This window comes from Motacilla alba, chromosome 9 (genome assembly GCF_015832195.1).
Source record: "Motacilla alba alba isolate MOTALB_02 chromosome 9, Motacilla_alba_V1.0_pri, whole genome shotgun sequence".
Classification (NCBI taxonomy): domain Eukaryota; kingdom Metazoa; phylum Chordata; class Aves; order Passeriformes; family Motacillidae; genus Motacilla; species Motacilla alba.
Genome location: NC_052024.1, coordinates 22,515,871 through 22,587,959, shown reverse-complemented (window position 1 = coordinate 22,587,959; position 72,089 = coordinate 22,515,871). Strand labels below are relative to the sequence as shown.

The following is a 72,089-nucleotide window of genomic DNA, read 5'->3' as shown; positions in this document are numbered from 1 at the left end:
ATCATCCAAAGCCATCTAACAGTGCTACAGTTGTAAGAAACTATTTGGGAAAATGTTTTGCTGACTTTAGCTTGTTAACACTCACCAAATCTGATCTGTCAAATTCAAGCTGTTCCGAGTTCTGGAACAAAGAGATGAGAGATGGAAATTATTGTACAATGGAGAAGAGAAACCCAAACCTGGTAAATAATCAAAGAAAGAAAAGTGACTAAAACCATGACTTTCTGTATTTGTATTTTTCCTTTTGAGTGATTGGGGGTGAAAGATAAAAATTTTGTGATTTATACCTTAGAAATAGAATTTTGCTTTTCTTTATTTACACAATAAAACTAACAGAAACCAGAAGAGAAAATTGATGTAACCAAATGGTTTTTGTCCAGATAAAGTTGAAAAGGAAGGAGGAGGACTGGCAGGAAACTTTGTTCTTTGAGTTTCTGCTCTTTTTAACCAAAGTAGGTTTGCTGATCTTTGTGTTGTTATTTCTGGTGCTGTGAAGTCATTTAAATATGATGTCATTTCTCATCTTTTCAGCTGGGGAGGATTCATTTGACAGGTTCAGATGGGTGTAGATGGATGTATAGGATCTAGTTATGTTTTCACCATAATCCAGAGTATCTGAAGGTCCAGTTCAGCCCAGAATTAGTTTAGTGACATTTAAATCCAATTATCCTCCTAATCCACTGCTCTCATGTTGCTGATCAATCTCTACCTTTGTCTTGTCTTTAGCATATTTTCCATCCTAGAAATCCAAGGGTTGATTGACTTTCTTTGAGTGTATATAACATGTACGTATTTATTTTGCTTCAGCTAGTGCATTATTTCTCCTTCAGTTTGATTCACAGCGTGAAAATTAGTATTTGCTACTTTTATTTACTGTTAACATTGCCAGTAAATAATAGATGTTGCTATAGTAAAAGTTGTGACTGCTTTCCACCCAGATCACTTTTTTAACTAAAAACAAAGTCTTTGATCTTCCAATGATATTATAGACACTTCCCTGAGCTTTTCCAGGCAAGGGCTCTCTAGTTTTACAAAGAAAAAAAAATTAAATTCTAGATGAAAGTCAGTGAAATTTAAAAGGAATTGATAATGCTGCTGTGTTTTCAGTTCTTGACACCAGTGATGGCTTTTAAGCAATTGTAGCACTGGGATATTGTGCAAAATAAAGATATTTTATTCCTCCTTAATTATACTGCAAAGGTTTCCTAAGCAACATGGCACTGGGAAACATCAAATAGAAGATTAAACCTTCCTGGGACCACAGAAATGCTCTCCTGGAGTTTTCCTGTCTCTGCTCCACAGGCAAAGCAGCAAATTCCAACCTTGATCTTCCCAACCTTCTCCTTGACAGGGTTATTTTGAAGGGTTTTGTGCAGACCGTTGGATGGGATATTTGGGATATTTGGAACTCCAGCAGCCACACAGGATTTGTTTGCAAACTCTCAGAATTTGCTGATCCTCCACTCTGGGCTGGAGCATCTATTCCACTGGATTCATTCTTGGGTTTCCCTGGGTGCTGGTGGCAGATTTCAGCCCTGCACATATTTACACCTCTCTGCAGTGTTTCCTGTGATCTCTCTGGTTACTCCCTGTCTGCCTTTGGCACAGGAGCTTTCCTTTCCTCACTGCTGCTCAACTGCTTGTTTGGGTTCCTGGGAGCTTGTGCAGCAAACACTGCACTCCCCCACGATGCCCGATACACTGCCTCTGTCTGTGGGATGCTATTTACACCAGAAGTGGTTATAAATAAAAAAGTAATTTTTCTTTTCATTTTCACGATCCACAGATGTATTTAACAGTGTAAATTCTGTAGAGTAGAAGTCTGTAGAGTAGAAATATCTCTTAGCTGTTGGTGTTGGTTTGGATTTCCCTTTGCTTTCCTCAAAGGACACTGCAGGGATCAGGCTATTTCACAGCAGCCACTCCACAGCCTTAACTCTTTTCATCCTTTTATTATTTTGGGCATTAGGAATGTGTGAATTTCATCCCAAACTCTGATTTTATGGCAATAAATAAATATGGACATATTTATTCATTGTCCTATGGAAATATGGCAGCAGCAACCCCAGTCCCTTCAGGTGAGCGAGGAGAGTTTGGAATTTTTTGCAATTTTTGACACCAGCCAGGAAACTCAGGGCACTCCACTGCTACCTGCAGTTGCTGCCTTCAGGGACAGGAGGGAGCACAGAAATTTCAGCTTCTCATTCTCCAGCTTTGGAAGAGCCAAGCTGCTTGTGACAGATGAGCCTAAATGGAGCAGAAGGGGCTGTGCCCCCGGGAAAGGCCGGGGAGCTCAGTCAGTGGGGAAGTCAGCCAGCAGTTACTGCAGAACCCTGCTCTGCTGGGCTCTCTGCAGCCCTGGAGCACAAATTCCTGCCCCAGGAACCTCAAAGTTCCTGCTGCACAAAGCCTGAGACAGAGGGAAAAGTGAGAGGAGAGGAGAGGAGAGGAGAGGAGAGGAGAGGAGAGGAGAGGAGAGGAGAGGAGAGGAGAGGAGAGGAGAGGAGAGGAGAGGAGAGGAGAGGAGAGGAGAGGAGAGGAGAGGAGAGGAGAGGAGAGGAGAGGAGAGGAGAGGAGAGGAGAGGAGAGGAGAGAAGAGGAGAGAAGAGGAGAGAAGAGAAGAGAAGAGAAGAGAAGAGAAGAGAAGAGAAGAGAAGAGAAGAGAAGAGAAGAGAAGAGAAGAGAAGAGAAGAGAAGAGAAGAGAAGAGAAGAGAGAAGCTCTCCCAAAAAATCACTCCAGGCCCAGCCTGACTTGGTACCCACAGCATAAACTAAAAGACCTGATCAGGGAATAGGGACACACCAAAATCTCCATTTCTGTTGCAGAGCAGAATGCAGTGGAAAAAAAAAAGCAGGAATTTTCACAGGAAGCAGCAGTTGGAAGACAAACATTTGGGCTAAGTCTGGAAAACTCTGGATGGTGTTTAATGAGCTCCCCTGGCTGCCACAGCTGCACTTCACCAAAGAGATTTTAGGGAAGAGTGGCTGTTCCCTCACTTTCTCCCAATTAAAAAGAATCTGAACAGATTTATCCAATTTGACTGAACCCACCACAGCTTGAAAAGAAAACAGTTGGTTTATGAAAATGTTGATGGATCAGTAGAAAGAACAGAAGACTTTGGAAGTTTCTTGAATTAGCCTTTGAAAAGGCAGCCAATTTTCATCTTCATTTATCCAGGCACATATGGATGGTTCCATAAGCAAAAAAAAAACAAACCCAAAACCCCCCCAAAAAACCAACTTATCTTGGTGTCTTTAGTGTATGAGATCCAAATGAGCTGAGATAGAGTCCTCTGAAATCTGGCTCATCACTTATGAAACCTGAGTTTTTATTCTTTGGACAACTTGTCATCTTAGGAGAGCTGATCTATTCCAGGTGTGCTGTTAAAGGTAGAATGCAGAAGAAGTTTTAATCAAATTATGATTCATAAAATAATAATCCTGGAGATTTTTTTTTCTCTGTTTGTCATCAAAATTAGAGAGTCTTGGCCGTGGGGGGTGTTTGCAGTATTGGTGAGTTTTCTGGTACAAAATCGTGGGGTTTATTTCAATTAAATCAAAGTTCCTTTTTCATCAGATAAAATTACCTGAAGTGAATTTCTAAAATTCCAATTTTTTTTTACCTCAACATCACAAGGCAGGCTTCTTCTGGGGATTGATTCCTCATGACAAATGAGGAAAATGTCACTTTGGATTGTGCCTGAAGCTGATTATCCATATGATGATGTAGGGCCCTGTACAAGGATATTTCCTGATCATTGGGGAGTTCTGGGAAGTTTTACAGCAGTTTGATTTCATGGGAACTTTCATCCCATGTCTCCTGAATATCAAAATCCATGTTGGGCTGTAAACAGATCTCAGTTTTGGATGTAAATATTCAAACCCCTCAAGGCTGAGTTAATAAGTTAGAGAAGCTTATTCAAGGGAGAAGAAAGAGCCTACTTAGGCTGTCAATACAATTCACAAAATGAATTTTTGTGCTCTGTCAAGGGAGTGTTGGAGTCAATATCTGCTGCACAGAAAATGTCAAACTCTATAGGAGTACAGAGCTGTCTGTTTTTAGAAAGGTAAAAACTCTTCTGCTTTTAAAATGACAGCAATAGTTTGGAAGTTTTTTTAACTTGTCTATTGAAGGGCTGGGAATTCAAGAATTTTGTCTTATTTTTATTTTTTTCTCCAGAGCATGGGCACATTGCCAGAAGAACAAGGGCTTGCTGTGGAGTGATATGAACAGGACTGAAACACCAAAGGAAGAAATGAGCTGAAAAAGCAGGATGAATTGGCACAGGTAGCCAAGAGGCACATTCCTGACCCCGGAAAAGCTGCCAGGCAGGATGGGTTGGATTGGAGCATTGGAAGGACACCATTGATCCAAAATCACACCTGCTGCAGAGCTGCATTAGTCTCTGACTCCTAAACATTGCACCTGTCAGAGATGAATGAGAGAGGGAGAGGAGTTTTAACAGGGAATAAAGAAAGCCAGAGCTGAAATAGGCTCCTGTCCTTGTGGAGGCCTTAAATTCATTACTCCCTGAGATGGCAAAGAGGAGGTGACACAGAAGAGCTGTCCCTGCTAAGCCAGGGCACAGCTGTGCTCAGCTTGACACCTCTGTCAGCTCACACAGGAGCACGTTTGTCCAGGATTTTGGAGTCCACAACCCACTTTAGGATCAGCCTGTGAGATGCCTGGGTGGGATCCAAGCGTACCTTGGGTGACATGAGTACCTCAGGAGATCTTTCCATGCACTGCAGTGGCACAAAACTGCCTCCAGCTTCAATGGAAAGGAAGAAAAGAAGAGTTTTTCCTGCTGCAAACGGAGATCTTCCCTTTGCAGGAGCTCCCCTTTACCCCAGCAGCACCTGCAGCTCCAGTGAAGGTCCATCCATGAGCACCAGGCAGGACAGAGCTGTGGAAAGGTCTGGAAAGGGTCAAACACCCCATTTATAACCATTTCTTTGTCATTGTAATACATTTTCTTTTTCAAACTTCATTCCAGTAACTAGCAAAACTTAGACTCTTCCCTTTTTGGGCATCCTGGATCGGCAGACTCTGTAAGATTTGGGGTAAATCATTTTTACCTCAGAAAAACACCCAGGTGCAAGTTCCCAATGCCTGTTATGGCTTTTGGGAAGGTCTGTGGAATTTCTTCCAGAGGTGGATATGGACACCTAAGGACAGTTTGTCCTGGGAATAATGGCAGGTCTGTAAATCTGGGTATCTAGGATCATCTGTCACCTTCCTTTAAAGAATTCTTGTTTGCTTTTTATGGTAGAAAGATTTACTTGATGCCTGTTCAGCACCATGCTCCTAATTCTCCCCAGTCTTTGCAAGCGCAACAAAATGTGAATACTGAAGGCAGTACTTGACATAACTGGAATTAATTCACACTCACTCTGGGCTTTTTGCTTCACATTTTCTAGGATTGTGCCATTAGAATTTTCCCTACTGGAAATCTGGTCTTAAAGGTCTAAACTGTCTTTGGAGTCAGAGAGGATCTGAAGGCAAGTGCCAGATTCTTTTCTCAGAAAGAGAGTCAATTTCTGACATTCCTCTCCTGCCTAACTCCTTCCAGCCCATCAGAGGTGACAAACATTCCTCAGGTGCTTTTCTTCATATTTTCCTCTTCTCTTCCACACAAAAAGCTGTAAGAGCCCATCCCGCAGCCCAATTACCTGTCTCACTAATTGCCCTGATCAATCAGTCCGTTTGGTCCCTGGGTGTGCCCTCAGCTCACAAGGAGCGTGAGGCAATTTGGTTTAATTTAAAATCAAGACTTTAGGCTGGGCTGCTTGACCTGGCCCTTGCGTGGAGCAGGAATGTGCAGGTGAGCTGGCGCTGGACACCTGAGCTGAGCTTTACCTGCTCAGAGGCCCCAGGATCACTTCATGCCCATCAACACCTGCTGCCAACAATGCCACCAAAGTGTGCACAATGCCAGGGACACTCAGAGTTTTATCTGTCTTCCCCTCCTCGGGTCAAGGTTTCCCACAAATCAGCAAATTTTGCCTGGTCCTTAAGAAAATAAACAACACAAACAGAGGGGGAAGTCCATCCTCACCTGGCCAGGTAGCAAAAGCAGCTGCAGATTTCCCATTTGGACATCAGAAGAGAGAAAAGGGTGATTATATATAAACTGGCTTTGTGCGCGCTTTTAAAACTTAATTTAAGATTTTCAGCTTTTGCATCCAGGAGAACAAAATAGGAACCAATATTTTGCATTTTCACCTTTTTGGGGAGAAGGCTGCAAGGATCTGTTGAATCCCTGGGATTCTTAGCTCAGCTCAGGCTGGTTTGGTGCCTGTAACCCCACAGACAGAGAGCTCTGCGTGGGCATCACCAGGAGCAAGGATTCCATCAGCCTGCGTGCATTTCATCTTCCTCAGGTGGCTCCTGGCTGTCAGTCACCAAGGCACTGCCTGAACCTGGAGTTCTTTGATCTGGGCTAAATCCCAGTCAAACAACCTTTACAGAAGTTTTCTTCTGAGTGAACAGCAAAATCTTGTGGTTTGGGATTGAAAAATTCAAAGTGAGGTTTGGCATTCGTTGAATGCAACAGATCAACAGATCCACACCTGCTGTGGATTTGATCAATGTTCACAGATAAGTGACTTTATTTTCATTTATAATTTCCCTTTTGAGACAGGACTTTGAACTATGGCCCATGGTACTTCTCTCACTGTGTAAAAACAGATTTGATTCCAGCATTTTACATAAATAAATTGTGTAAGTGTTCCTTAAAGCAAGATGCCATATACTGAGATGAGTATATGAGGTCTGAAAGAAATGAGAACTCTGACTTTCAAAGCCATACTCTGGTGGGCTGACATTTAACTTTAATTTTCTGCAAGTCAGTCAAAAATATGGACTCTAGATCCCATGGAGGGGACAGACAGGAACTTATGAGAGGGTCAAATAGCAATAGTTGCCAATAGTAAAATTTATATTAATATTTGCCCTCTCCAGCTCCTCCAGGCAAAGATCTCTCCAGTGAAGTCTATTTGAATTACATAGAAAAAGAACATGATTATTACAATCTGGAGATTAACATAAAATCATGAATAGCTGTACTTACCCAGGAGAGGGGATAATGGTCCTTTTCTTAAAAAAAATGACCTAATAAGTGCAACTTACTTTTGAAATGTTACAATTACTTCATATATTTAAAGGAAAAAAAAAGGGAAATATTAGAAAACTATTAAATTGTGAATTTCAAAACAACAGGGAAAAACAATAAATTATTTACTTGTGAGGAAGATAATAGAGAAAAAATAATTATATAGACAAAATAATTAGGGAAAAAAAAAACCTCAACAAGTTCTTACCTTTTAAAAACAGAACCCTGCCTCTCCACATGAAGACATCCACAAGCTCCTCCTTTTCTGCTCCTTCTCTTCCACCTGCCCATCCCCAGCACCTGACACCTGCCTCCTCCCAGCCCACCCCAGCTCCATCCTGCTGCTCCCACAGCAGGAGCACCTTCCCTCGGCAGCGCCTGCAAGCCTCCCGCTCCATCGTTCATTGAAGTGCCGCAGCAACGGCCTGGAGCAATTAAAATTAGGAAATGAAACAGAACCGTTCTCCAGATAACATTTACCAGTCTCCAGCAGAGTGAGAATGTCAATATGGCTTGATGGGGGTTCATTTGGAGCAGAGGAAATGAGTTTAAAAATCACAGAAAAACCCCTGGTTCTTCCCGCAGCAAAACAATCTGTGAGTGCACCCAGCAGGAGCAAATAAATCATGAGACGTGGCCTTTTTAAAGGTCACAAAATAACAAGTGGATCAAGATTAATTGGGATTGGCACGTCTATTGTAAAGAGAGGGGAGAAGTGATCAATGATCAAATGACACAAAGGGTCCCAGAAAAATGCATCCATCATAAAATAATGGCAAGGTGGAGGCAGTGACCTCTGGTGTGAGCAGAAGAATGCAAAAGTGGGGAGGAAAAGAAAGAAAGAGTGTTTTAGGCTGGGGAGTGCTTTTATGGTGATGATAACATGCCAAAAGAACTCAGTTCAGTGGAGAGAGAAAGTGTCAGCAAAAGGGGAAATTAAAGTTAAAATCTGCAAGTCCTAGAAAACCTGAAGTGTTCAAACAAACTCCTTTGGAATGCAGGGATGAAGAGAAAGCACCAGCAGAGGAGCATTATCCAATGAAGCCAGATTCTGAGAGAGAAGTGGGATTGACTGTTCACATGAAAAAAAAAGAAATCAACAAAATGCATTTCCATGGGACTTCGAGAGGTTTCTTCTGTTTGGCTTGCTGTCAATTCTGCATTTAATGAGGATCCTGTGCAGTGCCAGGGAATGTGAGCCCCTGAGGGGTTTGTGGTGGATTTTTATGGCAGTGAAGTCACAGGTGAATGATAAAACCCCACTGATGTCCCCTGGGATTCCACTTTTTCTCCCACAGAATCCCAGCATGGCTGAATTTGGGATGGGCCAGCTTTTGAGGAGACCTCCTTGCAAATAACACAGTGAAAACATTTCCAGGTTAAATTCTGCTCCCAGATAGCCAAGTGAGTGAAACCAAAACCTGCAGGAAACACAGGTTGCTGTGAAGAGGGAAATTTGAACTTCAAGGAAGTTTTCAAAGGGTGGTCTAAGTTTCTTTACCAAATTCCACCATCCCACAGAACTCACAGATAATCCTGTCACCCCTGAAGGCACTTTTAGGAGTTCCTTATGGATCTTGAATCCCTTTGACTGAGCAACTTTTAAAGCAGGTTGGAATTTTAATAATTTTTTTGTAAAATGCAAAAAACAAACCACCAACATCCTTCATACAGTTGTGTTAATACCAGGGGAGAAACATCACAGATGTGACTAAAAGTGCTCAGAAGAAGAGATGGGAAAGTTATTTCTATTCAGTTTCTGCTCAGAGCAGTGTGAGAATTTAATATTTCTGTATTTTTCAACATTACTCCACACAGATCTTAAATTCCTTCGTTCCCTTTCTCCTCCCTGAAACGTGTGGCTGCTGTTTCACTTGCCTTAAGATTTGCAAAATACCTCAAAAGAGCATTTTAAAAATAGCATTTAAAGGTCTTTCCTTAGGTTAAAAACATTCCAGGAAAAGGTTAAAATGCTGCTTTCTCCCTCCTGCATTTTAGGAGCTGTCCAAGGTTCCTGGTGCTGCAATTGATGCGAATTCAGATTATTCAAATTCTAAAGCAATCCAGGAGCACTGAAAACCCCAAGCACAGGCACCTGTGTTAAATATTCCTTTAAACACCTCATTTTAAGGCGCTCAAGTCTAAAGATTTGCTTTAGTTCCAAACCAAACCATCTAAGCTGAGCTTTTAAAGGTGATTTAGGGGCTGAATAATGGTTCTGAAAGGGCAGATGCAAAATTTAACTAATTAATCAATTGTTTGTTTTTTTTTTTTTACAGCAGGTTACTTGTGCAGCCTGTTGCCTGCAGATGATTTTAAGGATTTACAATGATGTGAATTGTGTAAATCACAGAATTTAAGGGATTACAGCGATGTGAATTGTGTAAATCACAGAATTTAAGGGATTACAGCAGTGAAAATTGTGTAAATCACAGAATTTAAGGGATTACAGCAATGAAAATTGTGTAAATGACAGAATTTAAGGGATTACAGCAATGCAATTTGTGTAAATCCCAGAATTTAAGGGATTACAGCAATGAAAATTGTGTAAATGACAGAATTTAAGAGATTACAGCAATGTGAATTGTGTAAATGCGACAATTTAAGGAATTACAGCAATGAAAATTGTGTAAATCACAGAATTTAAGGGATTACAGCAATGAAAATTGTGTAAATGCCACAATTTAAGGGATTACAGCAATGCAATTTGTGTAAATGACAGAATTTAAGGGATTACAGCAATGGGAATCGTGTAAATCCCAGAATTTAAGGGATTACAGCAATAAATGTTTCTTGATTCTTACCTTTCAGTGGATGTGGTTATTCATATTGTGGACTGAGGAAAATTGCCACAAAATCAACAATTTCCAACTTCCCCCTCTTTGTTCACCAACCCAGAACAAATCAGAGAATCACCAAGGCAAGAAAAGAGCTCCAAAATCACCAAGCCCAAACTTTAACCACCACGGCCACTAAACCTCATTTTGTCCTAAATCCAGTTTTTATTAAAAATTTTGAAATTCATGCCACGTGATCTCCAGAAGCTTCTTAAATGGGAGTCCAGTGAAGGAAAAAATGAGAGGTTAATTCACTGATCAGCATCTCAAGAATGCAAAACCAGATTTAATTTGTAAAACCTTATGAACATATGCCATTATGCCTTGGATTTCACACTTTATGTATTTTCAATGTGGTTAAATTAAGAAAAATAATTAAAGTCAACTGAGTAACCTTAATAGCTGGTAGTCGGAGAGCTGAATTACTATTTTTTGTTGCAAATTGAAATATTAAGTCCATCTGTTTTCCTCTGAAGAAATTCCTGAAATTACAGGGTTTTTAAATCATTTTTCTGTAATTAAAAATTTAATGAAAACCTACACGCTCCTGTCAATTTAAAATACTAATTTTAATAGCAAATAATTTTAACAGTAAATAATTTTAACAGTAGAATTATTAATTTCAAAACCCAAAACCAAACACCCACGAACAGGAAGGAAAACTGAACACTGATAATTGTTTCAGAGGTAACTGCAAAATTAATAGAAATATAATATAAATTAATGCCTTTGAATTCCACCAAAGAAAGACCTGCAGAGTTTGAAAATCCCCATTTTCCATGCAGGGCCTTTCATAATTTGTCCTTAATGAAGTGCTGGAACTTGTGTATAAATTAACTGTGGAAAGAGTGGAAATAACTCTGCTTTATGCCTCATCCTTTAGAAAATACATATTTTAAAATGATATATATTTTTTAAATATATATACATATATATATGTATACCTATAAATATATAAAAATATAAATAACATAAATATAACTATAAATATAAATATATATAAATGTAAATATAATATATAATATATAATATATAATATATAATATATAATATATAATATATAATATATAATATATTATATATAATATATAATATATTATATATTATATATTATATATTATATATTATATAAATATATTATATAATGTGAGTCAATACCTGAGCCCCTGCCTGGAGAAGTAGGAGACCATTTATCTCACAATTTATCTGACATAATTTATCTCACAACACCCAAACACAGCAGATATCTGAGATTTTGCATTCCCTTCTCCTGAATGCCAGAGCAAATTAGAACTTTGAGTCTCCACGTCCCCAGAGTTCAATTAAAGCTGGAGTTTGACACGCAGAGGCTGAAATCAGTTTGTTCCTGCAGCATTCCAGCCCATTTTCCAAATAAAGCAGAAGGCAGTTCACCCCGGGCTCTGTGCTCTCCATAATGAACTTTTTCTCTTTGTTTAACAGCCTTGTCTGGAAATCAGCTGGGTCTGGGGTGGATTTGCACCATGTCAGGGACAAGAGAGCCCAGAAAGTCCCATTCTGTCAATGCCCCGAGTGGCCTTTTAGTGCTCAAGAAATCTTCTACCTTCACAGTGTGAGGTCTTCATCGAATTTTAATTTATATATTGATTTATGGCATTTTATTTATGTATTAATGTATTTATTATTTGAAATAACTTTGTTCAAAATCTACAACTTTCTTTAAATGCTAATGCAGTTTAAATAGTGGTTGTGTTTAGAACACTTAAACTACAAATTCCTTCTTTAAACACAAATTCATTACCTTGATTTTTGTTTTCTTCTTTTTTTTCTTTGTTGCTGGTGATGGGATGGATCTTCCAGCAGATTCCTGTGGGAGCCCCTCTGCCACCTTGCTGGGAATTAATCAGCATCTCCCTGGCCTGGGAAATTCCCCAGCATCAGCAGGAGGGGATGATCAGTAAATGACCAATTCTGTCACCCCCTGGGGACACCTGGCAGGATGGGAACCCAGAGGTTTGACAAAAACTGGGGCATTGCTTTGACTCAGAACTCTCACATAATCTCATTTTGAGTTTAATTTTAATTATTAAACTTCATGTCTCATGTAAACACCATGGGCTTGAAAAATGCAGTTGGTCAACCCCATCTAAATAAAATAAAGTTAAATTTTCTCCTAAAGGACCCGCTGAAAGTTTCACCATTTCCCAGGGTGTCCATTTTAATCCAAAAACGTTCATTTTTCCTTTCACTCATTTGGACAGCCAATGTTTTATCAATAACAAATACAATTTGTGTTTTTATTTGCTCTGTCCAAATTCAAAATTATATTCCAAAAACAATCCCAGAAGAAGCAAAGTTCTACTTCTCAAATCTACCATTCTAGCAGGGTGTTCAGGAAGGCTCCAAGAGAGTTTTGATCCATTTTCAATCTGTGACTCTCTTGGAAAGGTTTGTGAAACCAGAGCTCTGCGGTCCCTAAAATTTGCTGTAAAAATGCAGGTGAGTCTTTATGAAAGTCTCACTGTCAGCCCGGGGGCCTCATCAGAGAAACAGAATTCCTTTACACTGACAAAACTCCCAGCTAAAAATATAAGACAATATCTAAAATCTTATTTAGACTGAGTAAGAATTTTTTCTCCTGTCCTAAAAGAATAAAAAGAAATGTTAATTATAATTCACTGCTTGAAACCCATGAAAAGGAAAATTTTAACCATCTGGGCCACTGCCATTTAATCCTAGTTTCAAGAAGAGGAAAATACATTTAAACTTTGAAAGACCATTCTGGTGCAATTAATTCAGTTAGGCATGAGTACAGGTGCAATACAGTACCGCACAAATAAAGGTAATCTACTTTTTAAAAGTCACTTTTATGATTAGAAATGCACTTTAGCTAGGTGTGAATTTTAAAAGAAGACAAAGTTTACTTATTTTTTAAAAAACCTGCATCAACTCCAGAGTAAACCAGGAGGAGTTCCTGAAGTTATTCCATGTTTCTGCACACTCACTGAAGAAAAAAAGCTGGAAATAACTCAAAAAACATACAGGAAATATTACTGCTCCACTGGTGATAAAGACATGGATTAACCAGACAAAGTCTGCAGAAATTCTGTTACACCTTTGCAAAAATCCTGACAGATAACTGAGAAAACTTAATTATCACCCCACTTATCAAAGGAGTTTCGTGTGCAGTGTCATTTCATACCAAGGATGGTTTTTATCTGTTTATTACTGTGACAAATGTAGCAGTGTTTAATGAAATTTTCTTGACATTTTGTCTCCTTTTGTAGTTCGGGGTTATTTTCTGAAATCAGAGGGGAGAGCTCTGCAAACAACGTGGAAAAATCAAAGTGTCACTGCCACATCCTCAGTGGGAGAACCCTGGACTCGCCCCAGAAAAACCAAACCAGGGCAGCCTCCTTAATGTTACCTGAATTATGGGCCTGAGTCATCTCCACCCCACTGAAATAATATTTTCAATTATTATTTGAAATAATGAACTGATTGTTTCAATCACATCAAATAAATTGTTATTCTCTCCTCTAAGTGCTCCTGCATTAGTTGATACACAGGTAAAGCTTGTGATTCTATCTGATTTATTTTAAATTATTGGCTGATGTAGAAACAGAACTAAATATTTATGAGCTGCCAGTGAGAAATGAGAGAGGTAATTCATTTAATAAGTGCAGGGAGTATCAGATATTTGCTGCATTTCTGCAGCACAGCAGGGAAACATTCACTGGGACTGCGAATATTGGTGGCACAGGGTGCAAAGAGGGGCTCAAAGAGGCCCAAAGATAGACTGGAATCAAACTCAAAGTGGGGCCCAAAGATAGACTGGAATCAAACTCAAAGTGGGGCCCAAAGATAGACTGGAATCAAACTCAAAGTGGGGCCCAAAGATAGACTGGAATCAAACTCAAAGTGGGGCATCTATTTTATTAAACTACACACATCTGTTTTATTAAAAATATCTGAATTTATGGTTTCAACTCCAAGCTGAAATTATAAAAACTCCAAACAAACAAAACCCAACTCATTTTCCACCAAGAGAAAGTTCTGAGGCATCACCTGTCTCGAAAAAAATTTTTTAAAAAAAGAATTTTATATATAAGGCATTTAACTGAGCCTAGAAGGAATTGATAACTTGTGGCTGGAACTGAGAGATAAAAGATTTAAAAGACAATGTTTGAGGAGAAAAATGGGCTGGAGAGTTTCTGTCTCAGTGGAGTCAAATACAACGTTCCACCAGAGAAACCACACACAGGAACTTTGTTTTAACGAGAGGATTTTCATTCCTTTCTCTCCAATAAAAGGTTTAAACATAATGATTTTATGACTTTATCACTTACAGATTCTATTAATAAAAGAATGAAACAGAACCTACAAACTTGCTGAATGATGAGTTGTGTTTGAAAAGGGAGAATTTCTGTTCAAACCTTGGTTTCCAGTGGAATGATCTCATTACTAAAATGAGCCCTTTTCAATATCCTTTATGCTGAAAAATGACTCGACTTTTAATTCAAATGTATAGAAAGATATCTGAGAAAAAAATATAATTATCATATATATTAACTTCTTAATTAGTCATTCACAGAGCATGTAGACAAAGCATAAGATTTCAATAGCATGGATGATATTAGAGACAGTATTTTATTGGCATCAATGAAAGAGTCCCATGTTGAAATCCAGACAATTTCCCTGTCAGGAGATAAATTGCTTTTCATGCCCTGGTAGTATTTAAACCTATAAAAACATCTCCTTCATCATCCAGTTGTGAAACTTTTCTCCAGCTTTTCTTTCACTCAGACAAAAGACAATTATTCTTATTTTTGTTGCCTTTGTAAAGGTTTTGCTGCACTCACAATTCCTGAAATATTGAATTTTACTGCTGTTCGTGGCCCTCCTCCATCTCCTTGCATTCACCACTGTTTGCACACTCATTTAAATGGAATTTTGGGGATCAACACTAGGAGAAAAGTGGAGCAATGCATCCGAAAAAACATCACCAAACTGTCCGGACACAGAGCCAAGAGCAACTTTACATTCTAGAAAGCAAAAAAATCAGTGCTTGGCTCGAGAGTTCATCACCTGAGAAGAAATTTTAAACATTTACTCCAGATTATTATTGATTGGTTCATACAAATTATTCTTTGTGTGGACTCGGTGAATAACTTTCCAGGGTGAGTGCCTGGAATTCAGAAAGAAACAAGAAAAACTTGTGAGACTGAGGTGGAATCATTCACACCATATGGGATTTTAGAATTATTGATGTATCATTCTTATATCCATGGACTTGCTAGTAAAGGATATAAATCCTCCTGTCCCAACAACCTTTTGTAGTTGTTAAAGCCACAATTTATTTGTAGAAACCTGGACTAGCTTGTTACAGAATCAATGCAACAAAATGCCTTCTCAAATTCAATATTCTCTAATTCTCCAGTCTGGTTGCACCTTTTAATTATGACTCTAATGAATTGTAAATGTGACATCAGAATTCTTGTCTGACACCAAGAATTTGGATTTAATTAAAATAAAAAAAAATAGAATTATTCTAAGCAGATGTGTTTAATGATCATGCTGCAATTAAAATATGCAATCAAGCTTGCAGAAAGTACATAATCTCGGGATATATTTACACAATATTCTCTTTGTTTCCCTGTGCTGGTTTCTGACACTGAACTACAAATGTGCCTTGGACCTCTTCAGACAGCTTTTGCACCGGTAAAAAAGGTAAATTTAGTTGAAATAGAAGATTGTACATGTTGTAGGCAAGGAGGATTTGGTATAATTTATTCAGGATTTGAGCTTTCTTTCCCTCTTTGGTTCTTGGTCTGAAGAAGAACGGCATTTTCAAATAAATAAATCAATTTTTTAAAAAATACCGAAGCTGCTGTGGAGATGTGAGGGAGGGATGAGACAGAAACATCTCGGGGAACAAAAGGTGGATTTCCCCCCACGTCCTGCAGAGCCCACCCCTAATCTCTGGCACTGCCAGCCCCCATTTCCTTTGAATTCTTGGGAAAGGGACCTCTCTGAGCAGCCCAGGGCTCCTTGAGGACGATCACCAAACCCTTCAGCCAAGGTTGCCATTGCAGGAGAAAAAAGCTGATTAAGGCACAGAGTTGAGTACCTCAGCCAGCCTGCAGGAAAAACCACATTCTCCTGCAGGAGGGGTTTGGAAAATCCTTTCTGTTTAGATCAAAGGCTTGAGATGGGGAAAATGCTGGTCAAATCTCTAAAGACTGACTTAAGTGGAACTGGAATCACTTCTCTTCATGTGAAATAACTGACAGTCACCTAATTTGGTAATTTTTACCATATCCAACCAAATATAGGAGAATTAAAGAAAATCCCACACCTCTGGCCGTGCACTTTTTCTTGGTTTCTCTCTTTCTTAGTTACAGATATCTGTGCCCAAAGGTACAGACACAGACCTGAACAACGACCTTGAGAACAGAATGGTTAGAGATGCACCAGCTTTGCCACACTTTTAATATCCCAAGAACTGTGATGGGTAAAATATAGAAAGAAACGAAAATTTGGAGTTTGTACTTCTTTGGGGAAAAAAATAGGAGAATTTTCATAAGTGACTAGAGAGATGCAGCAATGATTTATTTCTAAAAATTACAAGAGGGAGTTCATTTTGAGAAAAGAGCAAAATTTGTTCCTGTTTCCAAAGTGTCATTAAAAAAACTCAAGCTTGATGGAGTAAAAAGTGATTTTTGTGAGGTCATTGGGTTGTGTTCAAGTTGGGTTGAATGTATCCAGTAAGAGCTAACTTTATTTATAATAAAATAAATTATAATAAATATTACGTACTATTAATAAATAAAGCTATTTGTAATAAAGCTATCATATAATTATAATAAAGTTATTTAAAAGGCTTTTCCATAAAATCCCTGGGCCCTTCAGTTCCTTTTTCCTTCAAACAAGGGATTGTTCATTTTGCAGAGCTTCCGGGCGCCTGAGAGAGGGAAGATGCCTTCACCAGCCTCTTCCATTAGCTTAATTAACACATGTGCATAATTAGTCCTTAAGAGATGAAACGGAGCCTAAAAGGGAAGGGAGAGAGTTTGTGGTACAGCTGGAACTTCCCTAAAACAAAAACAATTTGGGTGGGCAGCCCTGCCTGATGCAGAAGGAAAAGTCATTTGGACTCCACTGCTCTGCTGTAGACACTGCACATCAAAAAGGTGATTTTTTTAAAGGGGACAAACCACATCCTTGAGCCATAATTTTTCTGGATTCCCTCTGCTCAGCCTGTGAAATGCAAGTAATTAAATTTCTATTGTTCTGCAGCCCGGAATCCACAATGAATGATGATCTCAGTGGGTTTATTTTTCATTTGGGTTACTCTGCATTGCCATAACTGACAGGAAATTTCTGTATCTCCCTAGCCCAGGACAGTGGATCTTCTTTTAACAATGTGCACAATGGTTTTGTGGGAAAATGTTCTCTTTAACACAGGAAGTGGTGTGGTATTTCATATTTTGAGTCATGGGAAGGTCCCTGTGTCTGAATCTTTTCAATTCCTCATTTAACTAAAGCTTCCAGCTCAAGGTTGAGAGAAAGAAATAAATAAGACAAGATCACAAGACTGGAAACTAAACTCCTGGATTAAACAGAAAATTAAAATTGGGGTTGGGGAAGGAATTTGATTTTAATAAAATAACTTTAGATGTTAAAATTGTCAATGAGTTCCTCATCCTTTTGCAAGGACCGTTTTCCAGATTGGAAGGGTCAATAAAATCAAACGTTCCATTACTCAGTTCTCTAGCCCGTGTCAGAAAATACAGATGCAAGAACTGATAGCATGGGCTTAAACAATTTATACAGATTGCATGAAAAATGTAAATTACTGAAAAAAATCTTATAATTCTACTTTATTCCTAATGTATTCAGCCAGTTCTGGATTTTTTTTTAATTTTCAATGGAAAAAAATAACTATAAAGAAACAAACAAAGAAAAATTCAGAGTTTAAAAGTGTTCTTCCTTCTTTCAACTTCACCTTTATGGGAAAATCAAAAATGTGATAGTAACAAGAAGATATGAGTTTTTAACTTGGCAGAAAATGTAAATTTTAAAACCTATTTGAAGTGACAGTAACATTGGTTGGATATTTTCTAACCTTGTGAATTTGATGAGTTTTTCTGTTTGTATTGCAGAACTTGGATGTCCATCTACAACAAATATTTGGAAAAAAAATTGAATAAAGACATCCTTTTATCAAGCTATTTGGATCATCCAAAAGCCTCACTGAAACAAAATAGTAAGCTGGTTTTTTGCTTTTTTTTGTTTTTCTGGAATTTTTTAATTGAATATTATAAGTTCAGACAAAAATTTTAAAGAACACACTGTCCACAAAGTGTGATCCATTGAAACACACTGAATTTCATGCCCTGGTTTCTCTATTTTTCTTCTCTCCAGGACTAAGAAGTCATTATAGTATCATTAACATGAAGTGCTTTAATAAGAAATTAAGCCATAAATACTTTTAAAACCTGGGCTTCAAAAATCATCCAGATGCTTTTCAAGTACAACTCTCCAGCTGCATTTAAAAAACTGGTTTTCACTCCATTTTCCATTCAACTTCTTTTTTTCATCTTTATAATGGATTGGAATAATATTCATTTCAGATCTGTCATGTACCTCTATAAAAAGTCAGATTTGATCTGCAGCTCAGCTTCTGGAGATGGTTCCCTTTCTCTGCTGGTTATTTTATCTGACTGTTTCAGCAGTGCAGAGCTCAGATTGTGGCAGCCAGGGTGATAAAGTCCTGGGAACTGGGAATTGTCAGGCTGGTTTCTGCAAAAACATCTGATCAACTCCCCATTTCCTCCGCATGTCTTCAAAATAATGGCTCAAAGGCTCCCATAAATATTATCAGGAGGATTCAGACTGAAAACTGAAGAACTGTCACATAAACTCTGTAGAAAAGCACCACCAGTAAAAGGCGTTAATTCAGGAATCTTCATTCTCTAAATGTAAATCATGGAAATACTCTCTACGATGTATAGGGAGAATGTGGGAATAGACTGAGAATCATTTCCTCTTGATTTTATTTTCGTTTAAGCTCTGAGATCCATAAAAAATAAAATAAATGTCAGTAATGAAAGTATTTCCAGTTCTTTTTCCTGCGACAGCTTGGAATAACCTTTTCTCATCCAAACAAAAATGTTCCTTGGAGAACACAGTTCTGAGAGGTTTTTTCCAGCTGAAAGGGTAAGGGGGAAATCCCCATTTCTGTGGATTACTGATGCTGGGCAGCAGCAAAAGTGCATCCCTGGAGTGCCAGGAAGCTCCTCCTGGTGCCAGTTCTGTCCCCAAAGAGGGCTGGACAACCCCACAATTCCCTGAATACTCCTGGGAAGAGCTGGAAGCAGAGGCCCCTGTGCCTTTTTTTGCTCCCAGATAAAAATTATTTTATTCCTTTCCTACTTAAAGAGCACAGGGCACTTTTGGGGCGAGTCCTGGGCTGGGGGAACAGAGCTGCAGACCTGTTCTCCTGGCATTTGGAATAATGGAGCTTTGCTGGCATTCATTTAAAGCAGTGATGAACTCTTTGATCTCTTTAATCACATAATCCAGAGAAAATTATTCTTGACCACTCCAAGAAAATGTTCCAAATGATTCGCACTCGACTGCAGAAGATTTGTTTTAACCTGATTTGCCCTAAAGACACTGGGAAGGTTTCTTTAAACCAAAAAAAAAAAAAAAAATTAAATTCATTCTCATTCTAATTTGTTCCATTTCTTTTTCATTAGCTGCTTCCTTGCCTTTTAAAATACTAAAAGTGACTTAAACTGAGCTCTAGCTGAAAACCTAAGACAATTGGGATCAGCTCTTTCAGCTGGACTTTAAATAAATTATGCTCCACTAATTTATATGTGTATATTATTTTTTTAATCCAGTCTCTAATACACCATGTGAATTTAAAGGAACATATTTGAAATTATAATTATAATCTGAGACTTTAGAAGTGGAGAGAACCAACCCAGCAGTAGGATTTGGATTGAAAGTGTCTTTGAGGAGGTCTCGTTCCTAACAGAGGAAAACATTAAAATACAATGTATTTAAGAGGCTATGGCAGTGGCTGAGCCGTGCTTAAAATTTGAAAAAAAAATTGTTTGTTTTCTCATGTGTCACATTTTTATCAGGTTTCCAGAGAAAGAAATTTTAATTGTTGTTAGAAAACATTTCTTGAACATCTGACTCAATCTCCACCTCAAGGTTTTAGGAATGCAAGATTTAAATTACTGTATTTCTTTCAAGAGTATAAAAGCTTTCATAGCTCTTAAGCATCACAAGAGCCTTCAAAATTTGAGAGTCATTAAGGTCAGTCATGAGAAAAAAAAATTTAGAATCACTTTTTCCTGGTGAAATATTGAAGTTATTTCATGAGAAATATCTTTTATTTATAATCACTCCAAGAAGAGCTGGCAGCTAATAAAGCACTTGGGAGCTTTTCATCTCTCCTTCCATCTTCCCATGTAGAAACTAAAACTGTTGCTGGAGGGGTTTAATATATTCAATAGAAAAGCCTGAAAGTTGCTTTAGAGAGCACTATTTATTTAAATGTCTAAGATATTTTACTTTTCCTCTGTTAAAACAAATTTGCTTTCCTTTCTTTCTTGCTTTGTCTTCGCTTCCTTCTTTCTTCTCTGGATTAAATGTATTTTCTCACATGTTCTAACCATTCCAATTCCTTAGTTGTAATAAGCATTTTGCTTCATAATAAATTTGTGATTTTTATCCCTAACAAAGTGATTACAGATTAGAGTTGATTCTTACAACATTGTCTAAATTACAGTGAACTTGAACTGCTTTATTTTTGGTCCTGTTTCAACAAGGTTTATAAGTCAGGGACATCCTTTAGGTGAATAATTCCCTGTGATTTTGGTGTTTTGTGCAGATGCAGAAGCAATGGACTGAAACCACAGAATCAGAGAGCGGTTATGTGAGAATTAAAAAAAATCATTTGGTGTAAAACGAGATATTTCTGGTGAAAACGTGCATTTGGATGAGGGAAATTTCAAGAGAAGAGCCTGAAATGAATGGAGGATGGAAGATGATGGAAGATGGAAGATGGAAGAAGATGGAAAATGGAGGATGGAAGATGGAGGATGGAGGATGGAGGATGGAAGATGGAGGATGGAGGGTGGAAGATGGAAGATGGAGGATGGAGGATGGAAGATGGAAGATGGAGGATGGAGGATGGAAGATGGAAGATGGAGGATGGAGGATGGAAAATGGAGGATGGAGGATGGAAGATGGAGGATGGAAAATGGAGGATGGAGGATGGAAGATGGAGGATGGAAAATGGAGGATGGAGGATGGAAAATGGAAGATGGAGGATGGAAGATGGAGGATGGAGGATGGAGGATGGAAGATGGAGGATGGAAGATGGAGGATGGAAGATGGAGGATGGAGGATGGAGGATGGAAGATGGAGGATGGAGGATGGAGGATGGAAGATGGAGGATGGAGGATGGAGGATGGAAAATGGAGGATGGAGGATGGAGGATGGAAAATGGAGGATGGAGGATGGAAGATGAAAGATGGAGGATGGAGGATAGAAGATAGAGTTGTGCCAGATTTTCCCAAAGGAACAGGATGTGGTGGGAGCTGAGGTGTTTGTGGTCAGTGCATGGACTTGGAACCTCTATTTCACACTCTGTATTTAAATAAAGCTCCACTCCTGCCGGAGGAATCACAGACTCCCCTCTTAAGCCAAGCTTTTTTTGTGCCATGTTTGTACACAAAGCTCATCCCACCACGGCCTGAGACTCTGCAGCTTCACAAGGCGACAGCAAAGTCCTTGTTCTGCAAAATTGGATTCCCTGGGCATTCATTGAATTTCTTGGAAGAGGATTTAAAACCCCCGGTGATGCATTTGATGAGTGCAGTCCCTGCACACAGTGGGCTCGGTGTGCTCTTAGGTGTTGTGCTTCTGATCTGCTCGGTGGTGTGGAAGGCTCTGAGCTGGGAGAGGCAGGGATCTGGGAATGCTTCGCTTCCCTCCAGCACAGCTGCACCAGCTGCATGGTAAAGCCCCTCAAAAGAAAGAGATTTTTGAGGATAAACATAAACCAGCGATGGATTCTGGACAGAGGGTTTAACTTCAGAATTATCCTGAAATCAGTTTAGTGGTGTGTTCTGGGCTGTGGAAAATTCAAAGAATTAGCATAACGTGTTTCTGACATACTGCGCTATGAAATGTTTCCTTAGAGGAGCCTTAAATACCAGTTACACCTCATTATTTTTATTTATAAATTCGAATTCTGGCCTGGATTCAGAGGAAATTGGCACTATAACTGGAGTTTCGGGGAAAAGCGTAATTTAGTAGCAGAGAGAGAAGTTAAATACAACCATTTACTCATCATGCTAAGGCCAACCTTGACTCCTTCGGGATGGGATCTTCAAAAAGCACTCAACACTCCCTCCTGTTCCCATAGAGTCGGATAAAATCCCCACTCAGTTGATCAGACCGTCTCTTCCTACACTCCCTGCTGTTGGCAATAATTAAAGGCAGTGTGATACTGCCTTGGCCACAAGAGAAATACAGAACTTTCTCTTTCTCATGTGACTTTTTCCATCTGGTCATGGTTCCCCAAATGACTCCTGCTTGCTGCATGAAGTTCCACACCTCCCTGTCAGAGCAGGAATAGGTTAGAGCGCTTGGAAGATAAAATTCAAAGTACAAGCTTCCCTCAAAAGTCAAATTGGATTTTGCACCTGGGTTCTCCCTCACTTTTCCCTGGGTGAGAGCAGCCACACAGGGTTTATTGACATTCATCCACTCTGACATCTCAGTAAAATTCACATGAGCTCACCAAGGAGCTCCAGCCCCACAAACCCTTGGAGACAGAAGCATCCAGTGCCAACGACAGCAGCTACAACAAAATCTGCACCTCCTACAAACCCTTGGAGAGAAAACACTCTTCAGGCTCCTGCTGGTGGTATTTTAATCCTCCTGCCATTGTTTTGTGTGCTCCTAAAGCAAATGTCAGCCAGGAGTTATTTGTAGGAACTCTGTTTGTTTGGCAAACTTATGTCCTGGATGAAGTTTGGGACCAGAATAAATTGTATTCTGTGTCTCTTATCAAGGGCAGAAGTCAGCCTTAGAGCCTGCCAGGAAAACTTTTTCAACCAGCTCAAGACAGAGCATGGAAGACTTAACTCATGTAAAGAAAACCTGTTCATTAATTAAGCTGTCAAGCTCACTTCATTAAATAATTTATCCTCTGATTTGTCTTTACTGGGCACTTCGTTTCACTGCACTTCGGTATTCAACTGAATTTAACAAAAGCAAACATATTTCTGAACAGATCCTACCCAAAACCACTCATGGAACGTATCTGTAATTATGTGGATATATGCATTAAAAATTTCCTTGTGATGTTAGAATTTCAGCTGTTTGGGTGCATTTTGTTATTTTTAATGAATGATGAAAGGAAACTTTCTGTTTACATAGATGTTCATGAATTTTAATGCAACACTAGAAGGAATTAAACCAAAAAGCACATTTAATATGGCAAGATTTCCCACAGACAGCTCTCGATGATATGAATATTTAGTTTTCATTATTTTGTGAAATGAGACAACCAAGAGTCTGCCCCAGTCTAATACTGGTACAGTAAGCAATGAACTCAGGATTTGCCACAAAGCCTTTCTATAAAATTCAGAGATGCATTTAAGCTTTAAATAGCTTTAGAAGAATTTTAATAATCACAACTTATCAGAATAACAAATAAATTGAAAACATGAAGTAAAAAATGTGAATAATACAGATTGTAAACACACTAAAATTTCATGGCAGAATCAATTAATTCTTTTGTTCAGAGCATGCTTTAATTCTCCATCTGAGTTCATGTTGAGTATTTACAGAAAGAAGAGCTTTACAAGTTTATTTTTTTAATTCCTCTTTTAAAACACAATTGTCATCACAAACAGCTTCCAATTGTACTTCAGTGTTATAATTTTTCAAGTTAATAAAAATGATTTATGTGCTCTGAACCAAGGGTACCTAAAATACTGAGATATAAATAAGTTCTGAACTCCAGCCTCAAGCATCTTGTTTAAAATTAGGCGTTAAAAACTTGGATTATAGTCTGTTAATTATACTAAAGAGCAGTTTTTCCTCCTGCTGATCAGGATGGGGGGCACAATGAAAAGGTGTGTTCAGTGTTTTTCAAGAAGGTTGGATCTGATTTGATTTTGCTCCAGAGAATTTGAGCATACCAAGGAAAGAAAAAAAAATAAGTTCACTAATTTCTTTCAATTAATGCTAAAATAAGCATGGATGAATAGGAGAGAGCCAAAGTAAATAAAATTACCTCAAGACCAGAAGTTTCCTACAGCAGCTTGTGATGTCATCAGGTTTTTTGCTGGTGGGGCAGCCCAAATGTCACTTTCAAGAGATGAAGATGTGATCAAAGTCCTCCATCAGGTTTGGGAAACCTCAAAGACAGATCCCTACAGCCTTGTGGTGATCAGGAAGTACTTCAGTGCAGAAGACTGATGCAAGAGTTCAATTTATTTATAATTATCTATCGAGAAAACTGGGAAAAGAAGGTGAAACAATAGAAGTCTTTTTGAACACAGAGCGGTAATTCAAATAACTCACCAAAAAATGTGAAGAAATGAAAATAATGAGCAATAACACGAGGAACAAGATGGTTCTGCAGGGCTTCTGTAGACAATGGGTTTGTACATGGTGCAATTGAATCTACATAATTATATTGTAGACACCAATCACTTGGGACAGGGGTCACCAAATATGACAGGAAAAAGAGAGAAAGATTTTCCAGAAATATCCAAGCTTGCCTGAAGTGACATTTTTCTCATGGAGCCTGCTCATTTTGTCTGGCACAAAAATTTCTTTTAACCAGGTCTGCACTGAGTCCCTGCAAAACACAGGATTGGTCGTGGACCAGTCTGACCTTCTCTAAATGATGTGAAATAACAGAGAATGGAGACGGAATTCTGATTTCTCCTGGAACTGTTGGATATGCTCAGCTACTCCTTTTTATACAAGGAAATTCAAATTCTCCACTTTCCTAAGAATGAGACCAGCCTCATTTAACAAAGCATAACAAGAACAACAAATGTCATTATGGCTTCATTAACCATAGGCCAGCCAGGGTCAGTCTCTTTTTGGAAAGAAAGGGATTTTCAGGCTAAATTGTCCCAAAAACCTGTGCATATTGCTCTTTTCTGATGGGCTCTTTATCAAAGAACTGGAGGGAACCTCAATCTGTAAAATAAAAACAGGAAGGAGCAGCTCTTTAATAAATTGCTGGCTTATGTGTTGTTTGCAATGCTTCCCCTTCTTATCCCACAAGATTATTTTGGACATTTGGAAAATGATCAGATCAGAAGTCCCCCCAACTCTGGGGTAAACAAGACAAAATATCTCATAATGTAAAAGTACAAAAGCTCTTCCACTTGACCTTTTTCACCTATGGAGAAGCTTGGAAAATTCAATTAACTGGTCAAGCAGTTATTGATTGATTACACCAGATCCAAGCCATGGAGCTAAAGGAATCTCTATATTTTCTGTATTTTTAAAAAATATTCCAATAAGGAATGGCTATGTTTCATTCAGAGCCTTTTCCAAAATGATGAATTTCTTGTTTAAATCACCACGTTCCTAAATGCTAAATTCTGTCATGTTTCACATCTTTATTTCCACTTCAGTGATTTTGTCATTTCTAAACAAAACCCTGGTATTTTTAGCCCAAATTATTACCAAGTAATTAATAATTCATTGGGATCTAAATATGGCTAAGAGTATGAAGTTGTTTAATTGCTTGTCACTGTTGATTATTTACAATTCTTAACTTTATGAGCAAAAAAATTGAGAATTCACAACTGAATTCTGCTTTAAAGCTTTTAACTCAGGCCGCTGCAATTCTTTGTCCAAACTTGGGCACTGATGAGGCTGCTGAGGGAGTGCACTTGAGAGTTTAATCTAACCTGCCTTCCTGATAACACACAATATTTTCTAGATCTCACTGGGATTTATATCCACTTCAGTAAATTTCTGCTGATTTATAAACAGATTTATCTCGTGCCTCTGCTGTGTTTGGCACATTACTCACCATTCCCAAGGTTGAGATTACCATATTTACTCCAAGGTACAGTTTGTAAAAATGCAGAGTGTTCTGGAGAGGAAAAAAGGAAGAAAAAAGTTTTCAGCTCCTCCAACTTTAGTTACATTTGGGAACAGACCATAGCAGCTGGGTCTGAAATTTAATTGCCCAAATGTGACATAGTTATATAGGGGTAGAATTAAACAAACCCAAGACAACACCTCCACCCTGTAGTCAAGCTATTTTCCAAAGGAAACTTATAGAAGCCATGCTTTAACACCATTTGGATGTGGTTATTCCCAGAGTGCTTCCATTACTTGTTGAAGAAGACCAAAAAATCCATTTAATCTTGAGAGAATTTCCTTCTAAACTTGGGGTCCATGGCTGAGTTTTCTCCTGAGCTACATTTCCTCTTTCTTTATGGCTTCCTTTGTCTCAAGCACTTCAGTTCCAGCAGTGAGCACAGAGATGGAAGGAGCAGGGGGTTGTGTGGTGTTTTCTGTTTGCTTGTGCTCCCAGAGCCAGTAATTGTGGCCATCCAATCATGAAGATCATCAAACCATGTAGAGATGTTTGGAAAGCACAGTCCCTTCCCCCGAGGAACATTTTTCATTATTAAATAGAAGCATGGAAATCCCTTGGGTCCCCTGATCCACCTCTGCAGAGACACGAATCCTGCAGCTCAGCGCTCCTCTCTGTGGTACTTCAAACTGGCTTTTAAAAATTAATTCCTCTCCAAAGTTACAAGATCTTTCTAATTTTTGTTTGCCTTTTAACTGGAAATGAGCTGTGCTTCGAGGTCTTGTTGAGTTATTATGACAGTTTTGATGATGAAATCAAAAATTAGTCACAACAATCCGTGGTGACGCCTTGGCCAGGGTCGTTTAAATAATGGCAGCGAGGCCTGAGGGTGCTGGGCAATGGTGTTTGAGAGAAATTATTTATGTGTGACAGAGACATTCAGTCAAACAATGACTTAGAACAGCTAAGAGGTAGGCTTGGAAAGAACTGAATGCATAAATGAGCAAATCATTCTTTTAAACTTTCACCTTACCTGAATTTTACTTGTTCTCTCTAAAATTTCTACAGATGTATCAGGGAGGGTCGATACTTTCTGTACCTGAAGACAGGAAATCATGGGAGGGTTTGGGTTGGAAAAGGACCTCAAAGCCCATCCAGTCCCACCCCTGCCATGGCAGGGACACCTTCCACTGTCCCAGGCTGCTCCAAGCCCTGTCCAACCTGGCCTTGGGCACTGCCAGGGATCCAGGGGCAGCCACAGCTGCTCTGGGAATTCCATCCCAGCCCCTCCCCACCCTTAAAATGCAATAAATTGTGCAATTTTAATATAAATTTATATAAATTTGTATAAGATTGGGCATAGATTGATGCAGAAATTCAAATATGTGCATTCAAAAGTGGGAAGAAAGCCCACTGTGGACAACAGAGAAGTCAGAGTTACTGAAGCAAATCTGAGATGGGGTCTGATAAACCTGCAAGCAGCAAGCAGAACTCAAAGAGGAATAATTAAACACATAAATCTAAGGCAAACGACTAAAAAATTGCTATTTAAATCAGTGTTTGTGATTTACAAAGACTCTCCAGTTGCAGTTGTTGGTTGGAGAAGACCCAATAGAGATAGCATAATAGTAAAAAATATGGGAATGCTTTAAAATTTTTTTAAAAGAGTAAAAATATGTCGTGATATTTAAAAAATAGTAAAAAAGTAGTAAATAAAAAAAACCCTCAAGTATTTTTAAATAGTAAAAAAAAAAAAAAAAAAAAAAAAAAAGGAAAAATATGGAAAATTTCCTCAATAAATAGTTAGGATAGTTAGGACAAAAGGAAAAAAAAAAAAAAGAAAACCACACAGAAAAGGATAATTATGCAGCAAATGGGGAGACAGAACAAATGATCTCTTCAGGTCTTTTCAAACTTGTCAGTCTAATCCCAGTCACTGTCACTGCTGGTATTTTCAAGTGTGGTGTTTTTTTATGAAAACATTTGTTCAAGGGACAAATAAAAAAGACAGATATAGACACAGTTCTGAAGACTGTACAGTCTGTTCAAGTCTCAATATTTTAGGCTAAGTATAAATATCATGTAAAAAAATCTGTGATTGGAACAAAAAATCCCCACAGAATAGCATTGCTGGAACAGAGACAAAGGTATTTCTTCATCTTAGTCACAACCAGAATAATATATTGCAGAAAAAAAAAAACCAAAACCAACCCACAACAACCTCAAAATGCAGCTCTGTCCTCCTGCCATGTTTCAGTGTATTTGCTGTAAATTCTGAGCACAACAGAAAACCACTGAGATGTTTTAAACCAGCTGCACTGGTTGGATGCTGCCTTTGTGAAGATCCATTGGATTTTGCCTCCTGACAAACTGGGATGGCACCAGAAGCCATCAGGGCCTGCTCAGAGAGGGAGATGGGAACACATTCCCAGCTTTTTCTGGAGATGGGGATGGAATAGGGCAGGAGCTGTCCCAGGTGGTGCTGGCAGGATGCAGGGTGGGATTCCTGCAGGGTGGGATTCCTGGAGGATGGGATTCCTGAAGGATGGGATTCCTGGAGGATAATTTCTGCAGGATGCGACTCCTGCAGGGTGGGATTTCTGTTGGGTGGGATTTCTGCAGGGTGGGATTCCTGCAGGGTGGGATTTCTGTTGGGTGGGATTTCTGCAGGGTGGGATTCCTGCAGGATGGGATTCCTGCAGGGTGGGATTTCTGCAGGGTGGGATTTCTGCAGGGTGGGAATCCTGCAGGATGATTTCTGCAGGATGGGATTCCTGCAGGGTGTGATTTCTGCAGGATGAGATTTCTGCAGGATGGGATTCCTGCAGCTGGACACCAACAACTCAAACAGAATTGCTTTGAGCATCTCCCATCCCAAGCCACCTCTTCCACACCAGGAGCTTTATCCACTTGTCAAGAAATTCTCTCTGGAGTCCCCTGGTATGGTCAGCTCCCATTCCAAGCAGGACTTTTCCTCCTAACAGAGATGATTTTCTCCTCCTCTGCCTTCAGCATTTGACAGGAGCCACCCCACACCAGGCCCTGTCTGTCCTCACCGTGCTGGGGATGGCACAGGAAAAAATCACAATATTCCTTTTATTTTCTTCCCTGGTGGGAGCTGATTTCCGCAGTCTCATTCCATGCTGGCATTTGTGACTCCTCCTGACCCCCAGCCATTTTCAAACCCACTGGCAGACTCCAAAAATTCCACAGAAAATAAGAGATTTAAACATAATGAAGTTGTTTCAAGTTTCATAAAAACAGGTGCTTGAGAAGAACAGTCAGAGGACATTGAATATTTTCAAGTTTAGCCAAAACTTTTGGGTTTTTTGGGCAATTTTTCAACCATAGCAGCCAAATCTGTTATTGCCAAATAAATCTGGGGTCAATAGCTCCCGAGTTTGAGGCCCAGGGAGCAGTCAGTTCTCAGTTTCCTTAACTGATACAATCACTATTAATTTGAGTAATTTTCTAACGAAGTAAAATCAAGCTATCCATTTTAATACCTTTTTTAAAAATTAATAAGAATACTGTTTAGGGGCTGGGCTACACTTTTAAAAGAGTTTTATAATGGTGTAACTGCAAGGAAGGGAATGTAGAAATCTGCTTCAAAGAGATATAACTGCACCCATTGCCCTCCTATGCTCTTTAATCTCCCAATATATCATATTTCTATTCTAACCATTTTCAGAGAAAAATAAAGTCAGGTGTGAATAGGGCAGAATAAGAATTAATCACAATTCTCTAAATTATTAATTGGGTTTGATTTGAAATTCACCACCTTGATTTATACTGTAGAGAGCCAAAGCCAAATCCACAAATATTTGCATTTATCATAACTTAACCTTTACAGTAAATAATTGATTTAATTCGATGGTTTTGTGGGTTTGGTTTGGGGGGTTTTGGGGGGTTTTGTTGCTCTAAATGTGAAGAAACTTGGCAAAGTGAAAAAAAAAAGGCCGCTGGTATATTCTGTCTGCTTTTCACAGCTCTGCCTATATGGTTACACCATTTTAACTTGGAAGAGAGTCTGTCTGGAAAAAGAATGATCTACAGCTTCTGGAATAATGCTGTGTTGTCTCACTTCAACAAGGAAAAACAAGAAAGCGAGCAAACGAAATCCAACCCAGAAAACGACATTGAAAGCAGGATCTTTTACCAAAAGTGGGCTGTAAACAGCATTAAGCCACAAATAAGGCATGCTTAAAAGTAGATACAGCACAAATGCTCCATAAAGTGCTTCTCCCTGCAAATTAACCAAATAAATAGTAGCAGAAATGGTGATAATTACATTATTTTCAGTACTCCTCTTCCTGCAGCTGTATACAATACTCAGCCTCCACTCGAACACTGAGTAAATCAAAGCAAAGTGAATTTAATAGGTCTATTAAAAGTGCTCTGCTAATGCATCTTTATACAACTCCGAGCAGCAGCAGCACTTCTCCAGGAATCAGGATAAATATAATGTGTCCTCCCAAATCGCAGTAACTGATTTTAACAGCTACTGAGAAAGAGAATATTTGTTTAGATCAATATCCAATTAAGAATCCAGCTATTCAGAATATACTCTTTGCTTTCCCTGCCAATTATGAAAGCAAAAGCTATTAGTAAATCTTATTAGTTTCACGCTGGTCTCTCGAGATTTTATTTTTTTTTCCACCTGAATACTCTGTGTCCCTTAAAAGATGATTTTAAACACAGTGTGATATTGATTGTTTCGAGGCACTAATGTGGACTGATCAAACACAACCTAGGGAGATTTTACTGTATGCACAGGCAAAGTGAGGACTAAGATCTGTCAACATCACAGGTTAATATTTCCACTTTACCCAAAAATTAACAACTAATCAGGAACTCAAGGAGAGAGTGGAGCCCTACTAACATTTGTAATCATGGGATCTGCATAATGTTCCAGTGTACTAGCTGCAGGAACATCATAAAATATAAACTTCAAAGGCTGTGAAGGTTGCAGGTCTATTATTTTGAGGGAAGGCAGAAAGAAAATAACTCCTTTTTCTGTTTTCTTCTTGCATTCTTTGTGTTCCTTCTGCCTAAATGACTAATACTGATGCAAACCATACCTGCTGATTTCTTTTATGTACTGAATAATCACAGAAGATGAGAAGTGGGACTAGAAGCAGGTTTCTTTACAGAAATAGCTGCCTATAACCCTCCTAAACACAGGAATAAAGGGGAGATACTGTAAGCTGCAATGTTGAATGAAAATGATGAGATTTCCCCCTTCCAGAAAAGAGCCTGAGATGCTGGAATGCCTCCCTATCTATCCCTTCGTGAGATGAGTTTTTAAGGAATTTTTCAGTCCTCCAGAATCAGTCTTGCTCTTCAGGAGAAAAACAAAAATGGAATTCTTCCCGGGCTTCAATATTCAACCCACAGGTAGCTGGACCAGTCCAGGTAAGGGATTCAAAATTAGGCACCACTTTTTCAGTCAGTTTTCCTAGATAAGAGCTGGACTGAGTCCCCAGAGGGATGAAAGCCTCCTCTGTGTCTCCTGCTAATAAATATCAATTGCCACAAGTGGCCTGGTGCTGTCTGCTAATTAGAGCCTCTCTTGCCCACTTTAACTGGAGCAGTGTGACAGCATGGGGAAAGGATCCCGAGAGTGCAGCCAAAGAAATGTTAAAAAATCTGCTTTTCTTCATTAAATACATGCATAGGCAGTTATACCACAAAAGGATTTTTAGCTTAAAACAAAGGGACAGAGTTATTTTCACCTCACGAGCAGAATTCCAGCACATCCCATCATGTTTCCACGCTAATAATTGTTGTGATGAATGATCTGAACAGCACATCATTTAGTTCCATAACTCCTCCTGACTGTCAGCCCCTTGATGTCAGACAACATTCACTATGGCAACAATATCCCATAGTCATGCAGATGCTGGAGTACTAAGGAAAAGGGGGGAAAAAATGCAAAAAAAAATGCAACTAACAAGAACCAGATGGTAAAGAATTATTCCAACAAAACAGAGTTGGAAGAAATAATGGAAAAACTGCTCTAATTTGTTTACATATTGCTACAAATTTTTCTCTGATATTACCTGTGTTTTTTAAAAATTAGCATTTTAATTTTTCTTATGTGAATTAAAGGTTTTTTTAGCTGGGTGTAATTCCAGGCAAAGCCAAGGAAGAGAAAAGCCATCACTGACTCCAAGAGGTTTGGGATCAAATAGTAATTTACAGACAGCAGGGGAAGCATCAATCTTATTTCACTATCAAATACAAATCTTCTCACTTCAGTGACACATCAGTGTCAGCACAAGTATGTGGAGCAAAAATTATAATTTGTATTAAGGGATTCCACTCTTAGCACTGCAGAATCATGGAATGGTTTAGGTTGGAGGAGACTTTAAGATCATTTCATCCCATCCCCTCCCATGGGCACCTTCCGCTAGCCCAGATGTGAATGGTGGTGAAAGAAATAAATCCTGAAATGAATAAATCTCTGAAATAAATTCAGAGGCTCCAAGCTGTAGAAATAATGGTTGGTGTTATCCCTTTGGTGATGTTTTTTACCCTGCCCTTCACAGGTCAGCAGAAGCCACCGCTGGAAATGAGAATTCAGGGCCTGTTGGGGCACTCAGCACCCCCCAAATCAGTAAATTAAAAAAATAAAAGGTCTTATGTGAGCGTCAGCAACTTCCACATTGACAAAACTGAAGTGAGCTTCATCCAAGTGGAGAAAAGAATTCTTCCAACAGTAGCTGCAGTTCACACTTGAAGATGTTTATTGAAGGAAACGTGAAGTGTGGCAGTGAGGGAAAGAGCTGAGGAGACACAAAAGCAGGAGCAGCACGCTGACCTGCTGTGGCTGTCCTGCTGAGTGAGGTTCTGCCTCCTCCTGCCCTGAGACACTCCAAACACCACGACCCGAGGTGCCAAGCCCTTGTGCAGCTCCCTTCCACGACACACCAGAGCTGAGGCAATCCAGGGACAAAAGCCTTGAGCTGTAGTGACACAGCAGAGCCCTCTGAGGAGGTTAAAACACAGAGAAAGTAATATAAAATATTGCTGGGGTGCAGTGGAGACATTGGCCACAAGTATTGAGGCTTAGGGGGAAACACTCCTGTAGGAGCTGCTCCTGATTCTGTGGGGACCACCACGTCCCACCAAGTGTCCTGAGGTGGCACAAGGGGACACAGTGGCAGGGGTCAGGTAATCCAGACTTTTCGGAGAAACTGGTGACCAAAATATGATCTTTTCAAGAGCAGATGGCCATGGCCATGCAGGTGGTCACACACACACAGATATCCCAACTCCCAACGGGGGCCTCTCCTCCGAACATTCTCCCCTGTAAAGATCTGTAGGATCAGGACACCCAGACAAGCTCGTCCTGCGCTCCAGAAAATCTCCAGCCATTTACAGCTGTGCTAGAGACACATTTTCTAAATGAGGTGGGGACTGAGTGAGAGGATAAAAGAATGAAGTTTCCTCTGGGGTGAGCCCAGGGCTCCTGACACTGTCCTTTGGATATTGAGGTATTTGCTATTCAGTAACCTTTAGTGCACTTTATGGTACAAAGGACATAAAATATCAACCAAGGCAATTTTTTTTTTTTTATCTCATATGACTGCATCTGTCACAAAGACCAACTTACTGATTAATGCTCTCCAAAGAGATTCCACAAAATTCTGTTCAACTTCAAGATCATTTCTTGACATGTAAATATTTTTTTCTTTTATTTTTATACACTTGCTGCTTGCAGAACATGACAGTATATTCATTACTATGTAAAAATACAATTAAAGTGGTCTCCAGTTATTTATAAATTAAGTCTCCAGTTATTTCAGGAATTAAAATTATGATTTAGCTAACGTTGCACAAGCACAGGCAGGAGTAGTGTCTGCATCATTCAGCAAAGAAGTCAGGGGCTTCAATTCTTCTAAAACATGACAGAATGGCTCAAGAGATATGATGCCTACCTTAAAGTGTGCATATATGAAGCAAATTGATTCATTTTTCACCACTTGCATGAATTTGGAATCAGTCTCTAAAATCACTGTTCAAACACAAACAAGAGTTAAATCGAAGAATTTATATTATGGAATATGCATTCTTTCAGTAAATAACTTGTTTTCTTGAATTAAACTAGAGGCTGGTTATGTATGCATGTATATGCATTTGTAGATGCAGATCTTCACAATTTTTTTTCTCTTAAGAAAATAAATGGTTTTGGTATCTCAAACACTCTAAATTGTCTACCAACTGTTCAGAGCTGGTTACAGAACAAATCAAAAATATGAACAGGATCTAACTGGATAAGAAAAGGCATCTGCTATTTGAAACACAATCAAGTCTAGTCATCATTTCCCCCTCTTCCAAGTCTGCTTAGCTATATTTAGAATGGCATGTAAAGAATACAAAGTCTGTAGAAAGTATAAGGAATCCATAAATCTCCCCCAAAAGCTCTTTTATTTCTGGAGATGAAATTTTGGCCTATATTTCTGAGGTGCTGCATAAAAAACATCACAACAAAAGCTGTACAGGCAGTTCCAGTCATGATACTTGTATTATTTTGTGTTAAATAATGCTCAAGCAAATAACAACAACGCTCCAATTGTCACACGTCACCTTTTAAAAGGGTGACACTCCAAAGCTCCTTAACAATGGCTGACTTTGTGCTCTGTTTTATTCCATCCACACCAAGCACAAGAGGAGTTATTTTACATCCCAGAGCAGCTGAGATGAAGTTGCTGACACTGTTTGTCATGGTTTCAAACGCACCAAGCTGTTAGCAGAGCTCAGCTCAGGCTTTGGGACTTGTCATCAGCTTCATCTTCCCAACAGCCCCCAAGAAATGGAGGTCAGCCAGGCTTTGTTCCACACAGGCGAGGCACAATTTGGAGCTCCAGGATTTTGGAGCCTCTTCACTTAGCACTTCTCTGACAATCCTGAGAGGGGGACCTGGATGCCAACCAGGAACTTTCAGTTTTCCGTATTTAAATCGCAGGGTTTTTAACGACAGTGTCGTTGTCACCTTGCCAAGACACAGCTCAACCCTCAAAAGGTGGATTTACCCACATTCAGCACTTTTTTGGTTGTAGTTAAATATGCCAGGGCTCTGGCTTGGGTTTGGACTCGGAATCTTCTCCAAGGAAGGCTGGCAGCAGGTGTTTTCCACTTGCATATGCAATTTCTTTAAGCTCCATATGATCAGCTATATATAATTTTTACTTATATAACAAAACAAGAACATTTCTCGAATGTATCAACCTCCAGGTCTTTCTCATCTGACAGCAGCCATCACTGCAACCAATACAAAGCAATCCCAAAGTACTTTGAAGACACAAAACCCTGTCTGAACACTCCTAAATCAAGGCTTTTTCCAAGGTATTAGCAACATTCAATCTTTGAGATGGGAAAACTAAAGCAGCTGACAAAAGAACTTGAAAAAAAACAAGACAAAAGCAATGCTAAGGCTTAAAAGTAAACAAAATTACTTTCTAGGTTGTAGATTCTTGAGGAATAAACTTGACTCTTTAAAACTAGTTTAAAATAAGGTCTCACGAATAGATGCAGTCACTTAATGAAATTGTACAAAACATTGAAAGTCCAGAGAGAAGAGAACACATCTCTGTGTTTCCTTCATATATGATACAGGGGCTTTTTGTTTGATTTGGTTTTTCCACTGTCCTCAATTAACCAATTAATGAGCTCTTTGAAACCCCAAACCTTAGCTCAGCTTTTCTCTTTGGGAGAGAACAATGAGCACGCTGGTGAGTCTGACCTTTCCATTTAAATTTCTGGAACATCCAAGAAAGATTTTCTTGCTCCTTTCAGCGCTGACTGATGCCAGCTGACCCAGCAGAAGTGAACTCTGTCAGCTGGTGATGGCCAAGAGGGCAGGAGTGACCCAAGACTGATGATTTTACCCAACAATCACCAGATAAAGGCAGGGTGAGCAAAGATAAACAATATCAGCTCCAAGTGGTGACACGATGAAAGGCAGACAATAATGAACATTGTCAGAGATTGCCAAAAAGATAGGGATGAGCAATGTCCTGTTGTTCAGCCAGTTTCAGTAAATGAAGATAAATGACACCGGACACTGATAAGAGAGCAAATGGACAAAACATGGGTAAGATGTTCTTAAAAACTGAATTTTTAGACTTTTTTACATGTAATGTACAGTACAGCATGGCTATACACTTCATTTTTTTGTCATATTTGTGCTATAACTCTGGGATTACAACAACCCCAGCCCAACATGGTGCATATTCACGCATAAATAAATTATTTTCGGTTTAACCCACACGGCCTCTGCTTTCAAGACATTTTGTGTTCATTTTCTGCCCCTGAAGACTTGTCATTCTGATTCATTAGAAAAATCAACAACTCTGTGGTGCCCTTATGGATTCCATGGGTTGAGTTTTCTTCTCAAAAGTGTTTCATGAGGGGGATCTAGTCAGGGCTTTCAGTGAAAAATATCAGAAACTGTACCTGTCAAAACTAACAACTGCAGCTCTGAGAGCAATGGCTGTGGGATACAAACAGCAAATATTCCCTGAAGTTTATGAAACTCATTCTCTGCTAGGGATGGTCTCTGAAGTGTTGCCCAAACAATGCAGGAAAGTTGAACTCTTTAGATGGAAGTGGAATCCTGTTAAGGCTGGTGCTGGGCTGGTGCGTGCACGGCGGAGATTACCAGTGGATGATTCACAAAGTCCAGCCTGGCACATCAGCCCTGAGAAGGATTATTCCATGGCCTTGTGGAGCATTACACAGCAGTGCTGGGAGCCTGGGAAGGTTTTCAGGAAACTCACAAACTCCACAGCTGGTGATCAAATGAAATTACAGTTTAGAAGAAGCGAGCCCTGTGCTGGCTCTGAGTCCTGAACAGAGGAGAGCACAAAATTTTCCAAGCCCTAAACTCCTCACATTTCCGTGTTTGGGGCAGTGACAGCAGTGACAGTGACACAGAAAAAAGAGCTCATCTCTCTGCATGAACACGAGGTGTGACAGAGCTCGAGCACCCTCGGAACAGTCACAAATTCCTTAAGAATGCCCTGAAATAAATATTCACCCAGAGGAGATGAAGCAGGAGAGATCCCAGCAGCTGCTGGGCTGAGAAGGTGGCAGAGGTGTGTAACATCACTCCTAAAGCACACTAAGAGTGAGAGGCATTGAGAGGAAAAAAAAGATGAAATAATTCCTTTGGTCAGGAAGACTCAGAGGTCTGGTTTTTGTGATGCCATTTCTCAGAAGAGCAAAATTAAAACCTTTGCTTCAGATGAGATTTACTTGATGCAAACAGTAGCATTCATGTAAAGTATTCTGAATTTTTATACCAGATCTCATCCTCAAATCAAGTGGAGATAGGGAAGGACTCCACACAAAAGGGCTGAGAGAGATGCTGAGGAGCCAGTTCTTACTTCCTTCATCCTGGAAATACAGAAGTGCTTGAAACTACTCAGAAACAATCAAAACCTGAATTCCTCTGTGACACCACAGCAAGATTTCTTGTTGTTGTATTTTTTCATGCTAATGAGATTCCAGCAGATGAAGAATTAGTTAATGTCTTTCAGGTAGCAGATCCAGAGCAGTAAAAAAAGAAATACAGGATTGTATAGAACCATAATTCTACTGAAATTATCAGAAATGGATGAGGACAGTGTTTTAGCAAAGAATTATTTAAACAATGAATAAAAACAATGTAAAAAAAAACAGATTAAAACAAAAAAAAAAGTCAAAGTTTTGTAAAGTAGGTGCTGAGGTTGAAAGAGGCTGAAGCTCTGATTCTGCTTAGGTGCCTATATAGTCAGTACAGGAAAATAAACATAAATTTCATGCTCATGAGCCTTTCTGTCAGCCAATGAAGGGAGCTCATAAAGACCAGTTTAGATGTAAATATCCAACTTTTAAATGTCTAGTGAGATAAATTTTCCGTAAGGCCTCTGCCACTCAAGTGTGGCAATTCTCAGCTTAACCTTTACAAAAATCCTGGCAAGAAGAGCCCGGGCAGTGAGTTAATGTCACCTTTCCAACAGTCTGAACGTGGAGCTCAGCCTGCCTGGCTGAGCAGGGCCCTGTTCCTGCAGGCAGAGAGCTCCTGGAAAGAGGTCCTGCACGGAGCACACACTATTGCTAGGGAGAAATGTATTAAAAACATCCTAAATGCCAAGTGAAAGCTCCTTTCTGTGAATGAAAACCCAACAGTGTTCCCTAAAATTCATCATTTGGATTTTGAGCTCAGGTTTTCTAGTACCATGGTAGCTTGAAGGCCACCGTGGTGGCCACCACATCATCTTTGAGAGTTTCTAATCTGTCCTTAATGTCCTAAATGCAAAAAAAACCAAAACCACCAAACAACAAACCATCCACCAAGAATGTGCTGTAAAATACTTTACCTACTAAAAAAAAAAGAAAAAAAGGAAAAAAGCAGCATTTAAGCAATCAAAAATTCCCTTAGTTCCAAGGCAGTGCACATCCTTCATGCTCACAGATTCCTCTGGGCATATTTCAGACCGAGTGGCCCTTCCTTTTCTGCTTCCTTGCACAACATTTGTGGGTAGTCACTTAACAGAGCTCAGATGAATCATGGAGATGGAATGCTTATGAACATCCCTTTTCCTCTTGTTTTTTTTTTTTTTATGGGATGAGCCTCTCTTTACTGGGATATTGCAATTACCTGAGACAAGCAGCCATCTGTGGTCCCAGACCTCAACCTCAGCACTTGTCCATCACATTTTCCCCTGCATGTGCTCCACCTCCAGTGGGGTGAGGACAGCACAAGAGCCCAGCAGCTGATGTTCAGTTGATGTGGAATGTTCTTACTTCGGCAAATTGAAGGCTCTAAATCAGCAAAGAAAACAGTGCAGGCTGTTTAATTTGTAAATTATGTTTCTCGTTTTAATTTATAAATTGTTTTTCTCATTGGCCCAAAATGAGGGGAGATGACACCGTGCTGACCACAGGTCAGGTAAAATTGAAGGGAGGTGTTCCTCATCTTCTGGCTTTATTGTCTGTCCTAAAGAGGTTCCAAATGGCTGCTGCAACTAGACCTGTTTTCTTGTTATTTTCTTAATTACAACCCTGTTTACATTATCTAAATATATCTAATTTCTAATTCTTAGAAACCAGCCCACCTTTAAGCTTGGAGTCCAATCTTTAGCTCTGTCTCCCATGAAATGGATGTTTGTAACAGCAACAGAAGTGATGCTGTGTGGTGGCTTTAATCCCTTTTCTTTTGATGGCTGGACTAAAACAAGAGGGCCCCTCTCCACTGTGAATTGAAAAAGAAAATCAGTGTGAAATTTCATCATCTCTTTATTAACCTCTGATAACCAACTGAAATGTGCTTCAGTGGTGTGCTACTAGAACTGCCTGCAAAAGCATTAACGAGTCTGTGATTAAAAAAAAGCTTTTTGAAAGAAGGATCTTAAAAAAAAAATTCATTTACAGCATAGCAACTCTAATTGGTACAAGTTACAGACCGATTTTCCAGAAGGATGCTGAGCTGCCCATTTCAGCTTGCTAAAGCAATGTACTTCCAAAGCAACATTGCACCTCATTCTGGAAGATTCTTTAATTAATTTGAATGCTGAAGCACTGCAAAAACAAAAAACGTATTATGCAACATTTGGTTTCACTGAGCCATCCAACAGCATAATTTTTACCAGTTTCTCTATGTGCCCTTTGTGTTTAATTCTGTAACTTGTATGAGGCTGCAGATGTCTGTGCCTTTTCCCCACAGCTAAGACTGTTCTCTCACATAATGTAATGGCTACAATATAACCCCCAGATCCAGGACAATTCACTTGTTATGGGAGGTTAATAATTTTTCCTTCCTACGTTTTTATGGAACATTTACTTTCAAACACATCCTAGTGACTGAGGTGTTAATTCAAAACAGGCCTTTGAACAGCTAGTAAGAAAATGAGAAGGGAAATCCAATTTCAGAAAATGTGTAAAACTGTGCAGAGGGGGAGAAAATATCATTTCTAGAGAATTGTCTGCAGATAACTTTGAAATTCACCTCCCAGACACGTGGTGATGTCGGACAGAAGGGAACCTCACCGCTGTGCTAATGAAAAACAGGGCAGCCAAACCCTGGGGATTTGGGAGGAACAGACCTGCAGGTCAGGGCTGTGCTGCTCCTGGTCCACCTCGGTGGTTTTGTTGCCTTTTTCCCAACCTGGAAATGAAACTTGAGATGATTTTAGTAAGGAGGTAATAGAAAAGGAGTGTGGCTGTGTTCGAGGCATCCCAGGACGAGGGAAGAGATGAGAATCTTGACTCCACGTTTCAGAAGGCTGCTTTATTATTTTATGATACTATATTATATTAAAAATGCTGTACTAAACTATACTAAAAGAACAGAGAGAAAGGATACATTAGAAAGCTGGAAAGGAATGAGGAAGAATGAATAACAAAAACTCGTGACTGCTCAGAGCCTTGACACAGCTGGACCATGACTGGTCATCAAGTGAAAACAATTCACATGAAACCAACCAAAGATGCACCTGCCACATTCCACAGCAGCAGATAATTATCATGGACAGTTCTTTTCTGAGGCTTCTCAGCTTCTCAGAGAGAAGAAAAAATCCTAGCAAAGGGATTTTCATAAAATATGACAGTGACAGGTAATAGAAAAGGGGATCTCCATTTGAAGGCCTTCAGGGGCAGTTTTGGAAAGATGTCCACAAAAGATGTCCAGGAGTGAGTACATTTTATAGGTTTTAGGAAATGAGCATAATTGACAAAAAGCACCAATTAGGAGGATGGTGGTGATTACCAAGTGGTGATGCAATTCCCCCCCCAGGTCAAGCCCCTTCTCTGGATCCTCCTTGGCTCTGGCTGGGCTCTGTCCATGCCATGGATCTCCAAGAGTTGTTCTCAGCCTTGGTTCCCAGCAAGAACCAGGGCAGCCCTGGGGCCTTGCACCCCTGGGGCTTGGAGCTCTGGAATTTTTTGTCTTTCTGCCTCAGGAAAGGCCATGTAAAAGAGCTGGGAAAACGAGCCACTAATAAAATAGGTGACAGAGTTACAAATAGGTGTGAAGAATGCAGAGAAAATAAAAGAAAAAAAGGCAAAAAACCAAACAGCATCAGCTTCAGATGAGCTCTTCTGCAAAGGACCCTGGAGAGTTCCAAACCCCCCCAGCTCCTGAGCCCCTTCCCCAGGGAGGATGTTCCTTCTCACAGAGCCAACCTGCTCTGCTGGTGCCACCAGAAATATCAAAATCCTTCTTCATTTAGCACATTTCATAGGGAAATTAACAAAGAAATTTTGGATACTGGGGGAAAGAGGGAATTTTTAGATCTGCACTCCAATATATGAAATTTCTGAACTTTGTTTGCAGGTTCCAGTCTTTACTCCACTCTTTGCCCCTGTTTTTAAGGCAAAGATACTGCTGGTGTGGTACTGATCCTGCACCCTTTGCTGAGCACAGTCAGGCTCTAGAAGCACTCATTCTTTCCACTCAATGCCATGGCTGGCATTTGGGAATAGATGTTTATTCAGAGTGAACCGAAGAAAGAAAGAAATAATCAGTTTATCAGCAGCCAACAAAGCACACATACTGTGATGATTAATATGCATTTGAGTGGAGAACTGCTCTTTTTGCCATTAAAACTTGTATTACTTAAATCACATCTTTCATCAAAGTCTTCTAATTGCACTACAGTTTGTGATCATTTAATTATCTGTGTTTTCCTTTTGAGATGGTATCTCTGAAATGTACCGTATATATCAGAGTACTCCTCTACTTTTAAGTGCAACTTGGCCAAATGAATTTCTGCTAGGAGAGAAAAAAAAAAGCCATTTCAAAAGCATTTTCTTCTTGTCCACTTTGGGCTGAAGCAAGTTAAAAATGCAGAGCACTCTCAGCTCTTCATTTGAAGAGGTAGACATCATAATTATAAATTCCTGCTGCAGTTTAAGGTTCACAGGACAAACTCACAATAGCTTCATTACAAATTCCCTGTGATCTCTTCATACATTTTAAGCACCTGGAATATTTGCATTTCTGATTTTACTGGTGCAGCCCTAACAAGAGAGAGATATTCTCACTCACTCTGAGCTGGATGAGGCTCTAAACAGAAGATTTTTTTGTTGATTCTGGGTGTAACTGAAGAGAAAGAAGGAAATAGAGATCAAAAAGAAAGGTAAAGCCCCTGCACTGTGCCTTCCATTGTGACTCATTTCCACTCACCTTTTAAGGATCACCTCTTCTCAAAGTAAATGAAATTATTTTCTAAATGTTCTTTTTCCTGCTCCCAGTGAGGTGTCCAGGATTTGGGTGTTCTGCCAGGTCTGCTTCGCAAGAAAAGTAAATGAAAAACTCTCCAGCTGAGCATCTATACACTCAAATGTAGTTAAGATTTGTTCAGGATCATTCAGAGGAGTAGAGAACTTGCTGCTTTATCAAATGGAGTAGAGATTTTCACTAAAGAAGATCTAAACAGGCTGGGAAATCAAGTTTTAAAAATATGGCCTTTTGTCCAATTAACATGTGATGTAATTCTTTCCATGGGATCATTGCAATATAGTGTGTGTATACATGAAAACCTGCAAGACACACAGGAACAGCACATTGTAATTGATGTGGTTCAGTGAAAAATATCTCAGAATTAAGTTAGTTACAACAGTTTTCTTCTTTTCTGTGAACATTTTTGGTATATTCCATGCATTTTAACAGTATTTGGTGTCACATTTGGCTGATTAGAGCACAAGACATAATGGATGTGTGAAAAAACCTGTGTGTGATAAATATACACATATATAACTTCATAATATATTAGAAAGATAAGCTGATAAATGCAATTTATATGAAGATAATAGATTTTCTTCACATGGGTAAGTATAAAATACATGTAAATATGAAGCATTCTTCCAGACACTTCAATTTCTCCTACAGCACCATCAGAGCTGGCACTTCTGTAACGACAATATCATTCTTTGAAATATTTTTACAATGATAAAGTAGGATGAGATTTAATAAAGAGGTAATTAACAAGCTGTAATACCTAAATATCCCTGTTTATGTGGGGTAGCAGATTTTTTATATACTCATTTTAGTCAGCTCTGACAGCAAGTCTGTGGCTGATGGTTATGCCAGTCATAATTAAAACTCTTTCCCATTACATTCATTATCACAACAGATGGGATGATTTTGAGAGTTAGAGGTATCAGTTTTATATTACAAAAAAATTTTACTTGTGCCACTCTATTCTTTCTGCTTCATCCCTTTGTTTTCTTTTCAAAGGAAAGGAAGGATTAGCTTAAACACCAAAGCTCTGGTATTAATATTAAAGCACTATAGAAAGCACAAATAGGAGGAGTGGGATCTGGAGGCTAAATATGGGAATGGATCCTGAGCCATGGCAATAATTCACTGCTGCAAGCTGTATCTACAGGTCAGGTTTAGAGTACAAAATCATAAATGTAGAGAATTGCTACCAGTCATCTGAGGTAATTAGTAACCAGTCACTTAATTGACTTTTACCACTGCTCTGAAGCCACTGATACAGTCTGGGTGTGGCACCTGATGGAAAAATCAATGCCAGTCATACCTTAGAGCCACTGAGTGTTCAGACTGTAATTTCCACTAAGATAATGTCAACTCCATAAATTACCTGGGAGGTTTTTTTGGGTTTTTTTGTTTGTTTGTTTGTTTGGGGGTTTTTTGGGCTTTGTTCTTTTTTTTTTTTTTTGCATTTGGAGAAATTAAAAACAACCACCATGGATAAACCAAAACAAAGCCAAAACCAAATAAAGAAAATAAAACACTGTTATGGAATAGTGCTGAGTAACAGAAACTATTTGTGTACTTGAATGCCTTCGGAATCCTGATTGCAGCCCTGAAGTTCCTGTGTTCTTGAGCCCAATTCACAGGTTAGAACAAAGGATTTCATTGTTCAAGAGCAAAACCACTCAGCACCTTGTACTCCATCATATCTTCATGTAAATGAGAAAGAGTTTATTAAGACAGGCACAGGTCCTCAGAAGGAACAGGTGGGAAGCCAACCACGTTTTCCTTTTAGATCCATGGAAAACAATTTTACTTAATTACACAATTATCCCAGCCAGCACTTTTTTCCTGCCTGAAGAGGAGCACAGAAATGCATGAGCTAACAAAGTGATGAGATGAATGGTTCATTTGCTCACCATCTTATTTTATTGGAATGGCCAGGCCTTGGCATTCTGGGCAGAGGTACAAAACACACTGCAGCACACAGGTGCTGAACAATTTCTCCCTTGGAAAGGTTTCCTCCTTTCCCTCATCCTCTGTGTGCTCTCCAGAGCTGCCATTTCAAACAGCTGCTGGCTCTGTGCCTGTGCTCTGTGCCTGTAGCTGGGAGCAATTCATCACTTCAAAAAGCCAGCTCAGCACTCCTGAGCCATCTGAACTATTTCTACCATCCCACATCATATTTGAGAATATAATTGTGGGGGAAGACAGGACTTCAACTCTCATTGCTGTTATTGCTGCTCCAGAACAGAGGCAAAGAGAATTTCTCTATTCTATTCCATTCCATTCCTATTCTATATTTCATTCCCATTCTATATTTCATTCCTATTCTATTTCATTCCTATTCCACTCCAATTGTCTTATTCTATTTAATCCTATTCTATTTTTTATTTATTTTTACACTCTTTAAGATAAACTTTGACACATGTCCTAACTCACAAAATTTTAAGTCCAAGAGAGGTTGAAGAATGACTATTTTAACTAAGTGATTGAGAGAAGGGTGGTTTACTTAAAATGGATGGAGAAAAAGGATCTTCTTAGCTGAAAGTGTAGAACTCCTGTTTTCAGTTTAATTTTCTCAATATATATTCATTTCTGTTACGGTTATTTACCCACAAGCATAGGTTAGTCCTTCAGTAGTTATTAGACATTAAGAATGAAACACAGAAACCTCCAGGAGAAAAAAAATCACCATGATTCAGAAGGAAGTTTGTGAATTTGCACTTTCTGAGAGTTCCAGAGTTCCTGCGCTAAAAAAAATTTCATTTTGAAACCAACCAAAATGAGTGTTACCCTTGCTGCTGACATTTTTAATCCTTTTCTTCTGCTTCTGCGGCTGAAAATTGGAAGTAGGTCATGCTGCAGCATTACCTGATACAGATTCTCTGCCACAGATGGAAAAGGAGCCCTGGCTCAGCAGTTCAATAAAGTTAATCAAAACCAGATAATCATAAGATATGAGCCTTTCTCCAAAGCAAAATTAATGCTGAAGTCACAGGAGCAACAAATGGGAGAGAAACTCTAACAGGGAAGTTGATACAACTCTCCAAAAAGCCCCAGATGTTCATTTGCAGGTAAAAACTTGTAATTAAACTTTCCAGACACTGCATTTCCAGAGATTAGAACACTGAACTTTACATATGAAGCACTGATGAATATGAAACCAAACAAAATGATTCCAGTCAGATGGGAACAGGCTGATTCCAGACATCTGTAGTCTGGGTATTTACAATCAGCCCTTACAGTCACTTTTACAAGGCTGTCCTTGAGAAAATGGAGCAGTACAACATTAATCAACATTTCACCTGAGGCTGTGGGCTCGGGACACAAAGAAATTGCTCTGAAATTCCAATCATCCTTCAAAAATGGGTTGGATCAAAATGTTTCAGTTGTTCTGGGCATGCAGTTTTTGATATTTAGTAGTCCAGTTTGGACTACACTCAGAAAAATGTGGGGTAAATCAGTGCCACTGTGTGAATTTAAGTTTTGGGGTTTTTTTAATAAGTCTAGACATCTAAAAACTCACATATACGTGTGAATATTTATCACGTAGGCAAGGTGGTGTGGTATTCACATGGCAGGGTGGGAGAAATGCCATCACAAAATGCTCCAGAGAAAAGAGATCAGTGATAAATGATCCCTCACCTGGCCCACCAGTGTACTCTAACATTTCCTGTGATGTGATGGAATTCTTCGCAGATTTACAGCAACTCCACAACTTCTCAAATCTTCATCCCCAGCCTTTCCACACATAATGGATTCCAAAGCAACACTTCACTGAGAAACCTTTTACCTTCTCCTTTAATTTCACTGCTGAATTCTCTGCAAGAGGATGCCTGGGCTTGTGTGTCTTTTGCATAATGTAAACACCTGCACTTAGGAGGGCTGCAAGAAGAAGGTAATTATGTCATAAGAGTTGCAGGGTCCTCCTTTGGATTTTCTCTGAGGAGCAAAGCCAAGTCCCACTTGCAGCCTGTCAGCTTTCCTTTGAATTGCCACAATAATTAATATTCTTTTCATCTAAAAGTCTGCCACCAAAATGGGACAGGTGGTTTCAAGAGCTGCTAAAAGCTGCTAAATATCTCTGGCAACGGTGCCACAATGTCACTACAAGGATGGCCTTTTCCTCAAAAAAATTAGTCACAAATTTAGTTTAGGTGTTTTAAATGCATTTCTATTGATTTTTCTGTACATTCATGTACAGAAATGTGGGTTTATACATAGATATGTAGATATATAGATGTGAAAGGAACAGGGGTGATTGCTGAATGTAAAGAAAAAAAGGAGAAGAGGACTCAATATTCCAAGAACACCTAAATTTCCAGCTCGCTGCTCATCCCAGAGTGCAGACAGCCCTGAACTTGCAGGCTAGAAAATGTCAAAAAATGCATCACTGTTCAGCAAAATCCAACAGAGAAATAAATAAAAAAAGCCTATGGAATGCCAGAAGCTCACACAAGCTCTGAAATCGAATTTCAAAATGGAACCAAGCCTTCCTTGGGCACACAGAAGCTCAATTAGCCACAAACTACTCCCAAAGTTTTCTGTTAATATAAGCAAAGCTGCCGTGCCACCTGGTGAACATTTTCATAGGCAAGGGTCTCTTTTGCCATATTTCTCAATATGAAAGGTTAATTCAAGTGCTCTTGGCAACTTTTGTTGGTGCCTGCATTAAGATGTGTGAATAGTGGCAATCAGTAAAGAGAGACAGACTCCACTTCTGCCACCTCACAGGACTGGGCTTTTGTCAGCACATAACTAATGTGCTCATTATTTCTCAGCAATACATGTTTAAATTTTGGACAAAACGAAGCAGCATTATTTGTGGCATATAGGGGGAAAAAATCTACAGGGATAATACATTTGAGTAAAATATCATCAGTGTGTTTGCAGCTGATGGGCTGATCAATCGTGATCGATGGTAAAATTGGAATTAGATGATCAGACTTGATCATCTAAAATGTGTTCACTTTCTGTATTTTTTCATTGAGCACTAAATAATTCTTGGCCCATCAGCTGCATGGATCAATCCATTAAAATTATTTAATAACAGTGCAGTATGAAATGTTCTCCAAAGTGTTAAATCAATGCTATCAGACACAAACCACACAAGATGGGTTATTCTCAACACTTTGAATCAAATATCCAGAATAAAGCCTCTGTTAGATATCACAAACATGTTCTGGAAATGCATAGTGACAGCACTCCAAAGCTGTTCTTTTAGCCCATCCCTTTGCCAGCTGACCCCATATTTATGAACATGATCACCAAAAGTCATTAATTCAATCAAATTCATGACAAAATTGCCCCAAATTTAGACAGAACACAGATGGGCCTGGCCTAATGTGCATTTTGCTACTCCAATAAAGAGAGGGAAAATACAGGAATGTGGAATTCCTGATAATCTTATCCTACACTGCTCAGTGGCTCTTTGCTACTTGTCCTGATTTTTACCTAATAGAAAATACATCTTTAAATTTGGAGAAAGTCTGGATTCAGATCAAATCTTGATTCACATTTCATGCTCTAGAAAATTCACCTTCCCAGAAGACTGAAGAAAATACCTTCAGAATTTTGGAGAAGGTCAACACTGAAAGCACGTCTTGGCTCAATATCTATATGGTTTTTCAGTCTCTTAAATTGTTCTGCTACCTTGAATTCAGTTGAAGGAAAGTAATTTTCTCTGTATATTTTCCCACCAGTTTTTGATGATTCAGCCAACACACTGATCCTCCTTTTATCATTAGTTAATTTATATTTTGTCTTGACTTCAATATAATTTATAGTGTTGGACCTGCTCCTATTTATTATTTTCATACTGGAGGTCTATAACTTCTGCATGAGAATAAAACTAAATTAACCCCTCCATACAGAAGTCTAAATCATTTGGCAGGATATTGTGTTTTCTAACAGAAAATAGCATCAGCTTTTGGACAACTAAATTAACTTTTGGAATAATCCAGAAACATATTTTCTGCAGGACTTTCCTTAGGTGAACAACAGTGAGTTATATTTTTCAACTTATCTCCCATTTTTCATCTCGTAACCAAATAATATTTATTCATAAGAACATAAATCTTTTTTTGGGTATAGATGGAAAGATTCTATCAGATGGCAGGTGTGCCATTGGCCATTGTACACTTATTAAAGGCTTTCTCTCTGGTATCTGAGGCCTCAGCCCTTTGGAGAAAGTTAAAGTTCAAAACTTTGTGACAGAAAGACGTATTTTCCTTTCCTAAAAAAAAAAAAAGTTAAAGTTTCTGGATGAAAAATTTACCTTCTATTAAAATAAGAAAGGAAACTGAAGGCCTCACTTGGGTGATATATAGGAATTTTCTGCTTTTCTTTCTGTTTCCTCATCAGAAGCTTCTCTCTCCTCCTCAGCTGCCCAGTGTTCTTCAGAACGGGAGGAGCTCCAGTTTGGCTTTGATTATATTTACAATCCCAGTCAGAAAGCTCCAAAGCACTCCCAGGTCTTTGTGGCATCTCTCAATCCTTTTTTTACTTAATTTGACATGAGACACATCCTTCAAATTATCAAGGGCAGAATACTCTGCCTGAAAGAGTCTCATTGATCAGACACCTGTTTGGCACCCCTCACACCATTTCTAGGGACTGATTTTCCATAAATCTGGGATTTTCACCACTCACCAGGTACAGCACTTCTAGGGACTGATGTTCCATAAATCTGGGATTTTCACCACTCACCAGGTACAGCCTGGCTGTCCTCATGGAGATTTTTGGGTGGAAAACCAGAGTGGGATGTGGGGAGATGTCCCTGGTGTGCTCCCTTTAGAGGATGTAAATGATTTCTCATACAGCCCACACCTTCCAGCATTTCCTAAATCCCAAATCTTGAGCTAAGAGGCATCATCTTAAGCCTGTCATGAATTTAGGCCCTGCCAGACATCCCATTCTTCCCTTTTCTTAGAAAATACCCACATACCAACTCTCTTCTCTTTTATTTACCTTCCTGCCCTTCCTTATTTACCAATGTCACCACCACGGGTGTGACATCAACGATTTTCTTCTGTTGAGTTCTATTCTCTCTCCACCTCAGGCCAAGATATTTGCTTTTGTTCCAGAGTTGTTTCTATGAGCTGGCTGCTACTGAAAACAGCTTTTCTGTTAATACTGAGAAGTGGGGAATTAGTTGTTTGACTGGCTGAGCTTCTATGTTTGGAAATCAATATTAAATTGCTGCTTCCATCAATTTGAGCTACTAAAATACAGACATATTCATAAACTCGTTATGTAGAAAAACTGCTGGGAAAAGGTGAGAAATAGAGCTTAAAAATAACAGTTTATTGCTTCAATTACAGTGCATTCATAAAAGAGTTACCTGAACTCAGTGCTAATATCAGATTCTGTGCCAGAGTCTCAGGGACATCAGAAGAAATACACCTCTCTTTTTGGTTCTTTTCTGCTTTTCTCTGTGTTTACAGTCATTACAAATGAATGGCATCCATCCTGTGCACAATATTTCTCAAAAAAAAAAAATAATTGAAATATGGAAACCTCTATCCTGAACTCACTGGAAATGTGACTTACCCACCATGCAGGTTGTGCTCACCTAGCACAGGTACAGGGTGCAGCAGAACAGGTGCAGGGCTGGCTCTTTTCATGGAAAAGGTTTCTTGGTTTTTAAAGGATTACTGCAAAGCTCAGCTTTCTTTTGGAATAAACGAAAAGCAGGGCTGCATTTCTGTCTGCTGTGCATAAAGGAAAACATGTTTATCACATTACAGCACTGAGGCTGGAGATAAGCTCTGCCATTTCCCTACAAGCAAATCCAGACATCTGGGGGAAAACAAGTTGAGCTGTCAGACAGGATACACAGGAGGGCTGAGCAACAACTGTGGCTGCTTCTTTTTCACAACAAGCAGACATGGTTCATTACAGTCAGATCATTATCCTGCTGGAAAACGGGATCCTCCAAGAAGGAAATCATTGTTTATTGCAGCTTAGAATTTCTTACAGTTCTCGGGTTTAAACCAGTCCTAGCTCACACTTGCGGGGATTCATCCTGCTCTGGGAAAATGTGAGTGTGCACCTCCTTTCTGAGAGAGATTCCAGTTGACTCTTAAATGCCAGGTGAAAAAATAAAAGAGTTTGTTTTTCTCTTGGGGCGATTATCACTCGTGTTCATCTCTTATATTCTACTCCATGCTAATCTTTAGTTCTGTGACAGAGATGAGTTGCTTTGTGAATGAACAGAAGCAAAATTCCTCTGGAACCATCTGAAAATGCAATTTATCAAATTCTTCTGTATTGCCAAGTGCAAACTATTGAAAATGCTTGTCATCTAAGCCATGGATAGAATTCCCCTGTCTGTCTCCCCTGATTCAGAGATTTAGAACCAGGCTTTTAGTTAATGCTCATGCAAAAGGCTGCACTGTGAAGTATTTCAGTGATGAGTGTGACAGTTAAGAGGTTTATTATTTTTAGCACACTCAGACTTGTAGTGAAATTTCCTCAGGTTTCATGGAAGAAAATGTGTCCTCCCATTCCTGCACTGGCAAGCTCCAGCCTGTAATTTTCAGGGGGCAAAAAGCACAACTGGTTTTTTTTGGTTTTTTTTTTAAGAATATAAAGGATAAATCGGCACATATTCATGTATTCCTTACGTGAATGATGAGAAATAATACATATTTCCATTATCTGCATAGTACAGGCATTTTTAGCTGTGTTGCTGGGAATTAGCATTGGCTTACAAGTAAATAAAGAGAATATCTGAAGGGATTTGGTGCCAAACTGTTGGACAGAGAAGTTCCAGTCTAGAAACATCAGCAACCTGCTAAACTCCAGAAAGGTGTCAGAGCCAGGAGGGTGTGATGGGTACTGGACATTTCTCCTGCAGAGATGAAATTCATCACAAGAAATGTCCAAAACCTAAAAATTAACCTCAAGTTGGCCTCTTAGATTTGCAGAATTCTCTCCTCTAGCTCTGGCAGGAATACTAATTACTGCCTTAGACTACACAGCTAAATTTTAGGTTACTAAAACTAGATTTAAATGGTCCCCTTCTAAATGAAGGCTTTGCATAAAAGAACAGAGCCAATACTGAAAACAAGGTACGTGCCATTACTGCCAAAAAATTTACAAGTAGCAAGTATACAATTTCCCATTTTTATAGCCTCATCTGTATAAGCATTTTTATAGCCACTTCCATAAAAATGTCTAAAAGTGCTCTATAAATATTAATGAATTAATCTCCCCTGTGTCCCCATATGGTGGGTATTTATTTTTACATTGTAGAGTTGGAGAAACAATTGCAATAAAGCCAAGCTCTGTACACAAGTCCAGCTCCCAATTCTTTAAGACAATAAATAATAAATAAATAGAATCAATAATCCTGGACATAATAAATAAACCTGGATCTTTGACAGTAAACTCAAGGATGAGTTATCTACCCTGCCATGTGCAGCCCATGACTCCAGAGCAATGGGATTTCCAAAAATCCTGTGTCCTGTCCCAGCAGAACTCTCCAAAATCAAATATCTCTAAAAATGTACATGCCTGGAGTAAACAGGATGGATATTTTGGTGCTACACTTCCATAGCCGAAAGTATTCCTGCAGATCTTGAAATTGTTCTGCAAGATGATATTTTTAACCCGTCAATTTTAATGTTTTACGGGTGGACACATAAGAGGCTGTCGTCCAAAAAAGACCAAAAAGATTTCAAGGAGAAAAAAGTACAAGAATCCAAATTCATTCCTGATAAGAAAGAAATAGCTAAAGAAATGTAAGTCCATAATAAGTTTTAAACCCATGTAAGGCTCTTGTACAGTTTGCATTTAAAAAATCATTAAAAATCTGACCAAAAAAAATACAACCAGCTCAAATTACAGAACTATTCTGCTCAAGTAATAGTGTGCAAGAATTAGTACAAACCATTCCATGGAAACACTTTTTCCTAAATGCTCTTTGAAAAGACAATTTCTGAGTCTTAGGACATGGTTTGGAAAAAGCCTTCTACATTACCACTATTAATTTTATTTGCTTTTTCCTCCTCCTTTTTTTTCCCCAGCTGTGTCACTGTGTTTCTCTTGCACTGCACCAAACACAAACCCAGAGGGGCCAAGATACCAAGTGCCATTGAAAATAAACATATTTTATGGCTCCAATACACATTTTCCTCAAGGAATTAATTAATAACTTAACTGACCAATCAAGCCCTATGCTCCTCGTGGATTTTTCCCATTATCCCATAAGAAGGTAAGGGATCCATTTGTTGAAACCCTCAGCAGTTAAATAAACTAAAGCAATAACTGACTCACTGGGAGTCTGTACAACTCCAGTACCAAACTTTCCACTTTGTCATGAACTGCATGATCTTGATATACAGAGAGGAATTTGCATTAAATTTATGTTTCACCAAAAACCTTCTCAAGAACATTTTTTTTTTCCTTTTAATATCTGAGGGAATTTCTGACAGAATTGTCGCCAGTGACAGAGACAGTGAATTAACATTTCAGAGCATGCTTTGATATACATTGACTTAAAACCACCTTATTTTGATCTGTGTTCAAAGTCTACGAAATTAAACCCAAAGTTGTTGAAAGAAATAAAATGTATTAACTGCTTCCAAACCAAATCACACTTTGGGACGTGCACTGGTGGGACGCTGGCAAGCAGCCCTTGGAGTGGGTCTGGAGAAAAAACACAGCATAATTTAAATAAAATATAATCACTCAGGAATCAACCAAAGTGAACGCATCGAGCGATGAATAAAACTGGGTTTAGACTTGTAGTGAGTTTTCTTTTTAACTAAAAACCAAGCTGTGTTAAGCCACAAGGATGGATCCAAACCAGTGTTTCTACAGCTACATCTGAATTCAATGATATCATCACTTATTCCCGGAGATGATGCGTTATTAATAAATAATAAATGAGGCATTGTGCACGTAAGTGTGAAGTCAATGTGTGATGTGTGAAATCACACATGAAGTGTGATTTCTCTTCAGCTTTTTGTCAATTCAAAATAACCGAAGTACAAACTTTAGAGGGTGGAATTGACAATTTTTGACAAATCTTGAGCTAATTTCAGTAGGATCTATTTTTAGTAGGGGAAAAAAAAATCAGTTTAGTTGCCAGTTAAACACAAAACGAAAATCAGATAAATCCTATCTGCACAGGGAAATCCGTGCATTCCACTGAGTCAGAGAAAAAGATTTTGCTGACTACAGCAGAGGGAAAATTGGGTAATTAGGCCAAATCTTATAGTGCTTATTTAGGATTTAGGCTTATGAGAATAGTCTGTGAGTGATTATTATTATAATGACATGACAAAACCTATTATTTTCCTAAGTATTTTGTAAATGTATAGGAAGAAACAGCCCGTGAATGATTCTCTGCTGTAAACCTGAAATAGGTGGGAGGAAGATGCCACAACTTCACAAAAACCACACACCCCATTAGTGGCAGGAACAAGACAAAGAACTTTCCTTCCTTCCCAAGGACACAGACACCAAATTCAGAAGAGTTTTGTGCCTGGCAGTGATGCCAGTGAGTCCTGAAAGGGAATTTGGGGGTCTTGGTGCTTTTCCATTCATAACTCTGAAGTGAACTCCTTGTCTCTCCCACTATGGTGTGGCACAAAATTATCCTCGTCCCAACATTTGTTCACTGTTTTAATTGAATTTTATTCACTTATTGTCACCTGGGCAGCAATAATAAGTCTCTCACCAGGAAAACCTGCCTGGATTCTTTTGTTGTTCTTTTGGGGACTGGGTAATTTTTACAGTGCACACACCACCAGTGCTGTTTATTTCTGATTATGAGGTTTTGCAGTTTCACTCTGTTCTCTGATGGACTCCATGGCAGTGTGGGGAGTAATTACCTGTCATTTCATTAACCTGCCACTGCCATGCAACAGGATCCTTTTGTTGTTTAATCTCTATATTTTTTTTTTCATTTTTCTTGCATTTTGGGCAGCACTGGGCTTTTAAATTGTGAATGACCACAAGAATCCCTCTGAAAAGACTCTCCTCAACATTCTGGCCTAAATTGTCAGCACAACACTGCTCTCCTTCCATCATTTCTAAAATACTTTTCTGTTGGAACGCATGAAATAGAAGCCTCCCTGAGTCCCTCAGAGAGAGAAAAGAATGCAGGGCTTGAATTAGAACCTCTAGAGAAGCTGAGATATATTAAGCCACACAGATATGAAATAGAAGTGTAAGTTTTAGTTTTAAGTAATTAGAAATATATCTTAAGTGCCTTAAGAGACTGTGCTGGCTAGTAAAAGCCCTAAAGCCAGTTTAGCTTAGCTCCAGACATTACAAAACTTAGCAGAACATTTCTAGATAGAATAGATAGAACTATTCATGTAAATAGATAAAATGATAAATGTAATTTTAAAGTAAGAAAAGAGAGAGTGTCGTTTGTGTAAATAGATTAAATGATGCACTTAGATTTTATGTAAGAACTGACACTGCTTTCACACTTGAGAATTAAGTTCAAATTAGTGTACAAAGAATGTTTTAGAATCATGTTTTTAGCTGCTTGGATGATTTATGAATAAAATCCCTGTATTACAGTGAGAGAAAGAGAGGAAGAAGAAGAAGAGAAAGGTGGGGGAGCTGCTGCTGCTGCTCCTTCTGCTCAGGACTCTGCCAGAAAGATTTTAGCACAGACTTTAATACTCTGCACTCCTTCCCTTCCAGACTGCTGTATCCATGCAATAAACAACTTTACAGCAACCACAACTGCTCTTGTCTCTTTGAAGACCCAGGGCCCACGGTAACCTGGACTTTTCCATTCCATCCCTCCCTAGAGCTCTTTTTTGGATCATGCAGGCTCAGGGAGGCTTCTCCTGTGCTGCCCCACTGAAACATTTTCATACCACACAAAGCCATTTCCCTCCAGTGGAACACTGGGTTTTTCTGCCTCTCACAAAATGCAGGTGGGTTCCTCTGTTCTGCTGCACTCCTAATTCTTTGGTATTATGTAAGGAACAAGTTCTTATTAGGCAAGTATGAGCTCAGAGAGATCAAAGCCCCGCTCTCAGCTGTGTTAAGGCCCCTTTATACCAATGTAAAGGGACTTTAAAGGCTCAAGGTCTCACACTAAGTGGATTCAAGGACACATTTTTTACCATTTTGCCATGAAATTCTGGTATTGTGTGACTCGCGAGCTGCCTCTTTTCAGGCAAATTAAGTTTTTTAAGAGAGAAGCCATCCCACCTTGCTCCTTGTATAGAAGGAGAATTTATAAATTTGCTGGTGGAGGATGTTGTTCCTTCAGCAGAGTGGATCCATTACATGCTTTCCTTTCCCCCAAAGCAGGAAGAATGTGCTGTGTCACAGTTATCCTCAGCAGCTGCAACCACAAAAAGAGAAAAAAGTAAAACTCACTGTCTGTCTCAGAGAAATATAATTATAATTTGAGCAACTTAAGAGTTCCTCGCTGCTGGTTTTTAAGGTAAGCACAAGAAATTCCTAAAACATGGAAAATTCCAACTAAGCACATTCACCTTTGGTGTATATGGGCAGAAACTGATTACACTTACACAAGAAAAAATCCTTGTCACATAATTATGATGCTTACACAGGAATAAACTATTTCAGTGACAATCTAACTGTAAAAGCTAAATGAGAAAAAATTGAGCTTTTTTCTGTAGCATTTTTCCATATCAGGCTCAAAGTGCTTTACAGAGAACACAAATATCATTGTCAAGCTGACAAAATGAGATACAGAGAGGAAAACTGAGCCTCAGTTTCAGCCTTTAGAATATTTGGGGGTTCACTGTTTCGTGGGAAAGGCAAATCTAGGGGAGAGAGAAGGCTGAGTCCACCTCACACCTAAACACAATTTGCCTGTATTCATGGAGCACCATGAGCAAACTGAAAGCAAAATGAGAACATTCCATATTTATCAGAAATTACAATAGGAATCAGAAAAATATTTCCCAGTGCGAGATAAAGGGGTCATTATGTTATTATATAATATTACATTATCATAAGGAACATTAATTTTAAACTTCTGGAATAAATGAGGGCTGGATTTCTGTCATAGAATTTGAAGGACTGATTCAAATATTTAACAAAGTCTATTTTTTATTAAACCCCAATGTTTTCTTGACGATCAATTTCATACTTTTAGAATGTCACTTGATGGATTCCATACAAGATAATTTTTGTAATAAGAAATGAAATCATGACGTAAAAATTTACCTAATATTGTCCTTGAAATAGGAAAGCAAACACTTTCCTAGGAAGTTCCTTTTGTGAGTGCTCACAGTAGCAAATTAAAAGAAATTTTTTTTAAAAAGGTATTGTGTGGAGAAGTTGAAAGAGTTCTATCTTCATCTATAGACAGATGTTTTACTTTGAATGGATTTGCTGTTTGAATAAAGGCCAGGAGTGCTCTGGCATCTTAAAATTTCTTAATTCTCATGTATTATGTCAAGCCTGCAGCAATCAGAATGAAGCCCAGACAATGGGCTCAGCCCAGAGAGATATCCTTTTCTTCCTGGCATGGATGGTGCCTGGACAATCTTTTCTTAAAAAAAAAAAAATCTATGAAAAATCAAGATTATCATCTAGACGAGAGACAGACTCTCATTTGCTTTGCATGGCCTTAAAGGCACAGCCCCAGCAAAGCAAGTGTGGTGTTTTGGTGTTTGCTCACTGTTGTGGAATGCTGTTTTAAAGACAATAAATAAATTCAAAGAGTAAATTCAAAGAGGTAACACAAAGAAATAAGTGAATCAATACTAAGGCGTGGCATTGACCCTGGTGCTGCCTGTTTCAAGCAGTGGCTGCTGTGTCCTGCTGCCAGAGGACAGGGTTGGGTGGGATTTTGGGCAGGAATTGTTCCCTGGGAGGATGGGCAGGCCCTGGAATGGAATTCCCAGAGAAGCTGTGGCTGCCCCTGGATCCCTGGCAGTGCCCAAGGCCAGGCTGGACATTGGGGCTGGGATGGTAGAAGATGTCACCATGGCAGAGGGTGGAATGGGATGACTTTTAAGATCCCTTCCAGCCCAAACCACTGGGATTTTGTGATTAAGACACATCACATCCCCCAAGTGCTCCCTCAGCTCCAGCCCCACTCAATCATCCAAGCCGTAAAACCCAACCTTCAACCTTCCCCATTCCTGCTCATCACCCAAAACTCCATTACGTTTGGTTCAGAAGGATTTTAATTGAAAATTAAACACCAGTTTGCTGCCTGGCCTTCATGAAAAACTTGATTTTCTTCTGGAATCAGCCTGCTTGTGGCTGACAGGCTCATCCCTCTGCTGCCCTGGCGCAGCGGCGCTGCCGGCGCTCCTCTCGCTCCCTGATCCTCCTGCAGGAAGGGATAGCAGGCCTGATTAAGTCACTTAATGCTAACAAGCCCTGTCATGCTAATCAGCATCCAGGGGCTGCTGTCTGAAGGTCTCAGACACGTTTTCCATGCAGCCATGGAGCTCAAGGAGGGGAGGCACTCCGAGGTCACCCGCTCCCTTCCCGTGCCCAAAGGAAGAGCTGCTTGAACTTCATCCGTGCTGACAGACACTTGCTGCCCCTCCACCACGCTCTGACCTTCTGCTGGTGGCTTTACAAGCACCCTGAGCAAGCTGGTGCATTGTCTTTCTGCCCTTTCCCTCCAGGTTTAATCCAAATCTTCCTGTCTGCAACCTAAACCCTTCACACCCTGTCTATCCAAATAGATTTTTACGCTCCTCTTTCCTCCCTGACTGTTTCACACACTTGAGAAGTCTCGCTATGCCTCCCTTGACTGGAAACAAACAAACAAAATGTAAAATAGAAAATAATTTCCAGAGCCTGATACTTTTCCTTCTCCACGCTGCACTGCCTGATTGATTCACCTGCCTGGAAATGAAGAGCTCAAAGCTGGGCACGGTCTGAGCAGAACGAGGAGTTTGGCCACAAATCTCTCTGTGCTCTTCTACAGCTTCTCCCAAACGAGGTTATGACATTCTGAGGACACCGTGCTGGCCCCTTCTTGCATGTATTTTAACACAGCTGTCTGGTTTTTTTCTGCCCCACACCAAATAATTTCCATCCTGCAGAGGCTCTGACAGAGCTGCGGTGTTTTCCACACTGCATTTGTTCTTCCCAGCCACCCCTGCCTTGCTCAGTGCTGGTTTTTTTATGTTTGGGTAGGATCAGTCTTTATTCTTATCCACTCATCCAGTGTAATTTCCTAATCAATGTTTCTTCAGTGTTTTTTAATATCTAATATTAGCTGCACCAAAAGACACATAACAAAGCTTGTACTCCCCCACAAAGCCTTCTGTTACATAAAGAAATCAGACTGGTCTGAGATGAATCATTATTTTTTAAAAAAATCTGCTGGCTCTTGTCATGTTGGTGTGTTGGAGCTACCTCAGAGAAGTGAAATAAAGCCAACTGCTCTGCAAATCAGAGCTCCTGGATTTTGCCTTTCTGACGAAGACATCAATTTTGCTTTCTCCCAGTTCTCCATCTGCCTCTAGCACACACAGAGTTCTGATATTTACTGTGCAAACACTTCTCAGCATTAATCCAGGCCATGGCTTCCAACACAATCACATTCTTAATGACCCTGTTCTTAATATTAATACAAAATTTCAAGTAGTTCTCAATCAGAGCAACCTCTAAAAATCAGTATTGTAGTAATTATTACAGAGGGCAGCAGCATGATAACTAAAAATGTGCTTGTTCAAATAAATCCACATGCAGATTAGTTCTTTCAGATACTAAGAATAATTTCTATATGCATTAAAAATATGGCCTGCAAAGTATACAGGGAAAAGCTCTTGGGTCCTTTTCCCATTAAAGCTGCTTTTTTATTTGGTATTTTAAAATACATAAGGGCACCAGGGAAATGTTTAACTTCTTACAGGATACTTGCATAAACCAAGTTATTTTATATTCACCACAAACCACAGTACAAAATACTACTCAATCCATTTTTAACAATTGGATCCTTCTTAATCCACAAATTACCTGAAAGTGAGATTAAGGCCTCAAAATGGATAAAAATATTCTTGTTCAAGTACTGACAGCATCCCACCACTGACCCAAAAGTCTTAAAAGCTTGTCTTTTCATGGTGGCAACAGCTACAGACTGATCATTGCCAAAAGTTACAAACTTTAGGAAAATAAATGATGTATTCTTCAAAACACATTTTTCAAGAAATGAACTCGAAGATAATTCACTTACCTGAGCTGACCACCAATTCTAAAATCTACATTTTTCCTTATTCAAGGACAACCACTGGCTTTATGACCAAAAAATGATGATTAAAAAGGCAATTATAGGTTGCACTGTAAGTGGTTAAACTTCTGCAGAGTGGGGTGAGAATTTTGCCAGCAATCCATTCTTCTTCTAGGAGAATATCAGAGATAACTAAGCACCAAAACCCAGGTGTTTAACAGAAAGTAGACAAAGTGCAGGCAGAAAAATGGGGTCAGTTCCTACTGCTGTCCTAAGGAACTGAGCACATTTACAGAAGGGGTCAGTTAGGATCACTCCCCTTAAGGGGTAATTAAGCCTTAACCCAAGGCAGGCACACATAAAATTGGAATTTGTATGGCAGAGTAGTGTGATCTCATAGCAAGGTGTTGTAACAGCTGGCACAAGCAGGGACCTCGCTTCACAGAGGGGAAAAAACTAAAAAGACTCTGCAACTTCCACTTTTTAATAAGAAACTTTGCTTCAAAATTACATTATTTTACAATTGGACAATAGTCCTGATTTGTGCTTGTTGTTGCACATTGTACATTAGTGGAAAATTAATAATAATAATAATAGTAATAACAAAGAACTGTTCAAGTGCATTTTAATGTACTTGGGAAGTTCTTTATGCTCTTTTATTTGAGAAGAATATCTAAAACCTCACCTCTCCTAAATAATTCCTTCATGACTGGCACAGGACACCTTCAACACATCAGGTGATATCAAAACCAGATCTTTAAAACCTCCTACAAAACTCAGAGTTCAGATGGTGAATCCAGCCAAACATACAAGGAGATGAAAAGCAACTTTTCCCAAGAAGTGGAACACCCCGTGGGTCAGGGATGCCCAAAAAGGGTCTAAATTTGGGAATTTAAACTGGTTTGATCCAGAAGCTTTGGTTTGGCTCTCGAAACTTGAATCAGTTTCAACTGCCTGGCTGTTGGAACAGGTGAGGGTTTGACTTTTATGCCACAAAAAAAAAAGAAAATGTGGATGAATAGAATGGTGATGAGAACATGGGTTTAATAGTGTGATAAAAAAGAATAAGGGTTTCAAGTCTGCTGGGATTTGAATTTAGATTTTCCTTTGTTTGTTTCATTTGCACCCATGCAGAGGAGAAGGAAATCCACCGAAGCCAGCTGAGCTGGGAACCTCAGGTAAATATTCCTTCACTTTATTGAAAACCTTTGTTTGAGGCACTATTCAAGGACAGGCAGTGCCCAGATTTGGTGTCATTGCTGATGACACTTCACATTCCTGACTGGTTTTCCTTTGAAACAGACTTTTATTTGCTTCTGACACAGTTTGGAAAAGAAAATGTGCCTCAAGTATGTTGTGAAAGCACGAGGCTGAGAGGCACAGATGTTATTACTTGCTGCCATATGCTGTTAAAGCTTTAATAATATGCATTTATACTAAGTTAAAAATGGTACTTCAGCGCTCTGAATGTCAGCAAAAGAACTGTTCATTCCTTGGTAAAACACACCAACAAATGGAGCAACACTCTGAAAAGTGATGTTGGATTTTTGACTGTGCACAAGTGGATCCTTGAGGACTTTTCTGTAAAGATCAAGCAGATCATTAGGAGTCCCTCTAAACCATTTTATATTGACATTCTTGTTTTCTGAAGCAGCAGCTTTCATTTATGTTCTCGTTTGGTTTATTTGACAGCCTCCTCTCACACAATTTTCAGATATAAATGCGAGCCACAGGCTAAGATGGAAACAGAGAACAAATCCAAAGCTTGTTAATATTCCTGAAACCTTTGCCACCATAAAAATTGAGACATGACCATTACCTCACCTGCCCCTCGGACACAGCCTCCAGTACAAGTTCCATTCATAGGCTTTGCTACAGAATGTTTCAGTCTTTTTTAACATTCTGCCCAAAACTTCCCATTGTGGAAAGGTTTTCAACAAAGTGAAGGAATGCTTACCTGAGGTTTCCAGCTCAGGCTTTGGTGGGCTTCCCTTTCCTCTACGCAGGTGTAAGTGAAACAAATAAACAACTAAAAATCTAAATAAAATATTCTAATTGGCTTTAAACCCTTGTCCTTATTATCATATTATCAAACCCATGTTCTCATTGTCATTCTATTCATCTGCTATTATTTTTTTTGTGCTATAAAAGCCAAAGCCTCACCCATTTCAACAAGCCAGATAGCTAAAATCTGGGATAGTTGTCTAAGAGTTGGTCGAGCTGAACCACTAGTGTGTGGGATATCCAAATTATTCACAATTCACAGGGAATTGTGCCCAATTCCCCAGGGAATTTTAGCCCTAGTGGTGGGAAGAATGTGTACCAATTTACTCTATATCACATCAGTACTGTGGTTTTTCACTATACTTTGTTAGGCAACACAAATGAAGCCTTCTGAGAAGCCAGCAGTACTTTATATTTGGGGGTTTTTGGGAGTTTTGGGGTTTTTTTTGTTTGCACTGAAGATGACAGATCCTACGAGGTTACAAAGTGCCATTCCTGGTTCTAAGTCAACTCTCCTTCAGGGTAAAATTCCACTCTCAGCCTATGGAAAGTAATTAAAAATCTGATTTTGAACAAATATTCCTATTTGAAATATGCTAGAAACGCTTTTCTGTGCTTATTCGGTGTATTTTCCTATTTTTATGGGAGTCTTCAAAATCTCCACAGTCTTTAGCAAAAGTCAAATAATTTAATTGCAAAATAACTCAGTCCCAATCAGTTGAAGCCAAACAACTCAGACAAGCATTTCCACAGTCTCTGAACGAAAGTCAATGAGGACTGAAGACAAACTGCCTCTAACAAAGTGTTTGCTCAGAGGCCCTGATGAAGCAGCTGACACTTTCCTGTGGAGATTTAGTCCAAAAAAGTTCCTGCCAATTTTTTTCCAGCAGCCACCAGATTTTGTTTCCTGCCTGTGAGAAGGGCTCCTGCACCTATACCCATGAGCATATGGATGTGCAGGGGAGACGAGGCGACAGCTCCAGCCAGTAAATGTGAAATCTGCATCATCAACAGCAGAACAGGAACAAAGTCCTGGTAATTAAAACTTTAAAGGCTCTTTCTAACATTCACTCTGAGTCAGTTTTGTCCCCATCATCCGCCTTTGGAAAGAATTCCTTTCCCTCTCATTCACTCTCTGCCTTCTTTATTTGTTTTTATTTAATTTCAAAGTCAGTGGCTCTCCATCCTTTCTGACAATTCTGGCCGAACGATGATAATTATGGCTAAAGGATGATAATTGTGGCTAAAGGATGATAATTGTGGCTAAAGGACGATAATTATGGCTAAAGCACGGGATGGCAGGTGAAGTTGAGCCCTCTGTCCTCTGCTTTTCAGGACAAAGGGGAGCTCCCCTTCTCTCCCAGCCCCGGGGCAGCGCTGCCCTCCCCTGATCGCCAGGCTCAGGGCTCCCTCTCCTGTTCCAACAGATCTTTCACCACTCTGCTTTCAAACAGACAAAAACCTGGGATATCTGATGGAATCAAATACTCAGGGAAAAATTATACCTTTAAATTCCTTAATAGCTAGAGTATGGCAATCAATATTAACTTCTCAAATAATAAAATGTCTTTATCACGTCACAAGCTTTGGTATCAGCTCTGGTCACAGGACCAGACTGCCAGTGGGGGTACAAGTAGAAAGACAACCAAAAAATAATCTTGGGACAATCATTAAAACTCTTTAAACCAGAAAAGAAATAATATCATAAATTCGGTGGTTATTCTGCATTTAAAAAGATATTTGGCAGTTACAGAACATGTAACATAAACATGTAACATGTTACAGAACATGATGAATACTTCATTTTCATTTAACAAGAAATTCCCTGGGATTACTCCATCTATAAGAGAACCACAGGCAAGGAGCTGACCTGCTCTCAAAAGACAAAATTTTTTAAAAAATCTCAGAGCAATAAAACATATTATACTTAATTAACATCAATCTAGAAATATTCAGTGCTCACCCACTGCTTTACGATTAAAATACTTCATTTTATTAAACCAACCAAACAGGATTTATTTTATTAAATAAGAGGAGACAGATGAAAAGGAGCAGAAATCACAATTTTTGTTTAGACTAGATTAAAATATTAAAAATTAGCATCATAGAACTAATGAGTAAAGGAAAAATAACACCCCAAAACTTTATCTATGAGAAGGTAATAAATTAAATTCATCTATGGTAGGAGGAAATAAAAAGCAATTTCCGACAAATACTTAGTCAGACAGTTCTGGATCTGTGGTGGAAATGTAACACCAGATTGAACTAATACATGTGGCACTTAAAAGAGAAACTTCACTGTCATCATATCAATCAACAAGTAAATAAAATAATGAAAACATGAAATATAAAAGAACCATGAACAACTACAGCAGGAATAATGTGAGCTGACGATCAATGAATTTAATGGAAGTCTTTCCAGCGCCATTAATAAAATTCAGAGCTGCTTTTTGTGCTGGGAGCTGATGGCAGTTTGAGGTGATACAATCATTTTGGGGCACTAAAGCACAATGATGACAGTGCCTTCTGTCTGTGCTGGGGAGGGGAGGAGCTGCTAAGATTGCCATTAGGGGAAGATGAAATGTTCCACCATCCACATGGGAACGGGGAGCCAATAAAATATTCCTGGCAGTGCCCTTGAGATAACCACCTGTCACATCACCAGAATGTGCTCCTGAGTCATTTTCTGATGTAGCTCCACTCCCAAATCCCTGTTTTCACTGTAACATATTACTTTTTAGTGGCTGGTACTCCATACAGCACACGGATTAATTTCCCCTCCGCCGACGGAATTTTTAATGAAGATAAATTATAATCATGACATTTACATCTCAATGATTTTCACAATTGAAACATTCTCCTAATCTTGGTGCACATGCTGTAAGTGGGTTACGCAGCCAGATACTAAAGCAATCATTTTATCATTGTCAGAGTGAATATAATGCCTACAGCAATCAATTGGACTTTTATGGGAACAGTTAGCTCAGCTGGTTTTGCATTGAAAAAAATGCACTGAAGTGCCCATTATCCATCTCCACTGTCAAAGGACAAGCCAGGATCTTGGCTTTCATTCCCAAGAGTGTGAAACTCTGTCTTAAAACCAAAATGAGAAGATGAGAGAGGGCCAAAGTGCTCAGAAATGGCCAACAGCAAGAATCTCAAGAGCCCCCCAAGAATAAATCAGAATTACCTGGTTTGGGTACAAAATTTGGGTCAAACAGAGGTTCCAGCTGTGGTTTCTGTAGCCATGCAGGGCAGGAGGTGGTCCTGACCAGATAAGGAGAAGTGAAGACAATGAACATGCTAAAAATAAAGGCAGAGGAGTGAAAAGTGAGAGCCTTGCTTGGAGAGAAGTGTTAGAGGAGATCCCAGCACTGGTGTGGGTGAAAAAATGAGGACAAACAAGGGAGCTTTCTCCAGTGGTGCTGCAGAGGGTTAGAAGTCAGATTTGTCCAACAGCTGGCAGAACTGCCAGGACAAGAATTTCAGCAGCTACTCCCCCTCATTCCCAGCAGTTCCAGGGCTCAGGTGGCTCCTGTCTGCTTCAGGTCCTCACCTGGCCCTTTGCTGTCCCAAGCAGCCTCACTAATTCACCTTGTCACAACAATTTCTGTGACTCAATTATTGTTCATTTCAGCAGTCTGTGCACCAGTGGTCTGATGCAGCAATCCCACACAGAAATACCCAGAAGGGAGGAATGTGTCTGCACTTCCTGATCCAGTCAAGGTGCCAAAAACTGCCAAAAAATAACGTCCTTTGCTTGTTATCGAATCTTAGGGATGCTGCATCACTAATCATGGAAATTCTTGGATAAGATATGGTGGGAGGGTCACCAAGCCAGGAAAGGAATTCCCATGGGGAAGGTGAGGAACTCCTGTGGAGTAATTACTAAGTTTTGAAAACTTCAGGCTTATAGGAAAGACAGAAAATTTCCAGTGATAAAGTCCCTTGGAATAATTTCTGCTTTTCTTGTAGGGCACCTGAGTCTCCTGAACATCTTAGCAAGAGATATTATAGCAATAAATCTTTTTATACTTTTGAAGGAAAATAAACAGTAAAGGTTAGGGCTGGAATGTACCACTTAAAATAAAAGAATAAATACTTCTGCCAGCTGTTTAAACATTCAATGGCCAGACCCACAGGAGAAAATCTGTTAATTTTTCTGTTCACACCATCGAGCCTTACTCAGGGCTTGCAAGTTGTGCAAACATAAAATCGTAAGTCCTCAACTTCCATACTTCTAAATTTGCAATGTTTTTCAGGAATTTGGTGGTAGAGAAGAATTTTCTGAATTTATTCTGAAAAGGCCCCACCAGCATGGATGGATTTCAGGTCCCTCACAGCACAGTCGAAAAAAAACAGAGGAATTAAATACTACAGAGGGTTAGGAAACAAAAAGCTTCCATAATAACACAGTGGGGGAGATCAGATCCCATCACAGTCAGACTTTGTGCATTGAATCATATCATTCCAATGGGCAGGAATTATAATTATAATCATAATCTTAATTCACTGGCAAACACAGTTCTCAAGGGGAGTCAGGTACTCGCAGGCACAGTACCTGTACACACAGACACTGCTCAGAAGGGAATTGGAATTTTTTTAATTAATACCACACAGAAATCCACCTACTGACAATTATCTCAATAAAAATTGATTTCCTTGCTATTGAGTATAGATTATTTAACTTAATAACATATTCACCTGGGCACCTATCAGGCAGAAAAACCACAGTCCAGCAAGAAAAATTCCACAGTTAAATTAATTCCACAGAGGAAAAGTGGGGGGGAAACAAGGCTTTGTTATTGCTGAAATTAAATAAAGCATAAAAAATCATTAAAGCCAAGTGGCTCTGTAAGGGCAGCTCAGTTGCCCGCTCAGTTTGGTAATTAAAAGCTGGAGAACACTCACCTGTGTCCACACGGGGGTTTTACGATGCAGTTCTGTAGCTGGGAGGGATCTGGCAGACTCCCAGGTTTACCTGCTGCCTGAGCAGGCTCTCCTGGGCTCAGGCTGTGCCTCCAGACAGGATCCAGCAGCACTGGCACTCCTGGCATTCCTGCACCTCCAGCAGCACTGGCACTCCTGGCATTCCTGCACCTCAAACTTCCAGAGCTGACACCTAAATGGATGGCAAAGGAGAAGCAGAACCAAGGGAATTTCAGAAAACAATGGCAGATGCTCAAACAGAAATCTGTGGCCGGCTGGTTAAGAAGGAGAAAGGCACTTTTCAGAAGCCTAGTCATGCAGCTGAGGATGCTGGCCTAGGGAGAGGCAGGATATTTATCTGACCAAGATCCACTGGAAAAATCCAAACACTGCAGCAAATTCAGCCAAGCCAAAACACCAATCCCTTGCAATCTTTGCTCCAGGAGTGTGGATGTTCCAGCAAAAGCTTCCCAGCCCTCTGTGAGCTGTTCCATTCCTTTATTGCAAAGGCCACATGTACTTCCCCTAGCCTACCTTGAAATGTCTCGTTCCTGTCTTTGATTTCAGCTGGTTCAACTTGACACTCTTTTTTCCCCCCCACAAAAGCAGTTTACTGACTGCTGAGCTAAAAAGCCCACTGTGACACGAGCAACACTCTTTATACTAAAAACCAGAGATGTGGAGAATGGCATTATGCACGGCAAGAGCTTGAGATGCTGGGAATAATATTCAAAGAACAGGAACGTGAGAAGTTCGGAGCTGCCAATGGAAACAAAGGGAGCAGCAAGAAAGGAGACTGTAGAAAATGTCTTGTCAGTGACTCCTGGCCTGGAATTGAATCCCTAGGTGAGCCTGTGGCAGTCTCTGGAATGCTGATGAGGTGCTTAACATTACCCAGTACTGGGCTGAGTTTGTGACTAGAGAAAACAGAGAATGGGAAACGGGAATGCAGAACTGCTGGCAGAGCTGGGGGAAACAGCAACCAGGGGAAGGATCCTGCATGGATCCTGGAAAACCAGGCTGGAGGAACAAGAGGAACCTTGGTGGCACAGAGCGTTGTACAACCACGACACTCCCAGAGCTCCTGGCACTCTGAAGGACACAACAGATCCATGACATGACAAGAGACACAAGACAACAAACTCTGAAGGACACAACAGATCCACGAGCATCTCATTCTTCTCTCCCTGGTTTTCTCTACATTCAGGACATATTTTTACTCTGCTGAGAAGATCTGAATTGCAGAAAGGAGTATTTAGTGTTTGCACACCAACACCAACAAAAAGAAATATTTTGCCACTGATATTCTACTCTGGTGTATTTTAGTAAGAAATATTTTTAGATCAATGTCCCAGATATTACATGTTGAGTACTTTCAGATCATAATCAGCCATCAGAAATTAATAATAATTTTAGCAGAAAGAAAATGAAGAATATAATTTACCATCAGACAAAACCTTGGAAAATAAATCTGCAAGAGCAATCTAGAACTATTTTTAGGATGTTGACTTGTTTCGGATCCTCTGAAACCTAAAATGACAAAGCTCTGCTTTTAAAGACATGAGATAGAAAATACTCCCCTCGTGTATTTTTTAAATCTCACAGAAAGAGACATCTTGTAACAATTCCACAGCAATGAAGTTGTCAGCAGTGTGATCAGGTAACCTGCCAAGGTTTCAAAACACTTTAGATATAAAAAGAAAACTGGCTTCAAAAAATACCAATCCTACTTTAAAAAAAAAAAAAATTGAGCATATCTTAGAATCCCACCCGATTGTGCAACCACAAATTCAAATATTCTAAAATAAATCAAATTTACAGCTATTAAGTTGAACAGCAGTAAGATACCTATGAATGTACTGCTGTCATTTCTAAAACATTTCATATATAGCAGGGACCATATTACTTCCCCCAGCCTCTCACCAAGTAATGTGTATTTTTTCCAGAGATAAATTCAATATTCTGTCAAAAGGTGGAAGAGTTTTGGGGTTTTTTTGACAAAAAACAGAGATGTCCTTCTCAGAAATGTAGTGACTTTGAACAGCCATCCAAACTTTGTGAGAAGACATCAATATAAACATCCCATAGACCAGCAGCCAAGCCTAAATCCTCAATTCTCTGCTCACCAGTGCTGCAAGTCTTTGCTTCTTTCCTGCCAAGGTTGGTATTAAATGTTTGAGACAGTATTTCTTGTTGGGACTCAGATGTTTATTAGTTCTCATCCATGTCACAGTCTCACAAACCCTGAGTTCTGCAGCACTTCACTCTCACAAACTAAAAATGGAGCCCCATCTCTCTCTCTGCAAGGCCTTTGAAGGATAAACTGTCCAACTAAGAAATGACACCTCAATTATTTTTACTTTTAACCCAATAACCAACCACCTGTGCCTGCAATGGGGACTTTTTATCCAATTACACAAAACCACCCAAACCCATGGAGAAGGAAGAGAAGGAGAAGAAGGAGAAGAAGGAGGTGAAGAAGGACCAGCATCTGCCCTAAAACCTCCATCTTTCTTTATGTATATTACTATATTCTAAACCCTTATACTCTAAATTTTCTACCATGTGATATCACACACTTTTATTCAAACTCCACACCCACAATCCCAGTTCCATCATTCCATTTTGGGATCCTTCTCCACGGCCTCAGGTCACTGCAGTGTTCTCCTGGGGGTCAGTGCCTGCCAGCACAGAAAGTCCAAAACTCTCAGTGAGCAGGGTTCCAGCACACCCAAATCCAGCTTAACTCAGATAACATTAGGCAGCAAATTTCAGAACTGAGGGGAATTTCCCTTCCTGCTGGATTTCCAAAGTAAAATGCCAGCCTGCTGGAAACCAAGGATTCTGCAGAGCACAGTGGGCTCTGCCCAGGTTTGGAAGGCAGCCAGGGGGAGGCACACAGGCTCCTCTGTGCCCTGGGATCTGGACAAACTCCTCTGTGCCCTGGGATCTGGACAAACCCTTCTGTGCCCTGGGATCTGGATGAACCCCTCTGTGCCCTGGGATCTGGACGAACCCCTCTGTGCCCTGGGATCTGGACAAACCCCTCTGTGCCCTGGGATCTGGACAAACCCCTCTGTGCCCTGGGATCTGGATGAACCCCTCTGTGCCCTGGGATCTGGACGAACCCCTCTGTGCCCTGGGATCTGGATAAACCCCTCTGTGCCCTGGGATCTGGACGAACCCCTCTGTGCCCTGGGATCTGGACAAACCCCTCTGTGCCCTGGGATCTGGATGAACCCCTCTGTGCCCTGGGATCTGGATGAACTCCTGGGAGCAGCTCATCTGTGAGCAAACAGGATCCTGATCCGGCGCCAAGGCTGAGTAAGTACCACTGGCAAGTCGAGATGCCTCAGGGCACCTTGAGCTCACACACCCGATTTTTCCACTCTGTCAAAAATGATATGAGAAGAGATTACATCATGGAACCTGCCACCTCCTTTTGTCTTTTGCTGAATCCCCGTCCTCCCCCCCGGCCCGGCTTGTGCAATCCCCTCACGCACCTGGCACGCTTCCCAGAGCTCACACCGAGTTTCATTAGAGAGGGAGAATGCTGATTTGGGGTGATCTTCTCTGTGTCTCCATAAAATATGTCCCTACCTCCTGATTCAAGTTGTGGAGGAAATCTGTGACCGGCCGAGCATGAATAAGATGAGGAGCTCTTACATATCTAATGCCTTCCTGCAGGTCAGAAGAGGCAGGAGGCAGAAAACATCTCCCTGGATGTGATGTCTGTGGCAGTGCCAGACTGGAGCCACGCTGACAACCAGCTTGCAACACAGAAGGCAACCTCTTAATAAACACTAAACCCTTCTAACCTGAAAGATTGCAGCCACTCTAATTACCAGAAATTAAATTGTTCGAGGAAGGCTCGGAAAAATGTAAGTGGTTTTGGGGCCAGAGAACAATGATATTTTTGCCTTTCTTTTTCCTTCAGACAGGATCTAATCCACTGGGTGGTATTACAGCACATGATATTAGAGACAGAAATACATATACTTGCTAAAAATGGACCTCATTGAAAAGTGCTTGCAAGATTTTGTCATAAATAAAAATTAAGGTTTTTTTTTTTTTTCTATGTCCTCTTGCAAGTGCCTGTGGCATGTTCATTACCCAGAGACTTTGTTCCATAGAATATTTTTGAAAGGGATATTTTAGTTCTTGTATTTACACACAAATTGATTTAATCACAAATTCATAGATATTTTAAGATATTTATGAGCACACTCGTAAATTATGATCTGTAAAGCTTTTAACTTGCTTTTTCCCCCTCTTGGGCTCAAGAGAAATATTAGTTTGACAACACTGAAGGCAGCAAGGACAGTTGCATTAAAAATTACGTGGTAATAACATTAATACACGAACCAGCCAATGTAGGACTGTCACTGCCACTACAGAATATAAAAGAAACCATGTAATTATGCCCAATCCAAAGCCAGTCCTGTTGCCCACGACAGTGGGAATTTCTCATGCTGGAGAAAGTGATAGATGCTGAATAGATAACACCAGTTTCCAACAAGTACACCCTTGGAACAAAATAAATAACAATAAAATTGATTATATTGTGTCATATGCCTTTTGTTTCTGTGGGAATCCAGTTTTATTTCCCTCAGTAATTTTGTTTGCTGAAGGAATGGATTAGAGAATCACACTAGAGAGATCTTGTAATTCACAGCCTCAGCTCTTATGCCCTGAAAGTCCTTTTTCAGAGACTTTTCTCCCTTAACCAGGCTGAAAGTACATCCTTGCATATCCCCACATCGCCACATTTCATATTCTTGCTGCTGTACTTCAGTGACTCCTCTGGTGACAGAGAAGGTTATTCAGGTCTGGAAGGGTCTCTGTTGAGCTGGGGCAAACATATTTAGTTAAGTCCCTTTTTTTTGATGGTATCATTTGGAAAACAGTCCAAACTGCTTGTCTGAACCTCGTTCATGCCCTCCAGCACACCAGATTTGGAGGCAGCTGCCAGGCCAGCAAGATGTCAGAGCTGCTGACAGCCCTGAGTTCATGCAAAATGAGGTGGCACAAGAAAACAGGGGAAAACCCCATCTAATACCTCATTAGGAGCTGGAGATCAGATTCTGAAACCTCCCCTCTTCTCTGTAGCAGGTACATCACAGGTTAAAAATCTAGCAACTTCTAAAGTTAAACTTCAAATTTGTCAAAGCCTCTTCATCATTCATTAGAAATGCCTCAAAATCCCAAGACATTTGCCCAAATAATGAGAGTTTTGTTGCAATGCTTGGAGCTGGCTTTAAAATGCTGATGTCCTTTCCAAAAGGGAAGTGTGGCTGTGCAGATCCATACATCCATAGCCCTCAGCAGAATGTGATTTACAGTCTTTGAGAGGCATCATATAAATATTGTATAACCTTACAGTCCTGTCACAGAATCCAGACTGGTTTAGGCAGGAAGGGACTTTAAAATTCATCTCATTCCACCCCCTGCCATGGCAGGAACACCTTTCACTATCCCAGGGTGCTCCAACCTGGCCTTGGACACTTCCAGGGATTATTATCCTAAAAGGATCATCTCTATACTAAATGTTGCACAATTTAATGTGAATTTTATGTAGATCAGCACCAGAGAGGTTCATACAAATTGATCCAAGAAAACCTCAGCTATAAAGTATTTGTATTTTAAACTCCTACAAAGCTGAAAAGGGTTTCTGATTTGTGTCTAATTCTCACTCTGGATTGTACATTGTGTTCACGAGGACCAAAGGCTCCTGGCTGGGTCATC

At 39.6% G+C, this 72,089-nt stretch overlaps 1 long non-coding RNA gene across 1 annotated transcript; it reads right to left on the bottom strand.

The window, feature by feature from the left end:
• Positions 1 to 38,734: 38,734 nt before the first annotated feature.
• On the bottom strand, positions 38,735 to 39,603 carry LOC119704776. Its single transcript, XR_005258034.1, has 3 exons — positions 39,501 to 39,603; positions 39,153 to 39,289; positions 38,735 to 38,859 (listed from the first exon to the last, which is right to left on the bottom strand). It is a non-coding gene; the product is annotated as an uncharacterized LOC119704776 (long non-coding RNA).
• Positions 39,604 to 72,089: the final 32,486 nt, after the last annotated feature.